General features: G+C 42.4%; 5 protein-coding genes across 8 annotated transcripts; 4 read left to right on the top strand and 1 right to left on the bottom strand.

Annotated features, from left to right (window-relative positions):
* The first annotated feature begins 9,623 nt into the window (after positions 1-9,623).
* On the top strand, positions 9,624-10,549 carry LOC114881144. The gene is made up of 3 exons (XM_029197820.2): positions 9,624-9,859; positions 9,957-10,086; positions 10,160-10,549. Exons 1-3 carry the CDS (start codon positions 9,709-9,711, stop codon positions 10,464-10,466), a joined length of 588 nt encoding a protein of 195 aa, XP_029053653.1. The 5' UTR covers positions 9,624-9,708; the 3' UTR covers positions 10,467-10,549.
* A 145-nt stretch (positions 10,550-10,694) lies between these two features.
* Positions 10,695-12,223, top strand: LOC114881143 (zinc finger HIT domain-containing protein 2). Its single transcript, XM_029197819.1, has 5 exons — positions 10,695-10,786; positions 10,872-11,166; positions 11,247-11,507; positions 11,583-11,786; positions 11,857-12,223. Exons 1-5 carry the CDS (start codon positions 10,737-10,739, stop codon positions 12,178-12,180), a joined length of 1,134 nt encoding a protein of 377 aa, XP_029053652.1. The 5' UTR covers positions 10,695-10,736; the 3' UTR covers positions 12,181-12,223.
* A 2,680-nt stretch (positions 12,224-14,903) lies between these two features.
* Positions 14,904-24,689, top strand: LOC114881146 (phosphatidylinositol 4-kinase alpha). Of its 3 annotated transcripts, none has more exons than XM_029197821.2 (23): positions 14,904-15,112; positions 15,872-16,265; positions 16,336-16,850; positions 16,926-17,241; positions 17,378-17,440; positions 17,835-18,059; positions 18,132-18,318; positions 18,424-18,634; positions 18,733-18,981; positions 19,061-19,413; positions 19,482-19,914; positions 19,976-20,083; positions 20,154-20,360; positions 20,433-20,709; positions 20,960-21,452; positions 21,523-21,658; positions 21,742-22,074; positions 22,142-22,429; positions 22,502-22,729; positions 22,819-23,165; positions 23,228-23,504; positions 23,586-23,992; positions 24,108-24,689. In XM_029197821.2, the coding sequence occupies exons 1-23, from the start codon at positions 15,023-15,025 to the stop codon at positions 24,331-24,333; spliced, it is 6,363 nt and encodes a 2,120-aa protein (XP_029053654.2). In that variant the 5' UTR covers positions 14,904-15,022; the 3' UTR covers positions 24,334-24,689. The 3 variants fall into 3 exon arrangements, with proteins under 3 accessions (XP_029053654.2, XP_029053655.2, XP_029053656.2); XM_029197822.2 differs by having other exon boundaries at positions 14,905-15,112; positions 19,494-19,914; XM_029197823.2 differs by lacking the exon at positions 17,378-17,440 and having other exon boundaries at positions 14,905-15,112; positions 19,494-19,914.
* LOC114881148 (NADH dehydrogenase [ubiquinone] 1 alpha subcomplex subunit 7-like) lies at positions 24,682-25,728 on the bottom strand. The gene is made up of 3 exons (XM_029197827.2): positions 25,450-25,728; positions 24,945-25,123; positions 24,682-24,869 (listed from the first exon to the last, which is right to left on the bottom strand). The coding sequence occupies exons 1-3, from the start codon at positions 25,516-25,518 to the stop codon at positions 24,806-24,808; spliced, it is 312 nt and encodes a 103-aa protein (XP_029053660.1). The 5' UTR covers positions 25,519-25,728; the 3' UTR covers positions 24,682-24,805.
* Positions 25,729-25,942: 214 nt separating this feature from the next.
* On the top strand, positions 25,943-27,457 carry LOC114881147 (superoxide dismutase [Cu-Zn]). 2 transcript variants are annotated; one of them, XM_029197826.2, is made up of 5 exons: positions 25,943-26,027; positions 26,123-26,258; positions 26,345-26,441; positions 26,893-27,080; positions 27,169-27,457. In XM_029197826.2, the coding sequence occupies exons 2-5, from the start codon at positions 26,196-26,198 to the stop codon at positions 27,277-27,279; spliced, it is 459 nt and encodes a 152-aa protein (XP_029053659.1). In that variant the 5' UTR covers positions 25,943-26,027; positions 26,123-26,195; the 3' UTR covers positions 27,280-27,457. The 2 variants fall into 2 exon arrangements, with proteins under 2 accessions (XP_029053659.1, XP_029053657.1); XM_029197824.2 differs by lacking the exon at positions 25,943-26,027 and having other exon boundaries at positions 26,034-26,258.
* Positions 27,458-60,948: the final 33,491 nt, after the last annotated feature.

Here is a 60,948-nt window from a genome sequence, read left to right as displayed (position 1 = left end):
CCGTACATTATACAATCCGCTAACACGGCTCATCTCCACTGTCGCTCTCGTCATTTAAACCTTCATTCGTATCGGTATTGCCTGACCACTCGCCTTTCCATAATCTCAGACGGTCCTTGGGCACCGTTTGCGGTCTTCCGGTTTTTCCAATTATCTCGTATCGATCATTAGTTAAAATTTTAGATACTACAAATGGCCCTACATACTTAAGTTTCAGTTTCGCACGCCTTATATCAGCTGGTTTTACAAAAACCGTATCACCCTCTTTATAAACTACGTTTACTCTGCGCTTTTTATCAAATCTACTATTCTGTTTTTGAGCATTTTCGGTCAACCTTTCTGATGCTAATTCTCTATCTTTAATAACGTCAATTGGATCATTCGTATCCGGCAATTCAGTTTCGGCAAGATCGGCGGTGGCCGTGCTTCGCTCCGCGCCAAACAATAAACGATACGAAGAAAACCCTGTTGTTTTCTGAACGGTTGTATTCAAAGAAAGCATTAATTTAGCTAATTTATTCGGCCATTCTGAAATTTTATTTATTTCCGCGGTAAGCAAGTTTATTACCGTCGAAACATACCGTTCGGCCTGCCCGTTAGCACGAGGTGCTCCTGTAGCAATAAAATGCAAGTCAATTCCATGTTTCTTAATAAATTGAACCAACGGTTTGAATGTAAAGTTAGTTGCTCGATCCATTACAACGACTCTAGGCGTACCAAATAATGTTAAGCGTTCTTTAAATACTTGTAGCATTTCCGGACCGGATAATGATTGTAATGGAACGAGTTGCACATATTTTGTAAAAGCATCTACGATGACTAGAATATGCTGGTATCCATCTTTCGACCGTTCATCTTAGGACCGTTCGTCCTACACAATCACAGTGTATCGTATAAAAGGGTATTGCTTTTTAGTTAATTGAATGCAACAGTCCTTGTTTCGGACCTGTGTGCCGTTTCGATACGATACAAGTAATACAGTGTTCAATGTACTTATTTACAAACTTGCGCATCTTTGGAAACCAATATTTCTGCATTATACAATCGTATGTTTTTTCAGGACCTACATGACAATTTTCGTCATGGTATAAACGCAATAAACCAATCCTACTGCCTTTTGGAACAAAACTACGATATACTGTTCGCCCGGATTCTCTTTGTATTTTCCTACACAAAATACCTTGTCGAACTTCGAAATCGCTACTCACAGTATCGTTCGTTTCTATACGTTCTATAATAGATTTCGTTTCCCCATCTTTTCGCTGAGCAACTTCTAACCATGAGCCTTCACAAATAGTGTTAACACGGTAGTCTTTAGGCGGATTTCGGCTTAAATAGTCCACATGTTCTACATATTTCCCTTTACGGTATTCTATTTCAAAATTATAATCTTGCAAAAAGATCCACCATCTTGCAACACGCGGTAACAGATCCTTTTTTGTACTCGTAGCTTTTATTACAATCCGTTATGATTTTGAATTTAATGCCCAACAAATATACGCGGAAGTGCCTCAGCACGTTTACAATTGCAAGCGTCTCCAACTCATAGGTGTGATAACGAGACTCCTCCGGTGTTGTGCGTCGGCTAAAATATGCTACTACCCTTGAATCACCGTTTACCTTCTGAAAAAGTATGGCCCCATAACCGATTGCACTTGCATCCGTATGCAATTCCGTTTCTCTTTCGGGGTTAAAGATTACGAGCAGAGGGTTCGAACTTAATTTCTCGAGAATGTAACACCGTGCCTTCTCTTGTTCTTCACCCCAATGCCATTGTTCGTTTTTCTTTGTCAGTTTAGTAATACATGCTGTTCGTACAGCGAATTCAGGAACAAACTTTCGGAAGTAGCTAGCTAAACCCATAAATTGCCTAACTTGTTTTATGTTGCATGGTACGGGCGACTCTAACAAAGCTCGGACTTTGTCTCTCCCTGGCCTAATACCCTCGGCAGAGACTTCCCTACCCAGATATTCAATCGTCTTTTGGAAAAATTTACATTTCTCGATGTTTATAGAGAACCCCGCGGTATCAAGTGCTTGCAATACTGTTTCTAAATGTTTTAATCCTTCCTCTATTGTTCGCGACGAAATAAGAACGTCGTCAATGTACACTAAAACTATCTTATTTCGTAAAGTTCCTAAAGCTGTGTTTATGGCTCTCTGAAAGACGGCGGGTGCGTTGGCCAGCCCAAATGGCATTCGTAAAAATTCGTAGTGACCATCCGGAGTCACAAAGACCGTCTTTTCTATGGAATCCTCGGCAATAGAAATCTGGTAAAAGCCAGATGTCATATCTAATATCGTGTAATATTCTCCCCGGCCCAAACTGTCAAGCTGGTCTTCTATCAAAGGTAATGGATACCGATCCTTGACGGTAATTCTATTAAGGACACGGAAATCGACACACATGCGATCTTTACCATTCTTTTTCTTCACAAGGATTATAGGGCTTGCAAACGGCGAAGCACTTTCGCGTATTATATTATTCGCTAATAAATCGTCAATTATCTCTCGTACCTTTTCGCGCTCAGCAATAGACAAACGGTAAGAGTGGTAATTAATTACCTTGTCTTCCTTGAGTTTGATTTTTAATTCGCCTGTACTCACGCATCGTACTTTATTCCCTGACGTAATCATATGGTTGTATCGGTCTAGCAGCTTTTCCACTTCTCCGCGTACCCCATCGTCGCCGACATCATAGGTGAAGCACTGCGGTGTTGAGTCTTCTTGAATTCCTTGCGGGACCAGCGAACACCGTTATAATTTCGTCACCCCTTCGGAATTTGTTAAAATTTGGATGCCCTGCGTCACAATGTTTTTCCCAATTATGACATCATAGGTCATAGTGTCTTCAGAAACCACGAGGAGATCGAGTTCAGCGGTCACTTCTTCGGTCTGGATCACAGTGGTTGTTTGGCCAACGGTGATCACAGCGGAACCGCGTAACCCTCTTACGATCGTTATGTAGGGGTCAATCTTACAATGAGCGCGTTTAGCTACCTGTTCTTTGATAAGCGAACAGATTGCGCCATTATCTACGAGACAACTTCGTACGACCATATCTTGTAAGATGATAGGAGTCAATTGGTGATCTAATGTAAAGCAGGCGTTGGCTTCAAGTTCGCCGTGACGGCTGTTTGTCTTTTTGGCACTCTTGTCCTCACGAGGCGTTCTCCGCTTCAACCAACATTCAGATTCTTCATGCCCTCTCTTAGAACAAAAAGTGCATGTAGGTATATTAGACCTTTTAACGGGGTCCTTTGGCAAGCTCTCTGTTTTCCGTTTCCTCGGGCAGTCGTGCTGTAAGTGTCCTGTCTCATTGCACTGATAACAACGTCTTCGCGGGATTTGATCACGACGCCTATACATTGCACCTTTACTGTCACTGTTCTTTTCCTTTCGCGGCACTTTTACAAAATTTGATATGCCACTGAGCAAATCCGCGGTTGTCGTATAGCGTGCATTCATGAGCGATTGGCGCACACTAGGGTCAGTCACGTGGCCTATCACAAGACTAATCAACTCGTGCGGTTTAAAAGAAATTTGCGTTTGTCCATAGTATTTTAGCTTATTTCGAACGTACTCAGAGTATGAAATTGCGGAATCGCTATTGTAATTCACAGCACGTGATAGTCTTTCGCACAATCGGTCCTCCGACACAAACACTAAACATAAATCCTCGCGGAACGTTGTCCACGTTCTCGGATTTCCTTCCCATCCCTTATACCACTTTTTGACAGCACCATGCAACGCATGGGTGGTCAAACTTAGTCTTTGCGAAACAGGAAGTTTATCAGTGATTTTTTCAACGATGTCACACCATTGGTTCGCGTCTTCACTAAGATCGGTACCACTGAAGTCTGGTATAGCATCCGCGGTTGCTTTATTACTCGTCGCGGACATGACAGTCGGTACCGCACCGGTCGCGACCGTTTCCATGAAAGGGCGGAAAAGTTCGTCAAAGGACGGCGAAGCAGATGTGCTCGGTTCACTCGCCATTGTCAACGTGAGTTTAGTAAAACTGAACGAATCCCACTTCTGATGTTAGATATAATTTCACGAGGTGTGTTCGATCGCGGTTCTGGGATAAGTGCCATGCCGACTCTCATGGTCCTCTTACCAGAAGATGCAAGATCTTCCCCACTCCGTGGCCAGATCCTTCTAGAACACCCTTATCTTTTTACACGTGCCATGCAGCACCATGACTTCGGGTCATCGGCCACACGCGCGTTCCTTCGAGGATCGGCGATAAAACTCTATCGCCGTTCCATAAACAAAACATCCGCGACTCTTAGAATTCGTCGCACCTCAAGTATCAACTACCGCCGGCCTAAGTCCGATGACAGACGTATGGCTCGGGGTATCGATAGCCTAAAGAATCCTGAGAAATCCTTGGAAAGCAGGTCAAAGCCCCAAATGCAATGACCCTGCCACGTGTCAACCCTTGCACACGTGCTGACGCTAACAGGTCCAATGAAATCCAGATCAGGACCCGACAGATTGTAGAAAGAACGTTCGATGTTTGGAAGCGCCGTTTTCCATGTCTGTCAAGGGGTCTAACAACGAAGTTATTATGTTCCACAACAACGGTAGTTGCATGTGCTGTGTTGCATAATTTAGCCCTAATTTTCAATGACATTCTTGTAGAAGAAGATGAAATTGAAAACCAAAATGAAGTCGGAGAAGAATTATTAGGAAACGTGGAAAATGTTAAAGGTATTGATGGATCTGCTACACGTGAAGCACTCATTGTCCGTATGTTTCATTGAGTAATTGTGTCAAACAAAATGTAATAAGGGGTTTTTTATGCCACAAGGCTTTTTCTCCTTATTTTATCTACCGAGCCAATAAATAATCATCAACAGTTCAAATTGGTTTAATTTATTTATTAAAATACCCTCATCCTCAGTCATATCACAAGCTATACCTTGAACCACGGGATTTCTCCATGTTAGAGATTTCGACGATACATTTTGAATCGGTACGGAGATGGGATATGGAAAAATAAAGCAGTAATTTTTTATTATAAATTCTTTTTTTATTCATTTCATAATAATAAAACATAAATAGTAATAATGATGATGATGATAAACTTAAAAAGATGTGGTGCAACATGAAATCTGCTCAACGATGCGCGATTATGAAAAAAAGACAATCTCGATTGGCAACAGGAGGAGGTCCTGGATGATGATAATAATAATAAAATAAATCAAGAAATAGCAGAAATCGTGCCAACGTTGATGAAAAATGCGCCGACTGTTTTGTCATCTAATTTCGCAAAGGAAGATTTGGCGAACAAACGTGATGCCATATTCCATGACGAATACATCTTCGACGATGTGATTGAAGTGGATGATAACAATCATTATAGTATAAACACCACTGAGGTAGCTAATTATATTGCAACCGCAATTAATGATGAGGGCCATGAGGAAGGTCATCATGCCATTAATAATGATTTCCCAGAATGCCAAAAGGATGAAATTGATGAAATCGTGGATCGCAGCGAGGACGACCAATCATTCCTGCCGCTCCAAAGATGGATTATGATGAAAGGAGGCTGAAATTGGAACGTATTAGAAAATTAGAAAATTTTATATGAATAAATTATTAAAAAGATAATTTTTCATATCTACAAAATATTTTTTATTATTCATGAACATTGTTCTTAATGTTTATTACCTTCCAGTTGTTTTAATTCTAATTCCGCTTTCTCTGCTGCTGCGGTTGCAGCGCGGATTTCTAACGCATATTTTGCTTTTAGAAATTCTGTTTCTAATTTGTTTTTAAATTCTTCGTGCCGTAGTTTTAAATCAGCTAATTCTTCCTCATTTTTCATGGTTCTTTTGATGCGTTCTAATTTCAATCTCTTCTCATCGTAATCCATCTTTGGAGGGGCGGAAATGGCTGTCTTGTGTACGCTGCAGCGTACTATCCACGATTTCATCAATTTCATCATTTCTCAATTGTAGGGAACGATTAACAATATCACAATGATCTTCTTCATGACCATCATCATTAATTTCGGTTTTAATATAACTAACTTCCTCAGTGGTATGTAATCATACTTTTTGCCTCTTTTTAGAGGTATCTGTGTATCGATGTTTTTGAGAACCTTCGATACGCAGAAACTTTTGACAATTAATTCTCAAGGAGTGAGTTTGAGTTTGGGAAATTATCAAAGGCGGAAAATGGGACGTTAGCAAGAAAATTAGACGTATTTAGAAAATGAAAATATGACACAATTTATTCTGTTGATGAGAACAGAAATTAGAACCAGGATGATTCCTGGCTTGTGTCGCCGGAAGAAAGGGATCTTCACCAATTTGGCCGACGAGTGCCGTGTCCTGTTCGGCAGTAGTCTTCTTCGACACCTGTTGTGGTCCATAACGACTTTTAAGCCCATCTTCTCCCCCTTACTGCCATCTCTTAATCCACCGACGCACAGTTGTGGAGCTACACCCCACCCTCTCAGGTATTTGCTGAGTAGTCCACCCCGTGTCCGAGTATAAGGTTGCTATTCTTATGCGTTGTGTATACGAAATTCTTTCACCCATATTCGACAGGTCGACTGATTGATTAATGTAGCTTCTGTTTTCGGGGATGGAAGGGGGGGGGGGATTAGAGAGAACGGTTCTTCCCAAGAAACAGAGAATTCTCGCGAGCCAATGGCACGCGCGCATTGTCTGCGTTTTACTGTTTTTATGCGACGTAGTTATGCATTTATTGGTCGTCGAAAGAGTGACACGTGCAAGCACGAAGCATCTCGAACGATTTTGCTTCCGTTATCATGTTTTGTTTGTTCGACACTGTTCTACTAGGTTCTAGTCCAGGCCTGGCCAACACGCGGCCCGCCACGTTAAATTGTGCGGCCCGCTGGGCGATTTTACATTTCTATTGAAATTTTTGTTTCTCATTGTATGTATACAAAAAATATTAAATAAATGAAAATTTTCATGTGTCACTGTTATAATGCGCAAGTACGACTACGAACTCCAGTTCTATATTTGATATACACGAACGTCAAATATTACTGAAAGAATCTGTTTCATTAGGCAACCATCGATAACGTTCATCTGTCATTTGAATGCAGTTATGAACGAATGAATTCTTTTGTCTCCGTGAACAGCGAATTAGGAGTTCTCGGAACCAACAGTTCGTTATTCTTTGCTGCGCAAACACCAAAAAACCACTACGCACACGCTCGGTTCCGTTTTATTACATTTTTTAAAAGCATGTTTACCTAAAGTACGGCCCACTGTAACGTTATGCACCATCAAAGTGGCCCGTGAAACCATTTGAGTTGGCCAGGCCTGTTCTAATCGTTCCATTGAATATTAATTGTGTTTTGGAAGTTATTAATATTTTACAGCAGGCCTGTCCAAGTAGGGGAATCCACTCCTGAAACACATGTTTTTTTTCCCTTTCCACCGCTGCTCCTTCAAGCAAGGTGGGACGGTTCCGACTACCATCTCTCCGAGGAGACAGTACCGCCGTTAGGAAATATGCTTGGGGCGCTTAGCGTTAAAAATATGACTCACGGTGCTGTGCTAGGGTTGTTTTGATTTTATTTTTTCCTTATAAGCGTCCCAAGCATATTTCCTAACGGCGGTACTGTCTCCTCGGAGAGATGGTAGTCGGAACCGTTCCACCTTGCTTGAAGGAGCAGCGGTGGAAAGGGAAAAAAAACATGTGTTTCAGGAGTGGATTCCCCTACTTGGACAGGCCTGTTTTACAGTATACAGGGAGTCATGTAACGTATTTTCACCCTCCTAGATGGTGGTAGGGGGGGTGATTCTGAACAACTTTTTCCTTTGCGAAAAAGTGGTTTGAAGCTTCCTTTTTGAATTATTAAGCAAAAACACTGACCAATCCGAGCGCATATAACGCGCGGGCTCAGGGACAGCAGCGTCGGCTACGAAGCGGGGCTTGACGTAGGTCACGAACGAACGGCTCAGCACCCCGTTAGTATAGCACCATAAAAAAATTGAACTAGTTAAACATTTTTTGTTGTTGTTCAAAATGAATACGGAATCTTGTTCCGCTACAAGTGGCCCAAAAACTGACGCAAACGTCCACCCGGAGCCATCTGTCGCCGAGCCCGAAGGCCTCAGCCCACCAGTCACCGCAGGATGTCCGTCAGCCCCATCGACCCCTATCACCGGTATATCGAAGATCGATAATCGATCCATCCCGTGCCAGAAGAGGCCCCCCCTTCCTAGTCCCACCCCCTCCCCAAAAATATCCCGCCAATTAGCCTCAGGCACCTTAGAGAGCGTTACAGAGATTTTTAGTAGAGAGTGATAGAGTGAGATTAAGAAAGCGAGTTGATTGTAGAGAATGTGGGTGGCGAATAAGGCGTTTTGGTGAGCCCTTCATATTATCAAAATTTGTATTGTGAGTTTTGGCAACGACCCCCTTCTCGTTTCTACCCCGTTCTATTGTTGTTAATCTACGCGTAACGTATTGAACCCCGTGAGGACCCATCCCAACCCTGCAACCTCCCTTCCCCCACTATTCCTCCTCGCGTACTCCCCCACGAAGCTGTACGGACGCAAGTGCCCGAATCCCCTTTATTGTGAACTCCCAATACCCCTTTCCCTTTTTCGGATTTTGATCGCCACGATAAGTGGCTGACGCCCAATGACAAATTTGTATCGCGTAAAGCCCCTCCCTAGTATAGAGTGAACCCCCGAAAGGGTCACAACATACACTTCATGCAAGAAGTATTATTATGTATACTTAGTGTATTAATACCATGTTAATGGTTTTATGCATATATTGTATATGTAAACTGAATACTTACAATTTTCTTCTTTTTCTTCTTTTCATTTGCATCCAGGTGTCTTATTGCTCTATTTTAATAGAGGTAGCCTCTGACACTGCAATAAATATTTTCATTAACAATTATTTACATATGCTATAAAAAGTATACATAAAAGTTATTACCAAGTAAGTTCAGTGTTGGAACTGCTGATGTTGTTAATCTTTTCCTCATGAAGTATTTTTCTTTAAAGTAGCTACTACAGATCACCCGGAATTTCAGTTTTCAGGTGGAAGCATTGACTTTGGGTTGTCACATACTTCCACCCACTGTGCCATCCTCTTCTTATCCTTTCTCTCTTAGGGGAAGGAGAACATCCTGCTCTTTTCGTTAATACGCCCTCTGATGATGCATATTTTCTTCCTCTTTCTTTAAAGATACATTTTAATAATTAAAATTAAATATATTACTAAAATAGCAATGTAAACAGTTATGTTTTCAGTAACAACCTCCTGTTGCTGCATCTCATCAGCAGACGTTATTGAAAAACCTAGAAAAACTTTAAAAAATATCTTTTTCAATAATAATAATAGCAATAGTAATAATAATAGTAATAATTATAATAATGGAATTCACGAACCTGGAAATTCAGTCACCTACGCTGCCACCATGTGCAACCATGTGCGCCATATTTCTTTTGTCTCTTTAAATTTTGAAACAATTGAAAAACGCGGCGACAAATTTCGCGGGAACATGACGTCACGATATCTTTAGTTGTGTGTTAAAATCAGTGATACAAGCTATGCATGTAGAAAAGCGACATCAGCGCTGCCTGGAAGTCCGGGGGTCAGTTAAAATTTGCATCAAGAGTGGAGCTTGGAGCAGCTTGGAGGGCCTGCGGACACTATGATGCATTCTGTACATACAGTATCAAATTATTTAAAATGACTGTGAAAAAAAACAGGAATGATTTTAGTAGTTCTGAAGATGAAGAATTACAAAATGCATTAAAAGAAGCGACAGATCATAAATTGTTTGAAAATACTAGTCTTTGCAAAAAGAAGTCTGAAACTTTTAAAAACACTTATGAGCAAAGTAAGTGTCATAACCTTACTTTTACTTGCTGTATGTATTAGCTTTTTACTCTTTATTATATAATTTAATTAATATCTTTTATTCATAAATAAAATAGAACAAAGTAAAAATCCTGCTAAAAGCCTAAGAAAAAATGTGGAGGAGAAACAGAATGAATTTTCAAATTTTGGTGTGACTCCAACATTTCAAAATTATGTTGCAAAGAAACTGAATGAAATACTACAGAAGTACATTATTTTCAATAATATTGCGTTTATATTGAATACTCATAATATGTATAATAACAATCTCTTTTTTTAGCTCTGTTGATGACAACAACAAAGTTGAAGATGATGTTATAAATGAGAAAGGAAATGATTTGGGTATTAAATTGCTTAATTCCTCCATTACATATATAGTAACTGAAAAAGAAGTTGAAAAATCTCAGAAAAGGAAAATCGAAACCACCATAGATGATGAAGAAAATTATATAAAATGCAAAGAGGTTGCTGTAGATCCTGAATGGATATTATCAAAAGTAGAAACTAAAGCTTGGACAAATAAACGAAAAGAACCTGAATTCCAATATAAGAGACTGAAGAGTGGTATTTTAGTGGAAAAATCTTAGTTCTAGATTAGCTTTTGCATTTATTCATTTCAAACCTACTTGTAAAGCATAAAAATAAATGATTTTGTATATAAGACCCGAAATTTTAAAGTATAATATGTTTCTTCTATATATGAATTTATAATCAGATTGAAAATTATTGTATATCGTACTCTTACGAAGAATACGACGTAAAAAACGTACTCTGTGTTTGAAATCTGTTATACTGATACATAAATAAATATTCATGGTTTTTACGTTTAAAATTTTAAATACATTTATAGCAGAATAATGAACAATCCAGGAACAAGTGCAACGAATCCAGATAACATTTGTAAATTGTACGTTTTATGATCCTAACCTCAAAATTTGTGTTAATAAACAGTATACAATTAAATATCAAATAGTATTTTACTCTGATTTTAGGTGTAACACTCGTCCTCGTTTATATACTTGTCCAAGATGTGAAATAGGATATTGTAGTACTGATTGTTATAAATCAGAACCTCATTTAGAATGTTCAGAGAGTTTTTATAAACAGTGTATACAAGAAGAATTAAAATCTCAAGAAAATGATCCAGAAAGTAGAAAGAAAATGCTTGAAATTCTTAAAAGGGTACACGAGCAGGATTTAAGAAACACTAATTTCTTAGCAAGTGATGAAGAAGAAGAAGGAGAAGGAGAAGAGCTAAATGAACAACTGGATTCAGATGATGAAGACGTAGAAAAAAAACTATATTTATGCTAATCAAATATTTCTTTCTTAAATTCTGTTTAATACATTCTATTGGTTGTTTCCAGGTACCAGATTTAGGAAAAAGACTACATGAAGTAAATTTGGATAATGCGGATGAAGTATGGTCTGCATTAACTGACGCTGAGAGACAAGAATTTGAAGCTTTAGTAAAAAATGGTGAAATCGAGAAATTATTACCTCAGTGGATTCCATGGTGGACATACCATGTTAAAAGGAAACTTGTTCAAGATATAGATCAGCAAGATGATGAACAAACAAAGCAATGTCCTTCCATAGTAGATGTTCCAATATTTAATGAATTACAGGTAATATACAAAATGAGTTTTTCAAATAGAATAATTTCATCATAAATAATGGAAATAATGTTTCATCTATTGTAGAAAGCTTCTTCAAAAATTAATTATAACATAATGAACGTAATATATGCATATGCATACATAGCAAATTATTATAATGGGGATTATTTAAGTTGTCCAATAGAAGCTACAATTGTCTTTCTTGACCTTTGTAATAACATAAAACTGAATACAGTTTATGAAACAGCAGAATCAGCAATAGCTTCTATTGTTCACAATATCATCAGTGTAAGTAATCTGGTGGTTAAAATTTTCGATATGTATTGATTAAAGATTAAAAACGTTATTATTGTTTTAGTGTGATTGGTTACCACATGATGAACAAACTTTATCGGCCGTTCAAAAAGCTGGGAATTTAATAATGCAAGGACCAGATCAGAAAAACAAATATCTCTATATTGCTGTTGCCCTTTCTGAGTTATACAGATTATTTACAGCAACTAAAGAATCAATATCCAAACATACAAATAAAAATGAGAACAAAGAATTTTCAATAAAATTTGCGCAAAGATATAATATAAATAATGTAAATTTGTCAAAGAAAGTTTTGCTTTTATACTGTAAAAAATTAGAATACTACTTATCATGGACTAAAAGTTGCCATGTAAAGATGTGCACATGAATAGTTTATAGTTGAAATAAATATAAATTTTGATAAATAAAAATTCTATGTCGAAAATTCATTGAAAATTATAAAAAGACCGGTCAAGTGTTAAAAACGAATTTTTGATTTCGTTGATTTAAATGATTTACAGTTCTCTTCAATACCAAACGGCGCGGTTAAACTTTACTTTAGGGGACAGTAAATTTTATTGGGTACGGATTCCATCACTAGCTGTATTTAAATTACTCATAAAATTGATACAATAGAAGTAATAAGCAAATGTATGGGCTGTACTCTCTCTCTCTAAGATAAATATAAACTTAACTAACTCGGATAATATCAAATTTACGGTTTGACTAAACGACTAAACCCACTAAAATGGTCGGTACCTGCTACCTGCAGCTGTCAACACCGTTCATTGGGCAAGAAGCCAATATGGCGTCGCAGTAACGTAGCAAATGCACTAAAAGTATCAAACTTTACACGCTCATAAGTTTTAAATCGCTGTTTTTTGACAGTTAAAACCTGCATTTTTGGATTCTACGCATCGAAAACTATTAGACTGAGGAGAAAAAAGTGGATAATTTTGTGTCTGCTAAAGTAAAGTTCAGCCAACGGGGTTATTATACAAAAAAAGCGCTACCAATTTGAACTTCGACTTCGAGAAATCGATATCTCAAATAAAGAGAGGAGATCCGATTTACAGGAAGCATGTGTTGCGTGTCCGTTCGCGGTATATAGGGATTTTCGGGGATTTAGGCGCAGGTAAGGTGATTCGTGGAGCGCGGAGGCGCTCCGCTCGCAAGGCGCTAAAATAAAACAAATAAACTATCTTTCACAGTTGAATACGATTTTAATTCCCAGAATTTAATCAAACTGTTTCAAAATATGCGTGTTGATTTGCAGCGTGAGAACAACTTTGCTAAATGAGCGACAAAATTATTCTGAATGTTCTACGCTTGGCGGAGGAGATCTTCGCGCGTCGTCAGTCGATTCCCCTTCCTTGATAGATCCTGGATCCTCCCTCAGGATCATCCCTCGTCCAATGGTGGAGGAGTCCACTCCGTCCTGCGTAGGCCCCTTCTCCTGGCCATGGTCTACCCTCAGGCGCGTGGAAGTGGAGGCGCTCCGCCAAGACGCTAGAACGTTGCAGCGCACATGTGCTACGAGAAAGCGTGGGACCCAGAGAAAATAGGAAACGACAAGACCTTGTACTTACTTGCCAAAGGCAACTCTTGAGGAAATTTACGACCCTTTTAAGCCGGGTATCCACCAGTATCAAACGCCCGTATCGTATCACCGTTCCGAACCCTTTTGAATAGGCAGACGTTGCCTCGTTGCATGCCACGGCGTGCTACGGCTCGGACAATAGTTCTTCGTGTCTTGAAATAAACTCCTATAGGCGAAAAGTTTCGATTTGCTGCATGCTGTTTCTTTAGTGTAATTATCCAAACCATATCGTGTTTGGTATCATTTTAATCAGAAAAACGTCACAAATATCTTGGTAACAGTTTTTTAAGAAAAAAATGAAAAATAACAAAGTTCAGTCGTTGCATTAGTATTATCTCACTGATGTATCCAATTCCAAATCATATTATCTCGTGCCTCAAGTGTCATGTTTCCACTTGACATAGCATTTCGGGCCTTCGCTTGGGTATGTTGTTTTTACGTTTCAAGTGGTTTCCGAACCAATCCTTTGAACGACAAGAAACCGACAATTTTCGGATCGGCCCGTTCCTTCGCCTCCGTATCACAGACCAATAGAACTTTCGATACTCGGCAACGGGAAAATCTCTGAAAAATTAACATTGTCCTTTTTCAATAATCACACAGGTGATTATTAACATTGCTCTTTTATGTACAGCGTAGCACCGAAGATAATTGATCTGTTTAAATATATTTAGACGATAAAATTTGTCTAAATTAAATTAGATTAAATTCATAAATAATTTCATCGCTTTTGAAATGAATCCAATAATACCGCAAGATTTTAAATAAATTGAAACCCAAGTGATGGCACGAAACGCTATGTCAAGTGCCAACGCATGAACCTTTCCTTCGATGCAACAGCAAAGAATCGACAAATTTTTCGGATGGATCCGTTGCCTCCGTTCCTTTGGAACGCCACGCAGCAAAACGAAACTCCTCGCCTGTAGTGGCCCAGTCCTATTGCCTAACCGTTTATATCAAGAAACGAAGAAATGTTGTCCGCGCCGCAGCATACCGTTGCATGCAATGAGGCAACGTCTGCCTATTCAAAAGGGTTCGGAACGGTGATACGATACGGGCGTTTGATACTGGTGGATACCCGGCTTTAGAGTGCATGAAAAGACAGGATATCGAAAAGACTTCGTTACTTTTAAGGACCGTTCGTGACTTGGTCGAAAACAACGAATTGGCTATGGTCTATCATAAATTAGTCTTTTAGGTATTTTAGAAGTGAAACTATTCCATTCTCTGGATTTCCGGCCTTCTCTCAGCTCGATCACCCACATCGAGGGGTTTACAATTTAAGCTTTGTATATTTACATAAATGTACGCGTAGATGGTGTTTAAATTTCTCTCTTGATTTATAACCATCGATACAAAAGGTCCTCGATTGACACTCGAGACATATCGATACTACAGACTATCGATAAATATTCCTATGGCAGTATCGCCATACCACTCTAAACATATTCACGTGATACGTTTCACGTTACACATGCATACACTGAGTTCTATCGAAGTTGTCGCACTAACACATTCACGCCGCGTCGGTGAGCCGATAGGCGAAGTGCCGCAACGCGGCGTAAATGTGTTAGTGAATGTGTAGCCAACGTGAGCCAACGTTAGTGGCCAGCAGTGGCCAGTGGACAAAATGGTGGCAGACGAGAGGTTGTTTTTCTCGAAAGCCGTCCAACATTTAGCTAGATGTCTGGCGGCAATCAAACCTACCCCATGGGAAAAGGTACGTCGACGTTTACTAACTTAAAGCAGACTGATTACTAATTGTATATTAATAGAATATTTTTATCACATTTACACGTTGCTCAACGTTTGACATTTGCTTAATCAGGATTAGGTTAATCTTAAGGACGTATCAGCTGATCCTGATATGTCATCTTATGATATAATTCGAAGGACAGTTTACTGGTTCACTTATACACTAATAAGACGTTTCCAATTAATAATTAATGTCACTACATTTGTAAATAAATGCATTTTGACACATGTCTTATACATAACTCTCTGTTTATGGAACTGTTTTTGAAATTCATAGAACGTTTATATTTCTGTACATGAATAAATTGTCCGGTAAATCTTCTTCCTATGTTTATTAATTTATAGTATTTGATTTTAATTTCAAACCCAATGTAAATGTGATATACATATATGCATGCAAATTGGGAAAAATGATTTTTCTAATTAATTGACTAACATAGCAATTTATTTTTAATTTTAATAATATATTATTTTGTATTATTGTTTTTATGTATATTTAATTTAAATAAAGTAACAATTTTTGTTACAAAATACATTATGTGAATGTTTAATATACCTTTTTAATATGATATAAATATATCTACAAAAATATTATTAAATTAAACATAATAGTTAAATAGTTAGAGACTTCTTTTAAACTTCTGTTATTATTATTGTTGTATAATTATTGAGAACAACATAATCTTGTTTTAATAAATATTAAATATGATTTTGATTAATGTAGGTGATGCAACTATTCAAGTTATGCCCACAAGAATCTGCTCAAGGTATATATCGGCTGGATCAAAGAGGTCAAGATGCAACCATTGCACTGGGAATATATTTTTTGGAATCTGGTTTACAACATCGAGATCGGATATTGCCTTATCTTCTGCGCTTACTGCGTGGCCTTCCAAAAGCTGTTTGGCTGGACGAGGTCAAATGTTCACCCAGTGAGCGTATCCCTGTTGCTGAACGGTTTAGCTTTTGCTTGAACACTTTGCTTAGTGATGTTGCAGCCAGATGTGAGGCTGTGCGCGAAGAAATCATTTCTACTCAAGTAGAAATATTGGCAGTGTTAACAAATCTTATAAGGGGATACAAAGATCAGAATGGGAGTAGAGGAATGCAAGCAAAATGTAAGTACTTTGTCTTATTATTCCTTTATTTGATTCCATACAATATTAATTTTGTTTTTACTTCTTTCAGTGTCATTATGCAAATGTATAGTTCCAGTTTTAATCGGTCTAGCTCGATCAATGGGTCGTTTTGCCTCTACAGACCCACCTCTTCTTTGTCGTATTTTTCCAAAACCAACGCCACCTCTAACAATACCAAACACAGAAACACGTGCAACGTCAGATAAGAAACAATATAGTTTTTCAAACTTTCGTCCAATTATTCCACGCTCTTTAAGTGGCAATTTAAATCCTCATCCAAATATCGATAACGCACCGAGCCTATTAATCGGAGATCACGATAACCCCTGTGACAAACGACCATCGTTAAATTCATACACATCGGTACCTTACGATCCAGTCACATATTTTTTTAGTAGATACGGATCAAGTTTTAATCAGTTCCCTCAAATGAGGTGCAACGAAAGTCCTGAAAGGAGAGCTGGGATGCATTTCAGTGTAGTTCATTTGCAAAGTGTACTGGCTTTAGCAAAGAAATTACTTACTAAAGAGATTTTAATGTTTCTTGATGAAGAAGCTCAACAAGTCAGTTTCACTATTATATGATAAGATCTTAATATTCTGTTACTATATTTATCTAATTATTTACAATCTTTTTAGGTTTATAACTCTGGACAGGTGCAGATATTTCCTTATAGAACATTTAACGAGACAATGAATTTAGTAATGGTTGCCCTTTTAAGAGAATTGTTGCAAAATCAACGGGATTTGCCAGCTCCTTTCACAAAGGATGTGCAAGAATTTGTAAAGGGCCTCTTTTTATCCGGCCAGACGGAATTACAATCGCGTCAACATGACGCGAGCGAGCGCGAAGACATGGATACTAATTTTCGAACTGTAAATAGATTTAAAGTAAATGTTATGGCTAATTCTGCTTGCGTTGATCTCCTTGTTTGGGCGATTGGCGATGAAACCGGTAAGCAAAATTAAAATTGTCGAACAACGCCTATATACATTTTCGAAAAGCAAAAGAATATATTAGAATAGGAAAATGATAAATTAAATGAAAATCTATATTGGTAGGATTATCTATCGTTGCGTTATTTTTACAGTGAGAAACCAGTATGATATATCTGCGCTATTTGCAGATATCAGTTCCATGCTGATTGGCGATGGTATTCGAATTTAGCTAATATTGCATTTCGATTGATTATCCTATATCTATGATAACTTTCAATAGTTTTAACTAACGAATACGCCTTATGACCTAACAGTGAGTTAACGCGGATCTCCCGTTAACCTTGTTGGTCTAATATTATTCCACTAAACGTATAATCTTTGTACCTTGTTCTAACTGTTTGCAAGAAGAAAAAAAAAAGAACAATCAATGAGTTTTTACTTATGTAGGCAAAATCATTTTCACAACGTTTCGAAGTATAACATTAATTTTCATACGAATTTCTTCACTACCTGGCAGGATTTTTTAGAATTAACAAGAGTTTCTCAACCCATCTATGATTATTAAATTACATTTGTGGACAATGTTTATGTAATTGAAATTTCTTGCAGGTGCTGATAGTTTATGCAGTCGTTTAGTTGAAAAGATTAACTCTAATCATGGACCAAAACTGGTGCTGGCGCATATGCCTTTGCTAATGGTTTGCCTTGAAGGATTAGGAAAACTAGCACAGAAGTTTCCCAACATAGCAAGTACTTCTATATATTATCTCAGAGATTTCCTTGTTGTACCATCACCTATACTTCTTAAATTACACCGTCAACGAACTGATAAAGGTAATATAAAATGATTAGTTAATGTGAGATCTTGCATCACATGTAATTAATGAAATAAATTTGTTTTTATAGGAAAAGATCTGCATGATCCAAAACAAACTACGTCATCGATACACACAGCCTTTGAAAAATTACGAGATGCAGCTATTGGAAATCTTTGCATTGCTTTAGAAGCAGCCCATTCTGTTAACCCTGATTGTGTGCCGGCACTGGTCGCCAGTGTCTCGAATAGATTATTTGCTGCTGATATATGCGACGGGTATTGTCACAAATATTCATAATTTATACCAGTCTTAATCAGTTTCTTTAATTTTATATCTTAGCTTTTATATCATGGCTGAATTATTTGTTTCAATAATTTTAGTGAATCTGATGACAGATCAAATAGCGAATTAATTTCAAAAAACATAGTAATCATGTTGGGACACGTTGCCGTTGCATTGAAAGACACCCCAAAGACTATGCGCACAATATTTCCATTTTTTCAGCAATTATTTTGCCGTACCCCGAGCGATCTTGATTTTCTAATCGTCGATCAGTTAGGATGCATGATCATTGCAAAATGCGAGTCAAAGGTTGAGTTTAAAATTAATTAGCAATTACTGAATCAATTGCGAAGATTTTCGCATGTTGTATAAAAGAACAGGGTTTTGAAATTATTGAAATTTTTCAGATTTACGAAGGCATCATGCAGATGTTCTCTATGTCTTTGGGTTCGAGTACTGCAACATATGCGTCGAACGATGATCGTAAACAATACTGTCACGTAGCTAAAGCAGTCACGAACGCTCTTGCTAACATAGCTGCAAATTTACAGGGTGAAACAGAATTAAACGATTTACTGCTTCACTTGCTCGAACTTTTTGTTCAACTTGGATTAGAGGGTAAACGTGCCAGCGATAAAGCAAATGTCACGGTTACGGTAATCAAAATGAACAATTTCAATAATAATTATGTAAAATCTTATAGAACTTGATTTAAATTGATTCATTGTATTTTAGAAGGCGGCAACCAGTGCAGGAAATTTGGGTGTACTCATTCCTGTAATCGCTATATTAGTAAGACGACTTCCACCGATCAGGCATCCACAGAAGAGACTTTTGAAGCTTTTCAAAGACTTTTGGCTTTATTGTGTCGTGATGGGTTTTGCTGGAGATCAAGCATCCAGATTATGGCCTGCAGAATGGTACGAAGGCGTTAAAGAAATCGCTGTTAAATCACCGTATCTGATATCTCAAACCAGTGCACGACTCGAGATGAGAGAATTGCAATACACTTCAGCCGTGCGCAACGACAGTGTTTCTTTAAACGAATTACAGGAATTAAGAAGTCAAGTGTTAAAGTTGAATACTCGGTAAATACCACTGTTGCCTTTACTTTTTTATTTTATAAATTCCCATTAAAGAACAATAGTCGATGTAGTTTTTTTGATAGGACCAACGACATATCGCAGTACGTGACAAAATTACAATTTGCCCAATGCACCTATTTGTTATCAGTGTATTGGTTAGAGACATTAAGAGTGGCAAATAGTCCTGAGCCAAGTTTGCAACCGATAATGGAATATTTATGCGATACCGATTTGCAAAAGGAAAAGAGCGGAATGTGGCAATGCATATGCTGTGTCGCTGATTCCGTGTTTGTAAAATTCAAAGATGTAATGCAGCGCAAGCCGAAAGATGAGAGACGCGAGAAGGAACTTGAAAATCATGCGCAATTTCTTCTGGTGCATTTCAATCATGTACATAAGCAGATTAGACGAATAGCAGATAAATACCTTAGCGCGTTGGTAGATGCCTTTCCACATCTTTTGTGGAATTGCAAAGTACTTTGGAGTATGTTGGACATATTACAGGTACGAATTTTATTTATCCTACCTGTATACATCAATGTATTTCATGAAACAATTTTTATAGATTTTATCATTCTCCTTACAAATTGATCCAAACGAGGAAACACCAATTCTGCGAATACCTGGGACATTATACAGTATTGAACTTATGGACACACTTGAGGCACGAGAGGTATAATCACTTGTAACTTAAAAAGAAAGTGTAAGTCCTTCAGAAATTAAAATTCAATTTTGTAATACAGATCATAGTTAAAGATTTCACAGCAAGATGTAAAGGCATAGTACAGGAAGCTATGAAGTGGGCACCCCAAGCCACCAGATCACATTTACAAGAATATGTAAATCAGATTCTCTCTTCTGGATTAAAGTATCATTCTGGTTTATGTTTGTCTACAGACTCTGTGCTTGAATTTGTGGATCTAGCTGTTCCCACCTCAGTTATACCTAATGTAACATGATTTCTTCTAATATGTAACTCTTAAAGTGTCTTAATTATTAACGTAATGAAATATTTATTTTAGACTAATTCATTAGACAAACGACCACGTGGTCCAAAAGGAGTCAGCTCGTGGCTACTATCGATGATGTCGACACGAGCACGATACGCTGGTGAAATAGCAGGAATGTTGTCACTAGCGCAAACTGAATCTTCCACTTCTGAAATATCTTTTGAAGAAAGTAGAAACAAAGTTGTTGATCTATTAATCGATGCTGTATGGATGGCTTGTCGTTCCCGAAACGACGTTGCTCATCGTAGTGCTCTTTGGCGTGCTACTGCATTGTTAATCTCTATGCCTGGTAATTAATAATCATATGCACCGTTCACTAGCCAAATCGATTAACTTCAAAAAATCAAAATGTAAAGAAATTGATAAAATATAAAAAATTAAACATCAATTGAGTGCTATGGTACTAAAATTTTAACAGATTCAAAAAATAGGGTTAATCACTTTGACCTGCGAATGATTCATTTTATCTTGCAGATTATATTGTATGTATACTCTTCATTTTTTTTCTAATTTATATGATTTATAATTCGTGTTTTTAGGAATCCACAGGCGTTTGCTTCACACAGTGGCTTCCTCACAAATTGAATTATTTACCCCAGCAGCTATGACCACGACAGTTGAATGTTGGCAATGGATACTCACTGTACGGCCAGATCTCAAGCTACGTTTCTTGCAGGAAATGCTTGTTGCATGGCAGTATACCGTTGACAAGAGAATGGGTCTGTTTGCTCCAGACGAAGAGGAAGTTAGTCCATTGGCTGTATACGAGGGCTGTAAGCTTGGTCCAAATCCTCCACAAGTAAAACCTCATGATATCTGGGTTACTTTTATCGTGGAATTAATTGAAACTGCTAAATATTGTTGCCAAGAAACAGTCGACATGATTGTCACCCTGCTGCATCGATCGCTACCCATGACTGTCGGTGCTTCTCGTGAAGAGCCAGGAATGAGTCGTCACGTTGCTGCAGTTGGTGTACGATTTAAATTGCTCTCTTGCGGGCTACTTCTTCTTCAAGGGGATATCTTACCAAGGTTTCGTATAGGATGAAACACTCACTATATCTTAATGAATAAAGGGATAGGCAATGAATTTGATTTTCAGGACATTGAGCAAAAATGTGCTACGAGAACGCGTGTATTGCAATTGTTTGGATTATTTCTGTAGAGATCGTCAAGTACCGACGCAAGAACTTGAACAATTACGCGAGGATTTAGTTACGCTTATACGTTTCTGGCAGGTGAATATAATAAACACAATGAAGGATACTTTTTAATCGAATACTTTTCCTTGGCATCTTATAGTTTCTCCTTTGTATCATAGGTTATGCATAGCGATAAAAAATATTTAGTGATGACTGGTAACGAAAGTGAATTTGAAATGCCAACTCCTCAGTCCTGCCCGACTGGTGGTTTTGGACCTAGCGAAACGATTGGTTCCTTAAGTACAGCCTTAAACGCAACAAATAGTGAATATTCCAAAACAGCCTCAAATGTATGGATTAATACAGTCCCAATGTCGACCAGTAGTAATACATTGGGTAAACGTAGTAATCGTAGTAAACGAGTTATGAATGCCAATGTATTTGTAAAAGATTACATAAAGAAAAGAAATTTAATTCTTGAACTGTTGGCGGTTGAAATAGAAATGTTATTGGTACGTTCAATTCCTATGTTTGATATTTTTACTGTAAAATTTCTTGTTAATTATGATTCAATTGCAGGTATGGAGGAATCCTAGTGGAAGACAGGAGCTTGCACTTGCAGGTGAATCGAGTATAGCAGAATGGCGTGCTAAAGGTATGAATGATCGGTGGCGTGAATATACACGTCTCGCGTGGGAGATTAGTCCTGTTTTTGCTGTATTTTTACCAGTACGATTAAAAAACTCTGATATAATTATCAAAGAAGTATGTGGACTCGTTCGCAGTAAACCTGTACCGGTTATGCATATTCCTGAAGCTTTACAATACCTTGTTACAACAGAAACATTACTTAATGACGTACCTGAAGTAAGATACGTTTTAATATTAACAGTTTTGTACAATTAAAAGATCCTAATTTATTAATTCAATGTATTTCAGTTGGTATATATGCTTACATGGGAGAGAGTATCACCTATTCAAGCATTGGCTTATTTCTCTCGTCAGTTTCCTCATCATCCAATTTCTGCTCAGTACGCAGTAGAGGTGCTAAGTAGTTATCCAGCAGATGCCGTGCTATTCTATATACCACAACTTGTACAAGCTGTACGTCACGATACCATGGGTTATGTGATAGAATTTATAAAAAAAATTGCTAAACGTTCCCAAGTAAGTACTAAAAATAGTATTTTGTAAATGCTACTCTATTAGTTAGTATCTTGTGATAAAATATGATTGTTATTATTTATTTTATACAGGTAGTGGCACATCAGTTAATTTGGAATATGCATACAAATATGTACATGGATGAAGATAAACAAATAAAAGATCTTGTTCTGTATGATGTATTGGACTCGTTAGTGAAAAGTATTTTAGGATCATTATCTGGTCCAGCGAAGCAATTCTATGAAAGGGAATTCGAATTTTTTGAAAAGATTACAAATATTTCTGGTTATATAAGGCAATTTCCTAAAGGTCCTGAACGTAAAGCAGCTTGCTTGAAAGCTTTATCTCAAATCAAAGTACAACCTGGTTGCTATTTACCATCTAATCCTGAAGCTATGGTTGTTGATATTGATTATAATAGTGGAACTCCTATGCAAAGGTATTATTTATTTATTATACGTTTTGATATCTTGATACTTAATACATAATTATCATTTACAGTGCCGCGAAAGCTCCATTTTTGGCGCGTTTCAAAGTACAAAAATATGGAATTAATGAATTAGAAAATATTGCATTAGCGGTGTCGGCTAATGGAAAAGTTGATATTAAAAGGGAACCAGATAAAGAAACGTGGCAGGCTGCTATTTTTAAAGTTGGTGACGATGTTAGACAAGATATGTTGGCGCTACAAGTAATCAGTATTTTCAAGAATATATTTGAAAAAGCTGGCTTAAACTTATTTTTGTTCCCCTATAGAGTAGTAGCTACAGCACCGGGGGTAAATAATTTTAATTTTGAAAAAAAGTTTAGTATACAATTTTCTATGAACTGAATTTTAAACTATGAACCATTATTTCAGTGTGGTGTTATAGAATGCGTACCAAACGCAACATCGCGTGATCAACTTGGTCGAACCACTGATATTGATATGCACCAGTATTTCATAACACGTTACGGAGATGAAACAACAAAGGAATTTCAGAACGTACGCCGAAATTTCGTGAAATCCATGGCTGCTTACAGTGTGATCACGTATCTTTTACAAATAAAAGATCGTCATAATGGTAACATTATGTTGGATACCGAAGGTCACATTATACATATCGATTTTGGATTCATGTTTGAAAGTTCGCCAGGAGGTAATTTAGGTTTTGAACCAGATATTAAGCTGACTGATGAGATGGTGCTCGTTATGGGCGGTAAAATGGAGGCTGCACCTTTCCGTTGGTTCATGGAACTATGTGTACAGGCTTTCCTTGCAGTAAGGTAAATAATATATCATAATAGAATTTTGGAGATCTTCTATTAACTAATTTATATATTTCTCTTATATTAATATTCTATTCAGAAGTTTTAATCAAATTATAATGCTGTTTTATAGACCCTACCAAGAGGCAATTATTTCTCTGGTTTCTCTTATGCTTGATACCGGATTGCCTTGTTTCCGTGGACAAACAATAAAGCTTCTACGCGGTAGATTCGTGCCGACAGCTACCGATCGTGAAGCAGCGGCCTATATGCTCAATGTAATACGTAACAGCTACCTCAATTTCCGTACGAAAACTTATGACATGATACAGTATTATCAAAATCAAATTCCTTATTAAATTAATGTTTCCAACTAATTTCTGATTATAATTGTTAGTTCATAACAGAGAAATTCATTATTTCTGCAAAGATTGTTAAATAAGTACATAAATACATTGTGTACCATATTGTTAGATACAGCAGTGTAAAATCTGCCATCTGTACAAATTCCTCAGTGTCAATGTTATCCTTAGATTTACATAAATTTTATGAAAGCATTATGCTTTGTATGTACGTAATGATATTGTATTATAAATTAAAAAATTGTTCTGTATATCTGCTATCAAGCAGAAAACATGTATATGAAGAACATTCCTCTGTTTATTATGTATGTACTGTTATCGGTTAAACATTAAATGGAAAAGTAATTAAATAACCTTCGCTTTATTAATTTACATATATCTTAAAAACATTATTATTCACACAATTCTTATCTATCTTATGATATTTATTATGTACTACAGTCAAAGTTCACAATAATCTTATCACATTTTATTTATCAGGTATATAAATTTTACCTGGTGTACAGTGTTTAATTTCAGTAGAAACATCTTTCCTGAAATAAATATAACAAGTATTACATATTAGATTATAATAGTAATAGATTACACAGAATATCAAATATAATTACCCTGCTCCTATTTGTTTACGTGCAAGCACTTCTATAGGTGGTTGAACAAGACGTCTAGCATCACGTGTGAAATAATACACCTTTGAAGTTTTATGGTATGGCCCTCCAGGTATATTTGGAGGTGGTTGAGTACGTGCAGCAAGACAATCCGCAAATCTTAGTGCTTCTATAATACGTCTCTATAATATGCATTTTTTCTCAGATAATATGTGTTATTCTATTCCTTTATTCATGTTTATATTTTCGTATATATATATACACTTTATTCTATTATAGTTTTGTATAAAACTTAAAATAACAATATTCAACACTTAGGTAATCAATAACACAGTAGCTTTCGTACACTACTCAACATACAGAATCGTAACTTCATTTAAACGAACATTGCTAATGGCACGTATAATAAACGTTTTGAATACAATTTTTTCAGAAAACAAAAAATTATGTAATTTCTAAAAAATAAGTAATATGAAATGGTTAAGTAAATTGTTGAAATATTACTTACACCTCGTAATATGTTTCGAAATGCTGCTAACAGTGGAGTTACCGAACGATGCTCTATTTTCCCTGGCATTTTTAATATTTGATTATAAATAAAACACCCCCGGTGTAAATCACAATATAACCAAATTTCTCTACTAAACTTGAATACTGTTACTGTTAGTTGTCATCTTACACTCGAATTTTCGATATATGTACATTGAAGATTATCGATAGAACGAATCGGATATTTTTTCAAAGTTATAATTTTTATTTTAATTAAAATTAAATATACTATATTGTAACATTATTTGCTGAATTTTTATATTATAAGTCTATTAAAAATCATTTATAAAATAATGATATTAATGCTTCCTAAAATGATGTTACTATGTAAGTTTGTCAAAAAGTACCAAACATTTAATAAAAAGTAAAATAGTAATAACATGTGAAGCATGGGAATTAAATTAAAAAGTTATTTATATACATATAATGTTCTTTTTATTTTCATAAAATCTTAGATGAGGTTGCCATTCATCGTTTATGATCTTCAATGCCCATTCAATGCAATTTTTTGTGATACGCCATTATTTCATTTGAACGGTAAGGTCATCATTTTATCGGTTGAAGTACCAGAGGTACAATACGTCAGCTTATTTGCGTTCGTGATTCAGCAAAACGATAATTACAAGTTGCAGGTTAGCGGTAGTTGTTGCTGTGGAGCTGTACTTTAGTAGCGACTGTCGTTTCGACTATACGAAGTTTTCGAAAATGGTTAAAGCCGTGTGCGTTCTTCAAGGAGATGCCAAAGGCACTCTGTACTTCGAACAACCGGTAACCGACTTTTACCATAATTGTTTTCGTGTAATATTCTATAATACTATTTCATTAATATTATTTGTAATTTAATTATTAAATAGGACAATAGCCCTGCTGTGAAGGTCACGGGTCAGGTATGCGGTTTGAAGCAAGGATTGCATGGTTTTCATATTCACGAATTTGGCGATAACACTAATGGTATGTATGATATTTCTAGAGTATATTATTCTAAGTAATTTTCTATTAAACTTCTTTAAATAGTTCACAAATACAATTTACATTTCAAAAGTCTTAGGTGGATACATTGATGATATTTAATAAAGGTGATATTTAATCATATTTAAAAATAAATTTTAGAGGTCAATTAGTAAATATGTAAATATTTTTGTTCATTGAGAAGACAAAATGTATTACATTCTTAATAATAGCCAATAAATGTTTACAATTTTTCTTATGTCATTTAAATAAGAAGAAACTTCATATAACATTAATATTTGACTTTTAATACCTGTGTTTTATCAAAGGTTGACCTGTGTGTCAACTCCAATCGTATTGTATTGATAAACCTTAGTTTGATTTTTTCAGTGCAAATAATTCTTATCTGTATATTTGACTGAATATTTGATACAATATATGTTAAATTTGATAGGATGTACAAGTGCTGGTCCACACTTCAATCCGTTAGGAAAAGATCACGGTGGTCCTGATTCAGATGTACGTCATGTTGGAGATTTAGGAAACATTGAAGTAGGTGCAGATGGAGTTGCTAGTGTTAATATAACTGATAAAATTATTCAGCTTCAAGGACCAAACAACATAATTGGCAGAACTCTTGTGGTAAACTATACAACTAATAAATTTGATGTTACATGTATATATATACATGTATATAAACATAACTTGTTTTTATTTTATGTAATAACAGGTTCATGCTGATCCAGATGATCTTGGTAAAGGTGGACATGAATTATCAAAAACCACAGGAAATGCTGGAGCTCGTCTTGCCTGTGGAGTTGTTGGCATTGCAAAACTCTAAATGTATATATTCTAAATGTATATTCTAATACTACATAAAGAATAATACATGTTATTACTATTAATATAATGTTAGAATATGAGTTTAAATATCATTCCTAATTTCTTATAGCGCGGATATTTTACCTATGTAATCTATGGTACAATATTGAATTTTCAATAAACTGAGTACTATAATATGTCCATAAATTAATTACAGAAAGTAACCCAGTACCTATTAACATGTAAGGAGAATAAATATTTGAACGGACTAGGAAAATGACGGTTAATGAGGCATGGTTAGAAATATATATACATACATTAATGCTCGGTTGAATTTCACGAAATTTTCTGCTGGGTTGAATTTTCACAACCCAGCCACACTCTTCCACTACCACTCAGCGCAACCTACTAGAAGTTAGCCCCCCACTTATAAAATTCATAAAATTTGGCAATTGTGCTGACTTGTGCTAGATTTGTGCTACATTGTGCTCGAATATTAAAATCGCAATATGAAAAATATGATGAAGAAAGAAAAAAAACGATTTTTAGGCCAGCCCCCCATTTTCCATGTATTGCAATTTTTCCAATTCTGAGTTGTGCTAACATTGTGCTAAAACATCTCTCTCAAAAAATAACTAAAAAAAATCTTACGATAAAAAAGACATTTCTAGTATAATAATATGGAATATATTTAATATTATTATCTAAATATTATTATAAATAATAATTTATTATTATTTAATAATATTAAATATGTTCCATATTACTAGAAATGTCTTTTTTATTGTAAGATTTTTTGGTAATTATTGAGATTAGGTTACACCTCACCGATTTTGATGAAATTGAAATATGTTGTAAAACTCAACATTTTGAACAACTTTTTCCTATACATATAACCGCCGCTCGGCCTTAGTTTTCGAGATATTTTCGAAAAACTGCTGCTACTACTACAATGAATTCTACGTATACCTATGCGTGTAATGTTATCGCATAATGTTATCGCGGGAATATGGTTAAAGTAGTATGGCGACAATGTCGTGGGAATATTTGCAGTGTGGCGAACCTCGCTTGTATGTGTAACGTGTAATGTTATCGCGTGAATATGGTTAAAGTAGTATGGCGACAATGCCGTGGGAATATTTATCGATGGTCTGTTGTATCGATATGTACTGAATATTTATCGGGGACTTTTGTATCGGTGGCCGTAAATTAGGAGCAAGATTCAAACCATCTGTGCGTGCGTTCATGCAGAATAGACAAAGCCTGTATTGTTAAACCTCTCGACGTGGATGATCGGGCTGGGAGAAAGTTGGAAATCCAGAGAACGAAATAGTTTCATTTCAAAACTTCTTGAAAGACTAATTTATTATAGACCGTATCAAATTCGTTGTTTTTGACTAATTGTAAGTCACGTACGGTCCTTGAAAGTTACGAATTCTTTTCCGATATCCTATCTTTTCATGCAACCTAAGAGAGTCGTAAATTTCCTCGAGGGTTGTCTATTGCCAGTACAAGGTCTTAAGCCCCTTCTGGGCTGTGATCTCTTCTTGGGTTGCCCGCCCTTTAGGGTTGGATTGCCAGGTTGCCCCTTCTGGGTTGCCTCTTTGGGTTTGCCCTCACCTCACGGGTGCCAGGCTGCCCCTACAAGGCGGATATGAGTCCCACACTGCCCGGGCCCCCTCTAGCCAAATAGACGACAAGGGGATCATTCCGTGCGTGCGCAAACGCATTTCCTCTTCCAACAGAAACAAAAAAAAAAAAAAGTTTTCTCTGGGTCCCACGCTTTCTCTTAGCACATATGCGCTGTAACGTTCTAGCGTCTTGGCGGAGCACCTCCACCTACAGGCGTCAGTGGGTGGACCACAGCCAGGAGAAGGGGCCTACACTGTACGGGGTGGACTCCTCCACCCCCATAAAAAGGGTGGCGGCAAAGGCATCCCGGGTCTAGTTGAAGTCTAGAATCAGTTCGATACACGTCAGTACGTTTCTCTTACGGATAATCTCTGCAACGAGGAAACTCTGCGAAATCGGGTATTCAAGCCCCTTTCAAGCACTCAGTAACTATACAGTACGTTGTCTGTTGTTAAGCATTATTCTGATCGTTGTGGTCCGCCCCCGTTTGCTCGCATTCGTGAAAACCGAGAATCACTAGATTCTTGCTCCGCGGAATCGAAACTAAACTTTTATTATTCAACTCATTTAAACTTATAACTTAGGGTTCAATTCATTGAACACCGCGACAATTACACATAACAATTGTAAGGTCCCGGCATAGAGAATAAACTCATATTATTTTAACTTATCACCATTGTCCAATTATATTGACTAGTCCAGAAACACACTAAGGTGTACCTTTACCGCTCGAGGTACATCAATCAAGTTACGAGATCTAATACTAACATTTCCTGTGGCTCCCTACGTTAGCCATACGTAGGTTCGTCCTCACGGCTTCACCTTTCCTGTAGCTCCCTACGTTAGGATTATCTCGCGACGCCACCGGTCCAGGGCATCCTGTCGGGCCTGGCACCTCCATTCGCGTGCGACCGTCTGCTCTGGCGGGTCTTCTCCAGCATGGCGGAGGCCGCGCAAGCGCCAGAAAATCGTGGCGCAGGCCTCCGCCTCGTACTTGAAAGCTACGAGACCCGTCAGAGTCATCGCCGCCGCGTGGGAGACCGTGCGGTATCCCCTCACGACCCTGATGGTCATCCTTCTCTCCACTCGCCGCAGCACAGCTCGGCTGCGGCGAGACGCCATCAGGGCCTCGGCCCACATGGGCGCCCCATAGAGGGCCACGCTCCGCGCGATCCCCGTATAAAGGCGGCGAACCTTCTCGATCGACCCCCCGATATTCGGCAGCACCCGCCCAAGGGCGTTTGCTACCCCGTCTAATCGGGGGGCAAGACGGTCGAAATGCCTTTCGAATTGCCAGTGGCTGTCTAGGTGGAGGCCAAGATACTTGAACCCTTCACTCACCTGGACCCTGGTGTCACCTACCCGGATCCAAGACTGGGGCGGTGGTGCAACCCCACGCCCAGGCGAGTAAAACCACATCGCCTCGGTCTTGTGGGGCACTATCTACAGCCCCAGTCTCCGAACCGCTGCTGCGACGGCAGCCAGACCAATCTCCGCAAGACGACTGGTCCTGCTCCAGTCTCGGTCGGTGGCAAACACGTACGTATCGTCTGCAAAACACGTGATGCTGACACCGTCCGGGACCATGACCCGCAAAACTTGGTTGTACCCCACGTTCCACAATGGGGGCCCCAAACGGGACCCCTGGGATACACCCTCATCGACGTCCCTCCGATAGATTCGTCAGTCCCGGCCCACATACATAATGGACCTATTCCGTAGGTAAGCTCCGATCATCCGTCTCAGTAATGGGGGCACTTCGTGATCTTCCAGTGCCCCCAGTATCGTCCCGTGGGGCAGGGTGTTAAAGGCGTTCACTATGTCAAGCGAAACGCCGATCGCCACCCCGCCCCGGGACGTGGCCGAGTCGCATTGGGAGTGCAGCGAGTCGATCGCATCAATGGTGCTGCGCCCCCGTCTAAAGCCGTACTGCGACTCGGCCAGATCAGGGCCTACCCGGAGGGCCTCCACCACCCTCCAACTCCGCACCATGTGTGCTGCCGAGGGAGTAGCGAACGATAGATCAACTCTCGACTCCCCCCGAACGCGGACGCAGGTGCTGACCGTGCCCCGGTTTAACAGCCGGAGCGCGAATTCCGCCGCCCACTCGAGTACCGACTCACGCCTCGCGTCAGTCCTCAGGGACCCCCACGATTGGGCATGGGAGTTGAAATCTCCGAGGACGAGTGCCGGCCGGGGGTAGCAAAGGGAGACCACGTCTCCTACCCGGCTTAAACACTCTAAGCACGAACGCCAACTGGGCGGGCAATAGACGCCCACCACCGCGATCTCGTTCCACAGCACCGCCACAAACCCTCGCCCCCATTCTATTAGTGCAGGGGGCTCTGTACGGCTCCGCGGCCACCGCCAGCCCAATGCTCCACTCGGCCAGGTGATGCAGAAGAAGATCTTGCCCTGGCCGAGTGGTTCAGGTTGCCCTGAATTATGGGCCCATTGGGCCCCATTACTCTTTAGAGGGGGCCGCCTCCGCGGCCTTACCTCCCTTTGGGGTGGCAGACCTGCCACCCCTCTTCTTCTTTGGCGCAGCAGCAGCCAGCCAAGGCTGCTGCGCCTGTTTGGGGGCTGCTACAACCCCCTGAACGGCGCCCTTCTTGCTATTGGGCCTCCGGGACTTGGGTGCGCACGATTTCGCCCCCAACCGGTGCCCCGCGGTTCGCCCCAAGTCGGTGCACAAGGAGCACTGCGGGGAGGCGCTGCATGTGGCGGCCTTATGGACCGACTCGCCGCAAACATAGCAGCGGTCGGACCGATCCACCACGCATGTGCACCGCTGCCTCACATGTGTTACGTCCCACCTTACGGGTGGTTCTTACTCTGTTATTCTGATCTTTGGGTTCTGCCGATTTAAACGCTAAAGCGTACCTTGACCTTCCTTGCGAGTAATAGAGGATGCAGGATAGGGCGTTTAGTAATTGTTGATACGTGTATGGGTTTTCAATAATATATATATTCTCGTTTGTCGTTACATACCCTTCGCTGACTTCAGGTGTTGTACGTCACTCGTTCGTTCTTGTATTCACTCACAGTTCGTTCACTCGAGAGGTCTCGTTTTACGCTATGTTCGCGGTTCGGACGTTACACTAGACTCGCGGCGCGTGGCTACGACTCGACCTTGGAGATACAAGCGGTTGGTGGTGGTCCTGCACAGCACACGGGTGCACTCCTGGACTTGGTCCAATTATGAATCTGCTATCTCAGATTGCGGCGATACACTCGTGTTGAACCGTCGGCCGAGCAGGTCCTGCAAGCAAAGGGTTTTCGCCATCGCATTCCGCAAGTTCCCTGATTTCGTATTGCGGTCGTCGCTAAGCGAGAAAACGCTGATGGTTTGCAGATTCCAGAGCAAGACCTCTTTGGAATGGCGAAAGACGAAAATGGGTTATAACTAGGGACGTAACACATGGTCCTTTTCGAGGCAGCGGAAACACTGCAGTGGCCGCGCCGGCAGCGCCTCGATCTTGGCTGACGACCAGCCAACCAGGATCCTCCCGGAGGCGGCTATTTTACTAAGCGCCGTCAGGGGGCATTTTGCCCAGACAGTGCCCAGCCGGGCCGGGGAGATTCTGATCTCCCCGACCTTAACGTCGGCTGGGGCACAACCGCCCACAGCGGCGAAAGCTGCTGCAACTTCCACTGGGGACACCGAGTCGTCCAGTCCAGTGAGTCTCATCTCGCCCATTTTCATGGGACGAGACACCCGGACCTCGCGCCCCCGAAGACCTCTTGAAGGCGGCCGGCTAGGGCAGCCGCCCTCTCCGTGCGATCCTCGGCTGGGATCTTCAACACCAAGCCGCCAGTGACCGCCCGCCGGGATCGAATCTCCGTTATTCCAATGGTGCGTAGGTCAACCCTTTCCCGGGCGGTGGCCATCACCTCAGTGTACGTGGCTTTCGTCTCTGGGGCCAAAGTCAAGGTGACGGCCGCCGTCTTTGGCGGTCTGGCTACTCTCTTCTTTGTCGGGGCAGGGGCAGGGGCAGCTGCCTTCTTATTGGGCGTCTTTGCTCGCTGCTGCAGTACCGCTGGGCTGCCGGAAGCCCCCTCCTTCTTGCGGACCCTCTTGGCCTTACGACCCACAGCAGTGGCCCAAGTTTCCCCCTGGGCGGCGAGACGGGTCTCCTCTTGGATACCTCGCATCCTCGTCTCCAGGTGGGACTTCCCCTTCTTCCGCTCCTCCGGAAGGGGCGTGGCCTATCGCACCGGCTGACCTCTGCCGGCGGGCTTCGGCTTGGAAGCGGTCTTGGCCCCCCCCAGCAGTCTCTCCCTGCTTTTTGGGAGGCGGAACCACCCCGCCCCCTATAGAAGCAACGAACTCTGCCCTGAGGGAGGAGATCTGCTACATTTGGGCAGCAAGACACACCCTGATATCCCCCCCTCAGGGTCGATCGCTTCCACTCTCCGAACCTTGGGCGTCCCCTTGCTCGGGATGGGAGCGGGCGGCTCCATCTCCATCCAGGAGGGGCCTGCCACTGGCTCAGACAGGACCATCTCCTGGCCAGGCTTGCTCCTCTTCTTGGCCTCTCCTGATCAACCAGTGGTGAGGCCGGCCTAGGTGGCTTTTCAGTGCGGGCGGGGGCGGCAAAGATGAGGGCCTCGACAGCCCCTAAACGGGCTCGCACCTCCGACAGCTCCTTGCCGAGGGTGAGCAGCTGCTCACCCTGTTTGGCGAGCTTCTCGTCCCGCTGGCGGAGCTGACGCCTCAACTCCGCTACCTCCTCCGCTTCGCTGCCCGGCGTCATTCTCTTGGCCATCTCCATGTTGATGGCCCTTATGCGCTGGGCATCCAGCCGGAGGGACCTCTGGAAGGTCCCTTTGAGACCCTTGGACACGGAGGCAACCCTCTCCATGTCCGCGGTCAGCTCCAGTGTTCGCGCTGCCAGTGCCATCGTTGGCACGTAGCGGAGCTCCAGCTCAAGCAGCTCCTGCTCCGGGAGGGGAATGCTGCCCTTGCTTGGGGCGGGTGGAGGAAAAGAGCGGTCAAGGACGCGCTCCTCGTTACTGACCCACACCTCATCCCTCGTTACCACGAGGAGCTTTTCCTTGGCCTTCCGCCTCCCCCCCCCCTCCTTGACAGGCGGTCCAGTGAGGCAGCGGATACAAAGGACTCATCCGAGTCCTCTCCACTGTCAACCCCCCCACTTTCCCCTCCTTTGAATTCCTCCCTTGCAATGCCCCTCTTCTAGCCCTCTGGGGGCGGGGGGCAGCGAATAAGTGCGTACTCCCCTTGGTATTGGCAAGCACCGCCAGCCCCTGATTCTTGTTCCCGCTCATGGCCTGTACAGAAGCCATAGTCGTCGTTGTTAAGTTCCGTCCAGTGTTTGTAATCTGGGTATATTCTTCCATATTATTCCCACGAGTGGGTCGATCCGTGGGTCAACCCGGGCAGAGCCGCCTTGCCCGGGTAAGGCTAGCACACCCGGGGGTCGCCAGGTACCCCGGGGTTGGCCGCTAGTGACTGATGCACCCATCAGCCATGCTCGGCGCTTACACCGGGCACGCCCTCTTCACCGCGCACCGCAGCTTGAGGCTAGGAATTTTTTATAGAGATCATCATCCTCGCGGGCCGGCCAATGAAGGCAAGCCCCCCGTTCCAGCGAGACGTGACCACTGAGTTACGGTATAATTGCTAGGGCACTCCGGGTTCGCTACCCGCACCAGACAGCTACGCAGTCTGGCCCCTGGAGAACTCAACGACGCCACAGCCACCTTTTCGCATCTCCGACCCAGGCCTTACCGGCAAGGGAGGCCCTGCCAGGATCCATAGATCCCACCGCCCCGAGACATCTGCGAGGCTACTTCGACAGCAGCGAGCGACCCCCTTTTAGTCGCCTTGTACGACAGGCAGGGGTTAGTGTGTCTGTATTCTGTCCCCCAGTCAGAGGGGAGGTTTTGATGGGTTTTCCTTCCCTTGGTGTTTGGTCCGCGGGAGCTATTTTATTTTACTCCTACCCTTCATGCACCATGCTCCAGGCCTTTAATAGCCACCTCCCAGGATTGCTGCCACTTTTGTAAGGTAAGAGTGCGCTCTTTTTCTTTGATTTCAACTATTTTTTTAACTCCCTCGCACCCTATGCGGTGGATCTCTTCTCTTTCTTTGATTTTAAGGTTCCAAGGGATTTGTCTCGCTAGGACACATAGCGCATCGGTGGAGACTGTCCGGTAAGCCCGTGCTACCTGTAACAAAGCTGTACGTTGGGTGCTACGATACCGTCGGGTCGCTTACGATCGAATATGGATACCGTCGTATCCCTTCTTTGCTTCATGATGCACGTTGCATTTCTTGCTCGTCACCACCCTGCCTGAGACACACTTCGTGTCCGTCCGGTTCAGTGTAGAGTCTCGCTTCACGATGGTTGTTGCATCCTTTGCTCGCCACCAACCTACCTGAGACACGCCTTGTGTCTGTCTGGTTTGGTGTCGAGTCTTACCGTTGTAGCCCTGAATGATTCCCGTTTGCCTATGATACCGTTGTATCTATCCTTGGCGCTTGTGACACGCTTTGTGCCGGGACGCCGTTGCATCCTTCTTTCCCTTGTGTAGTTCCCCACGGACCCGTGGTGGACGACACCCCTTCGGTCGTCCCCCTTCGACCAGGTGTTTAGACCATCGCCCTCACTCCCTGGATCTTGCCTGCTCGTCGGGCAAAGGTCCCTCCTCTCCTTCTCTCTCTTTACCGTTTGTGTGCTGCTCACACCTTTGGCCTGTCTTTTCCTTTCTGTGAACATAGTCAAAATGTGAGATAACGTTCAACTTACTTGGCAACTACCTTTAGTCCCTATATACATTCCTAATAAAAAAGATATAAAAATCGCTTTTATTCAGCTTCGTGGTCATCCCCTTGGATCGTAATCCACGGCTTCATCTTATCGGCTGCAACGACTGTTCGTAATCGTTTCACCCCTTCTCGTAGATCTTCTACGTCATAGCGGTCGTTCGGTAACACCGCTCGAACCTTGAATGGTCCTTTGTATTTAGGCAACAGCTTTCGGCTGCTCCCTGTTGCAGGTTCACTGGTTATTCGTACCAATACCAGTTCGTCCACGGTATACCTGCGTACTTTCTTTCGCGTACGGTCATACCGCTCTTTCTGCTTGCATTGATCTTCAGAAATGTGCTCGTTAATACTTTCTCGTAATGCGGCGAAATTCAAACGATCCATTTCTTCTTGTATGACACTCAGTAGCGGTCCTTCGCTACTGTACTCGTATTGCATCCGATCAATGCTTTTATCGGCGTCGTATTAATGCTTTTATTATGCGTGGTGTTTATTGCACTCTGCACCCTTTTTACCTGGACGTTCCAGTCTCGTGAATCTTGACCCACTGAACTGGTCGCTAGGGCGTCAACGATAGTTTTATTATATCGTTCACATTGCCCATTCGCTCTTGGTGTGGCTACCGCATTAAGTACGTGTTTAATGCCGTATGTCTCACACAATGTAGCGAACCTTTGTGACGAGAAACTCGTTCTGTGGTCACTTATTATCCTCGTCGGTACACCGAATAAGTACATCAAATTTAATAATACCTTCTCAGTGTGACGAGTCTTCTGACTTTTCACTGGTTCTGCAATCATGAATTTCGTGAACGCATCCACTATCATGAGTAAATATTTGTTTCTTTTTTTACTCGTCTCGAATGGTCCTACATGACCTATGTGCAACGTGTGAAACGGTATCGGTATCTTTTCGATCATATTCAGTTTGCACTGCTTCTTTCCTGAAGTATGCTTATAGTACGCGCAACTCAAATACGCCTTCACATACTTATCAACAAATCGTCGCATACCAGCAAACCAATAGTTCCGTTGAATGCGCTCCAATGTTTTTTCCACGCTTAGATGTTCGGCATCGTCGTGGCATAATCGGCATATTTGCAGCCTAGCGTTTCTTGGAACTACCCAAGCCGTTTTATTACCTGCTAACCGCCGGTATAGCTTGTCCTTCTTTAACACGTGTAACGGGGTAACTGGGTGTGCTCGGGTGGGTAACGCCGAGCGTTGCAGTACCGCGTTCGGGTCTCGTCCCGAGACAGTGGCTGCGTAAGGAGTAGGATCGGTCTGCAAATAATCAGAGGCGTGCAGGTAAAAGTATCGTTTATTCCGTCGTTGTCGTCCTTGCCGGTGACGGTCTGTTCGTTGGTACAAGTCGATCTAGAATGGTAATGGCAACCGAACGTGTTAGTATACTCTAGTCTGTCTTACGTACTATTCGGGAGGATTTTATAATACAGGGTCTTATAGTTACGAAGGCGCGCGCGGGCCCTAAGCGATTCGATTCGGTGACGCGACGCGGCGCGGTCTCGATGGGACATGCGGTCTCGGTTAGATTCGATTTAACGCGGTTGATTGTCCGGTACGATCGTGGGTCTCGTCCCAGTCGATCGCGAATGCTCTTTTGCCGCTTGGCTATTCAGCGTTAGCTTCCAGAGAACTCTGCCTCTATCGCCGCTGGCTGCCCTTTATATCTCCGCTCGCGGCTTGTTGGCTTGCGCGAGCGGCTCGGGGTCCGGCGCCGCGTGACGTAGGTGACTTTCGTCACACACGTATTCCTGGAAATAGTGCTTCGTTTCGGGTGACTTTTCGTTGTTGGCGAGAATTGTTCGGACCCGTGACAATTGCTCGTCCTGCATTTGTGCCGACGTTATCCATTCAGCCTCCGTAATGTCCACGTAGGCGACCTCGAGAGCGACCGGCTGAGGATTTCGGCTAAGTGCATCCACATGTGCCATCTTCGTCCCCGGTCGATAGATGATTTCGAAAGTATATTCCTGCGTTTCTAACCACCATCCTCCTACGCGTGGCAATAAATCCTTCTTCGAGAAGGTCGTCCTCAATGTGTTGCAATCTGTTACAACTTTAAATTCTATTCCCAGCAAATATACTCGGAAATATCGTAGGGCAAACACAACTGCCATTATTTCTAATTCATAGGAATGGTAGCATCGCTGGTCTGCTGTTGTTTGCTTACTGAAATGAGCAACCGTTGCCATTTTCCCATCTCCTTGTTGTTGCAACGATATTGCTCCAACACCTAAAGAACTCGCATCCGTATGAAGTTCGGTAGGTCGAACTAGATCAAAGATACATAACACCGGTCGTGATGTTAACTTATCTTGTACCTGTCGGAAAGCATTTTCTTGAGGTTCCTCCCATTGCCATGGTACACTCTTGCATGTGAGATGCGTTAAAGGTTCTACAAGCGTCGCAAAGTTTTTGACAAATTTCCGGAAATAGCTGGCTAATCCCAGGAATTAGCGTACCTGCTTTACCGTTTCAGGTGGTGGCATGTCTCTTACAGTGTCTATTTTCCGTTGGCCTGGCCTCACCCCTTGTTCACTTATTTCACGACCCAGGTATTAGATCGTTTCTTTAAAGAAGGAACACTTTTCCAACTTAAAGGTCAGACCATGTGTTCGAAAGGCCTCTAAAACCTCCCGTAGCTTTTCGATGCCCTCTTCTATCGTTTTCGATGGTATTATGACATCGTCTATATAAGGAAATGCCGCTGTATCTTTCAACTTCCCCAGAACCTTATTCATCAGCCTTTGAAAAACGGCTGGCGCATTCGTTAGACCAAAAGGCATTCGTAAAAACTCATAGTGTCCTTCTGGTGTGACAAACGCTGTCTTCGCAATGGAATTTTCGGCGACTGGTACCTGGTAATACCCTGATGCTAAATCAAGTCCCGTAAAGTACCGATTGCATCCCAGCTTGTTAATCTGGTCGTCGATGAGGGGTAAAGGATATTTGTCCTTTATAGTTATCGCATTCAATTTGCGATAATCCACGCACATCCTAGTATCCCCTGTCTTTTTCTTTACCAGCGTAATCGGGCTTGCATACGGCGAATCAGATTCTCTGATGATTCCGTTGTTCAACAGATCCGCGATTATTTCACGAACGATCTTCTATTCCGGTTCAGCAAGACGATAAGGGTGATATACTACCGCTTCATCCGTAAGGCATTTAATTTCCATTGCGGCCGTATTCGTTTTTCCTAAATCTCGCATCGACGACGATATGCAATCACGGAATTCCTCGATTAAGGTGACGCATAATTTTCGTTCTTTCATCCCAATATTTCCCAAATTTAGTTTCGGGTCTACTTCGACAACGTAGATATCCATCGCAGAAATTATTTGCGGTTCTCTTGAATTCCTTATGTCGTTGAAAGTGAGCTGGTTACCCCGTTTTAACATTACAATGTGCTCTTGTTGTAAGAAATCCCTTCCAAGAATTACGTTGTGCGCCGTGTATTCATCCGGAATAATAAAAGAATCTACGTCCGCCGTTACATTCTGAATCTTCACCGTAATTGGCACGACTTGATTGATTACTACTGAACGATTAGCGAATCTTCTAAATATTGTATCTCCTATAATCTTCGTATTAATACAAAATTTCTTCGCTATCGACGAATGAATAATAGTACATGCACTTCCGGTATCTACTAAGCTTTCTACCTTATGACCGTTAACGCGAATATATATTGGTAAATGTTAATACTAGGTTTAATAGTTTGTACCATATTTACCTCCTTTTGCGGACAATCCTCTCGCTTATGTCCTAGCTTCTTACCAAGGCTGCATTCTACTTTCGGTTTTCTGCAGTCCTTCGCCATGTGACCCACCTTGCCGCAATTAAGGGGGGAGGGTCAAGTAAATAGGCGTTTTTTCTCGAATTTATTGTGAAGAGGGTATACGGTTTTTTAATTAACGGTCAACGACATGTTATTATACAGGGTGTCCCGTAACGTATTTTCACCCTCTGAGGTGGTGGTAGGTGGGGTGATTCTAAACAACTTTTTCCTTTGCGAAAAATTTTGAAGCTTCCTTTTTGAATTATTAAGCAAAAACACTGACCAATCCGAGCGCGTATAGCGCGCGGACTCAGGGACGGCAGCGTCGGATACGAAAGCGGGGCTTGGCGTACGTCGCGAACGACCGGCTCAGCACCCCGTTGGCATAGCACAATAAAAAAATTGAATTGGTTGTTTAAAATCAATACGGAATTTAATCTCTTGTCGCCTGTCATAATGTAAAAAAGGAAATTCTAAACATTCTAAACAACAAATAAAAATGTTTGAAATGGAATAATTAATAAAAATTTAAAAACAATTTAAATGAAACTTACCCATTCGTTCCTAAATTAACCTGCTATGCTGAAAACAGATAATTCCCACTGGGTCACTGTGTCGATCTTGAACATTCGAGGAGGGAGCAAATTATGAAGAACAGCTGATCTCCAGACGAGGTCATTGAACCCACTCAACCACGTGGTCACTATCACCTTTCACAGAATTTTCTTTCAGGTAAATAAACATTTTTATTTACTGTCACGTTACTATTGCACTGGACACAAATGAAAAATATGTAATATTCCGCACTACTTCGTAACGTTTTCACGACGATATTGGTCTTCCTTTCCAAGTTCAAATGGAACTGCCAGCTTGAATGTTGTGAGGTCTGTTGCATTAATTTTCTAAGCAAAAAAGAAAAAGGTGAAATATTTTCATTTTACTTGACCCTCCCCCCTTAAAGCAAGTGATCGGTCGTGCTTCCGCTGGCCTTTATCACTGCTGGACGTACTGCTCCCTGGCGTTCCTGCTTCGGCTTTTTTTCTTCTTTCTCAGGCATATTCCCCATCGCACACATGGACGCATACAGATTGTCGGGGTCTGTATGTTTCGGTGATGTCAGCGTCCTAGCGGTAGTTTCATCCGGCACCCCGAAAATCACCATATCGACGATTTTGTTGTCGGATAGATTAATATCCATCCGCCCGATGAAATTCAGCTTTTGAAAGCAATAGTCTCCAAGAGACTGTCCTGGTTTTGCCTCGTACAGATCCGCCTCCTGTAGTAACTTAGAAAACGGCATCGTCCGCCGAAACTGCGCGACGAGAAACACTTTAGTTTCTGCCCATGTTGTCGCGACTCGTATGCGTGTATCATACCACTAACCAGCGTGTCCGCGTAATCTTGTCGCGATCATCCGCATCACGCTGAGTTCATCCCAGCCGTAACGCGACGCCAACTCGTCCACATGGCGCATCCAATTTGCAATCGAAATATCTTCTTTAGACGGATCGTATACTGGAATTAGTTGTTCGTCTCCGGGACGTGCGTATGTCGGCGATTTCGCGACGCGGAGCTACGCGTGTTCAAGCTCCTCTGCTCCTCGCGATCCCGACGAACGATCCGCGACTCCGAACATTGTCTTCGCGGGCTGCGTGCACGTACACGCGGAGTACGTACTTCCGGGCTGCGCGAACGCGAGCTTGAATCCCGCCGTCGGGACACACGTGATCGCGTACGCGAGCGAGATCGTTTTAAAAACTCCATCATTGTTTCTAAGCGTCCTAAGCGCGATTCCATGGAGTCGTCTCTTCTCTCACTAACACACTCGTGATCACGACTAGTTGATGCACGAGCCATTATACTGGACTTAATACCATCTTAATCGGAAGTATACTAATCACTAATTCTTATTTAATAACACACACTAATTGCACAGTTTATAGTTCGGAACACTTAAACAGTTCGTACACAAAATGCACGTAAGTGTATTCCCAAAATGTGCACTTCACACACGATAATCCCACTTCTGATATGTAAGATCAGATTAAGCGGAGCGGATTATGAATTGGTGTGGAGAAATAAATCAAATAAAACACTGTAATGTAAATATAGAACGCGAAATAGCGGGCCCCTGCAGACCGCCAGTTCGCGGATTGATAACGCCACCGCCAGATGGCGACCGCGAGAACCGTGGAACTCGTGAGGCAAACGGCCTCGCGAGCGATATATACCGCGCCGCGAGCCAGGAACAGGCAGTTCTGTACTCGGAAGCGAATCTCCGGATGAGCGAGAAAGAGACACGATCAGCTACATTCAGTGATGCCAGAACCGTGGGACGTGGGACAAATTTTTACCCTCTCCACGACGTCCCACGACGTCCCACGACGTCCCACGACGTCCCACGACGTCCCACGACGTCCCACGACGTCCCAATGACTCCCCTACCGCCGCTGTTTCATCTAACACAAGCGCGTTGTCCCACGTGTCCGTGTGAGCTCTGCGGGTTTGGCAGAGTTCGGCTGCTCTCGTCATTTCTACGTTATCGGCTCGATGCTGAAACCGCTAAAGCACGTGGCAGCAGCATCGACGAATCGACAAAATAATATAATTTCGTCCATGGCAATATGGCTGAATTAAGAAACCAGGAGAATCAGTTCGAATCCCGATTTTACGGTTTCAGTTCTGATTCTTAATGTATTAACGTTTTTTTAATACATTAATACTATGAAATACATTAACTTGGAAAGCAGTTAAAAAAAGGAATTGAACTGCATCTTTCTTTGATATTTTTTTTATTAATATTTAAGTAATTTCTTCAATTAGATATTACTGTTATTCTAACTATTACAATACGTAAATCCGAAGACATACGAGGAAAATTGGTTAGGTTAAATTGTAAGGATATAAAGAAATTTCAATCTTTAACGGTTTGTTAGTTTTATTTCTTATTCCTTACAACTATTATAATTTTATTCTCTGAATGGTCATTACAATGAAAGATGGATTAGATACAATTTGAATCCTCATTTAATTTGTTATACACATATCAGGTTTCTTGCAACTATTGCACCTGGTCCACGCTTATACGATATTGCATATTTTACTTACCTATAATACAACAAATAATATAGTGATTACCATAATACAATAGAAAATGTTAAGCTTGCTATAAACCTTATATTTTTTTTGTGTACTTATGCTGCACTTTCGCTTCGTTGTTTTATAATGACTGATTTTTCTTTTGAATCAAACTTCCACTAGCGTATTGATGAAATTTTTCAATTAAAACAAGATCAAACACGACATAATTTGAATTATAGTTACTTTATACTTTAAGTAAATATAATGCAAATTGTGTCGTGTTTGGTCTTATTTTAATCAGAAGAACCTTACAATTACATTGGTAAAAGTTTCATTTAGCAAAAATGAAAAATAAAAAAGTTATGGTTGAATCAATATTGTCTCACTCAAATGTTTTTTTTCGGGCTCTTTAATTCTCGGACCTCTTTCTCTTTCGCTATTTGTCCTTTTCTACGTTCGCCAGCATTCAAGAACTCGCTCGAGCTGTGTCGTTCTGCCAGCGTCAGACACTTTCAGGAGAATCGGGAAAATCCAGCAATATAACACATTCTATACTGAAAGAATATACTAACTTATCCGTCTAAAAACATGTTAATAAATCTGGCAACAGATTTATTTTCGGACTGCTTTTCTGAAGTAAACAGAATTTTACCATTCTCCTGTACGGATCGTGTGTAGTAGTTTGTAGCAAACTCAACATATTTTCGATATTATGTAGAATACACAACCGATCGAAAAATATTAAAAATCCAGGATATTTTGTGTCGTTTTTTATACGCTAAAGGCGATTGAAATGAAATAAATGACTAACAGTGAATAGTGTAATAAAGGTGATCGCTGTTCATCTATTTCCTTTCTACGATGTATTTCTTCCACAAGAGACGGTTTCCTAACAATTTACAGTACAGTAAAACTTGAGTACAGTAAAACTTGGATATATGCAACAAACATTGGGACCCAGGCGTTGCATATATCCAGTCGAGGTGTCGAATATCGGGTTACACGCGACGAGCAGCCAAGCGTGAACGTAGAAAAGGACAGACAGTGGTGGAAAGAGAGAGGTCCGATGATCAACGGAAAGAGCTGAAACGTATCGGTGTGACTAATACTAATTCAATTATAAAACTTTTTTATTTTTGACTTTTTTTTACTGAAACTTTTACTAACGCATTGGTGAAATTTTTCTGATTAAAATGATACCAAACACGATATAGTTTGAATTATAATTACTTGCTAAAATTGATGTTAAAAGTTGGCGAAAAGCAAAGGAGGATTGGAAATAAAAACCGGTTGCGGCGTCGGCTCGGGTTTCAAACGTTGCATATATCCAAGCGAGGTGTCGATTCTGGGCATTTAAACGTTGCATATATCCAAGCGAGGTGTCGATTCTGGGCATTTAAACGTTGCATATATCCAGTCTTGGTGTCGATTCTGGGCATTTAATGTTGCATATATCCAGTCTTGGTGTCGATTCTGCGTCCGTACAAATCGTTTGTACCGTGCCGCGTTACCTATTCTACGTTCGTACACAACATGCGACGTGTTGCATGTTGCATGTTGCGTGTTTGATGTATCTTTGGTGTACGGCCTGCCGTATGCATATGTAGCCAAATCATATCGTGTTTGGTACCATTTTAATCAGAAAAATCTCACAAATGCGTTAGTAAAAGTTTCATTAAGAAAAAGTTAAAAATAAAAAAGTTTTATCGTTCAATTAGTATCAGTCACACCGATATTACGGTCGGATCATATTACACGGTTTCCTCGCCGAGCGGCTCGGTTCGGCTTAGGGGGATCCCCCCAAGTGGAGGGGATAGCGATGTTGCATATATCCAGACAAACTTTTGTTGCATATATCCAGGTTTTACTGTATATGCAAGACAACCTCGCTTGGATATAGGCAATGTTTTGATTCGATCTCTCTGGCTTTTCATCTACTTTTAACATCAATTTTAGCAAGTAATTACAATTCAAACTATATCGTGTTTGGTATCATTTTAATCAGAATAATCTGGCCAATGCGCTAGTAAAAATTTCATTTAAGAAAAGTCAAAAATAAAAATGTTTTATAACTGAATTAGTATTAGTCACACCGATATATTTTGGCTCTTTCCTTTGTTCATTGGACCTCTCTCTCTCTCCTCCACTGCCTGTCCCTTTCTACGTTCACGCTTGGCTGGCGTCGCGTGTAACCCGAGATTAGACACCTCGCTTGGATCCCAATCTCTCTTGCATATGAATATCCAGATTTTACTGTACTGTAAATTGTTAGGAAACCGTCACTTGTGGAAGAAATACAGGATTGCCTTGAAATAAGCAAGTGGTCTCTGCTTCGAAATAAGCAACTGTTCGGTCCCGAGCCACTTGCTTATTTCAAGGCAATCCTGTACATCGTAGAAAGGAAATAGATGAACAGCGATCACCTTTATTATACTATTCATTGTTGGTCATTTATTTCATTTCAATCGCCTTTAACATATAAAAAACGGCACAAAATATCCTGGATTTTTAATATTTTTCGATCGGTTGTGTATTCTACATAATATCGAAAATATGTTGAATTTACTACAAACTGCTACACACGATCTGTACAGAAGAATAGTGAAATTCTGATTACTTAGGAAAAGCAGTCCAAAACTAAATCTGTTGCCAGATTTATTAACATTTGATTAGACAGATAAGTTAGTATATTCTTTCAGTATAGAATGTGTTATTCTGCTGGATTTTCCCGATTCTCCTGAAAGTATCTGACGCTGGCTCGAGCGAGTTCTTGAATGCAGGCGAACGTAGAAAAAGACAAATAGCGAAAGAGAAAGAGGTCCGAGAATTAAAGGGCCCGAGAAAAAACATTTGAGTGAGACAATATTAATTCAACAATAACTTTTTTATTTTGCATTTTTGCTAAATGAAACTTTTACCAATGTAATTGAAAGGATCTTCTGATTAAAATAAGACCAAACACCATGTAATTTGCATTATTTTTACTTATTTAGATATAAATAAGTAAATAAAAATTATAATTCAAATTATACCATGTTTGATCTTGTTTTAATCGAAAAATCTCACAAATGTACTAGTAAAAGTTTCATTGAAAAAAAATCTGTCATTCGTCATTACAAAACAAGGAAGCGAAAATGCAGAATAATTACGCAAAATGAGATAAGTTTTTAATAAGGTTAACAGTTGATACTGTATTATAACAATTACTAAACTATACTTTTATTTGTTTCCTAAATATATTACAGAAAGGTAAAATATTCAGCATCGTATAAGCGTGGACCAGCTGCAACAGTTGCCGGAAACCTGATGAAATATGTAGTACAAATTAACTAAAAAATTAAACTGTACTTTTCTGTCTTCCATTTTAATGACTATTCACAGAATAAAATGATAATAGTTGTAATGAATAAAAAATAAAACTAACCAACCGTAAAAGATTGAAATTTCTTTATATCCTTACAATTTAACCTAACCAATTTTCCTCGTATTTATTCGCATTTACGTATTGTAATAGTTAGAATAACGGTAATATCTACATGATTGTAGAAATAACTTCTATATCACGTTCTTTTATTATATGTACGCACATACATATGTGTATATATAACACTGAAATATTTAAAAAAATATGAAAGAAACATGCAGTTCAACTCCTTTTCTTAACTGCTTCCCAAGTTAATGTATTAAAAATGTATGTTTATGTATTAAAAAAACGTTAATGCATTAAGAATCAGAACTGAAACCGTAAAATCGGGATTCGAACTGATTCTCCTGGTTTCTTAATTCAGCCATATTGCCATGGACGAAATTATATTATTTTGTCGATTCGTCAATGCTGCTGCCACGTGCTTTAGCGGCTTGAGCATCGAGCCGATAACGTAGAAATGACGAGAGCAGCCGAACTCTGCTAAACCCGCAGAGCTCACACGGACACGTGGGACAACGCGCTTGTGTTAAATGAAACAACGGCGGTAGGGGAGTCACTGGGACGTCGTGGGACGTCGTGGAGAGGGTAAAAATTTGTCCCACGTCCCACGGTTCTGGCATCACTGGCTACATTTTTGGATTCCTACGACTTTTCTCCGACAGTGTTCGACGGACGAGACGCGCACCGCGGTCGTCCGCCGATAGCTCCACTGTATCCGCTAGCCACTGCCGGGACTCTCCCGTGCGGCTTCCCGACCGCCGGACCGGGCGTACACGTCATCCGAACGTCCACCGGAGCCACGGTCTCCCGATTGTCGGGGTGGGACCAGACGCGCACTGCGGTCGTGCTCCCCAGAGACATCTCAACCCGTCTCCCGAACGTCTTCCTACTATCTCCGCCGTGTCCCGCCGGGTCACGACCGCGCCGCGACTGTATCGCGACCGTACCGCGACCGTACCGCGACCGTACCGCGAATATACCGCCGCCGCACAGTGGGACAAAACGGCTTTCGGCGATCAAAATTCTGTAACTTCGGTTTTATTGGAAATATTTTAATGAAATTTTGGGAAGTTATTGCCTATATTATGGTACTTAAGTTGTACCAATATAAATCATATTGAACTACAGGGTGCCAAAATATTCACATATAAATTGTAACGCGTTCAATATTCTTCACTTGTTAGACATATTTTATGTCATTTAACAAAAATTTCACTCAAAATTGTTAATAACTATAAGAAAAACGAATTTAATAATTAAAAAATGACAAGACATGTGTTATTATAATATATTTATTTATATTTATTATGATCGATACCAAATCATTCGTGAAAACAGTTTCGACAATTATGAAAATTTATTATGGCATATTGCAAGCACGAAATAAAGTTTTGGATGACGAATATACACGCGGAATGCAGTTAACTGGTTAATAATCGTATCTGGTACTGTTTTTATATCATCGTGCGCAGCGGCCAAGATGGGTGGAATTTCATTCAATCGCCATTTTCTTGAAAAAGTACCAAAAAGTGCAACCGATTTTTAAAGATTCTAATAGAGGAAGGTTCACTCTTTCATGTAGTAATAATTAAACATGTGGCAAGTTGTGGCATTTTTTTAAAATCAAACTCAAAGTTGAGATGTTAGTTAAATGTACTTCGTTTCAATCAGATCCTATTATTTAAAAAGTTGTTAACATTTTAACTTACTTTATGCACTGAATAGAATCTATACTATCCTAGTAAACTTTATCATTCATTTGAATTGTATCTTTCCCAGTAAAATTCATTAGAATCGTACATTGAAGTTACGGGTAATATTATCAGCGTTTCGTCTTGACGAATTTCTACTGACTTTGAGTGCGAACCACGGCAAAACGGAAGCAAATATGAAAAAACGGATTACACTACGTTAAACTATAGTTTATTCTCTATCGATGTATATAATTAGTTTTTCAATTTTCGAATTCACGAAAATCGAATTTTGATCGCCGAAAGCCGTTTTGTCCCACTGTGCGACGTGACAACTCATCCGCGTTAGAATTGACTCTACCTGGTTTGTATTTAATTGTATATTCGTAGTAGTTTCAACGCAACCGCCAAGTAACAAGTCTAGAAGATGGATTTTTGCAATTCATTAACCATTGAAAAGATCTGTGATTAGTGTATATTGTGAAATTTTGTCCATATATGTAGGTATGGTCGAAAGTGACCAATGGTGTCGACAATAGCAAGTAACCAGTGGTCGAGTAGTTTTGTTCGGCGTTGTTTAGCATTCTCGAGTAATACGCTACTTGTAAATGTTTCCCGTCTGTAATTTGCGATAATATACCACCGATTCCTACATTTGATACGTCACAAGTAACTATAAAGGGTTGAGAAAAATTAAGATACTGTAACAGTGGTTCTTGCATTAAAGTAGACTTGAGTTCCTGAAATGCGTTTTCTTGTAATTCAGACCAAGCGTAAGCGCAACCGACCTCATGTGATTGCGATCCGTTTTAAATCCGGTACTACTTTCGCGGAGGTTCTAAAGAGAGTCAAAAAAGAAATGGGTCTATCACCGGAGGGTATAAAGGGGGTGAGGTAGACCAGAGCAGGAAATCTGCTCTTGGAATTCTCCCCCTCGGCTGAAGCGGGCTAGGAAAGCTATAGACGGCAAACTAGGAACTGTGGTGAAAGTGACTAAACTACAAGAAAGATTAGCTATTGAGATCAGGGGTATTGACCCTGATGCAGAAAGTGAAGACGTAGTTACAGCTGTACAGAGTGTGACCGGCTGTCCTTTCAACGAAATCCGGCTTAAGGTGTTTCGGACTGACCCTAGATGCAACAAGGTGGCCCTCCTTGAAGGTCCGGCTGCAGGACTGCGAGTCCTAGATGAAAAAGATAAAATTAAGATCGGATGGACAATTTCATCAGTTAAAAGAGTACCGAGAATTACCTGCTGCTTCAGGTGCCATGCTCTGGGCCATGTCACGGCCGGGTGCAAGAGAGTGCCTACGGGTGAAGACACCCTATGTAGAAAATGTAGCCTGTCAGGTCATGATATGAGGACATGCGAAAGGACACCACGTTGCAGGTTTTCTATTGAAACAGGAGTCCCGGAAGGGGAGGCCGCACACGTAGCTGCCTCCACAAGATGTTTGGTGTATAAAGAAGCAGTTAAAACTTATAGGAGACTTATAGGAGCAGTATTTCATGAAATTACTGCAAATAAACCTAAATCACTGCAGAACTGTCCACGACGTATTACTGGCCACTGCGGCGGAAAAGGAGATTAATCTCATAGCCGTAGCGGAACCGTACATGATTTTAGATAATTAGTTCTCGGATTTGTCGGGTAGGGCTACTTTAGCGGTCACTACAAAGGGTGTCTCCAATGGATGCGACATCACGTTCATAGCTAAGGATGACGGCTTTGTGATAATTAAATATAACGCTAAAATCCAAGAGTTTGAAGCGTTCTTGCTGTCACTTACTATAGCATTAAAACCCTACAAAAACAAAGACGGTGGCATTATTCTAGTAGGAGATTTCAATGCAAAGGCACCTCTGTGGGGCTTCGATACATGGTGTAGTCGAGAAAGGTTCCTATTTCAGTTCTGTGTTACCGCCGACCTGACTCCTACGATCTCTAGAGGAGGTAACACCTGTGAGCGTGGGCGTGGCACCAAAATCAATATCCTTTTGTGCAGCAAACAGGTTGTCCCCCATATACTAGCCTCAGAGGTTCTGGAGAAGTACTCAGCCTCCGACCATAAATATATTCTGCATACTATAGGAAAGGAAAAAACTGGGAATGCAGATTGCTCCCCTTTCGACATAGGTAAAGGGAAAAGAAATTTCTGGAGATGTTTCTTTCTAAATATGCGAATAAGCACTTTGACGACCTTACTCGAAGTAACAACTGATGTAGATGACTTTATCGATAATGTGGACAAGATGATTAAGAGAAGCACGAATTACAAGAAGAACACTTATGGAAACCAAGCATCCTCACATTGGTGGTCGCAAGAGATTGCGCTTAAAAGAAAGGCTGCGTTGAAAGCCAGGAGGCGTTTAATCAGAGATAAAGCCAGAGGCAACCAGGTGCGAGTTGAGGATCCTGAGTAGGTACTCTGAGTACCTACAAAAAATGCAAGATGGATTTAAATCTCGCCATAAGAAAGACGAAAAAAGAAAGCTGGACGGGGTTACTACAGGAAATTGATAAAAACCCTTGGGGCAGGCCCTATAAAACGGTCATGAAGACCTTCAAAAGCAAGGCGACGCCGCCAGAGGTTCTCTGCATTGAGCAGGTTGAAGAGATTGTTGGAGAACTGTTTATTATTAGACCAGACGCGACGGAGCCTTTCGAAGCAGGATACACTAACAGGGGAGATCCAGGAAATAACTTAAATAATAATAGTAACGTATCGGATGACCAACGGGTCACTGAAGCAGATGTCATCAAAGCAGCCACTAGGATAGCACTGAAGAAAGCCCCTGGCCCGAATGAGGTTACGTCGTGGGCGGCAAGAAAAATAGGAAACAGAGCTTCAAGATGGTTGGCACACATCTTTAACACTCAAGGCTTCTGGCCGAAGGCCTGGAAGACGGGCAGGCTGGTGCTGCTACCTAAAGGGAAATCGTCGAATAATACAGATAAAGCGTATAGACCACTGTCTATTATCTCCTGCATCGCCAAGATGTTGGAGCACATTACTAAGGAAAAGATACTTACAGTGTTGGAAAAGAGCGACCTTGCTCCAAACCAGTATTGTTTCTGGAAGGGACGCTCTACGCTGAACGCAATGAAAGCGATCATGTCTCTCTGTCAAAGTGCTAGAAGAGATGGCTGCCACTGCTTATTAATAATGCTCGATGTCAAAAATGCTTTTTATCCGACTTCGAAAAGGAGGAGGATACTCAATTCGATGTGTATTTTTTATTTTTTTTTTATTTTTTTTTTATGTATGTTCACCGATTACGCCGAGACGGATGGACCAATCGGAACGAAACCTCTTGCATCTGGTAGAGTATGCCTCCCGATTGGTCCCGTTATAAAAACATTTTACATTTTTTCACTCCGAACGCTTTTTATTGCAAAAAAACGTACTATTTCATGTACGCGCGGCGTACGGTCGCCGATTACTGCGAGACGGATAGACCAATCGGAACGAAACTTTTTGCGTCTTATAGAGTATAACTCCCCATTGGTCCAGTAAAAAAAATATTTTGCGTTTTTCATTCCTAATGATTTTTTCTTCTATATGTATGTTCGCCGATTACTCTGAGACGGATGGACCAATCGGAACGAAACCTTTTGCGTCTGGTAGAGTAAGTCTCCCGATTGGTCCCGTAAAAAAATATTTTGCATTTTTTCATTCCTAACGACATTTTTTTCTAAATGTATGTTCGCCGGTTATTCCGAAACGGATGAACTAATCGGAACGAATCCTTTTGGATCTTCTAAAGTATGTGTGCAGATTGGTCCCGTTAAAAATACATTTTATATTTTTTCATTCCGAACGCTTTTTATTCCAGAAAAGCGTACTATTTCATGTACGTGCGCCGTACGTTCGCCGATTACTCCGAGACGGATAGACCAATCGGAACGAAACTCCTTGCATCTTGTAAAGTATATCTCGCACTTGGTCCCGTCAGAAAGGCATTTTGCATTTTTTCATTGCTAACGATTTTTTGCAAGAACGTAATGCTTGATTTACATTTTTCACCGATTACCGCGAGACGGATGGACCAGTCGGATCGAAAATTTTGCATCTTGTAGAGTATATATTCTAATTGGTCCTGCAAAAAAAATGTTGTATTTTTTCATTCCTAACGACTTTTATCGCAAAATACGTAATACTTCATTTATATCTTCCGGCGTTTATGCTGCAGGGAATGTACCGATACCGATGGAACCTTTCACATTTAGTAGGAGGTTTATCCGCGATGATCTCACTTGCAAAAATTTACGAAATTTGTTGTTTATTAACAACTTAAATTCGGTCAATTTTTTTTTTCGGTTTATGGTTATTAGCTAAGCAACAGAAATCTAAAATCACGTTACACTATCCTACAAATACTACTGGTTCCACTAAAAAGTGTGAAATAAAATAATTTTTAACAAAAAAAACATCCGACTTCGAAATGCACTAAAAAGTATAAAATAATTTCTATTTCATTTATACCAATATTCCATAGCTATTAATAATATCTACTTAATCGTTAAATAGGATACCAATTACATTTCAAAGTTTTCGGAGGCGGCGCAAAATTAAAAATACCCGAACAAACGATGCTGCCAATAACGATTTGATTACGGTATGGCAAACTTGGTAATTAATAAGTCGTAAGAGAAAAATTATAGGTCCGGCTGAAAACATTTGTAATTGTAACGATTATATGAGAAATTGGCAGCAGTCCTGATGTACATGCACTATACTGCAGTTCACAAGAGATCATACTTAACTTGCGCCGCTCACTAGGTCTAGAGAGATATTTAATAACGTGTGTTATTCCCCTCTACAGCTTGCTTCTTATTATACTTTGCGAACATATAAATGGTGGGCAGAAATATATGACGTACGATAACTGATAACCGGTGATGATATTGTAAAGTATCACGATACAATGAAATTTCTATTATTTGTCGCAAAAAAAAATGATGTGAACGCATAGCAAGAAGCACGCTGTAAAGGGGAATCACACTCACTATTAAAAATCTCCCTAGACTTCAGTAGGCCACTAGCTGCGCGAGTTAAGTGCGGTCACTCGTGAACTGCAGTATAGTTAATTCGCAATGGGTTTGTTGATTCCCATTGAATATTGTTTACTTGAAACTATCAAATAGGTGATTTATCATAGGTTGCCGACGCCGGAGTTAGGATCTTCCTAGTAGAGGAAAAGTTTTTAATTTTGCGCCGCCTCCGAAAACTTTGAAATGTAATTGGTATCCTATTTAACGATTAAGTAGATATTATTAATAGCTATGGAATATTGGTATAAATGAAATAGAAATTATTTTATACTTTTTAGTGCATTTCGAAGTCGGATGTTTTTTTGTTAAAAATTATTTTATAACACCGTGAAGTGGAATAGCATCTGAAGTGAAATACATGAAGAGATGGAGGTTCCCTGATAAACTGGTGAATCTAATCAGCAAGAACCTTAGCTCATATTTTCAGGTCCATGGAGGGGTACCACAAGGTTCGGTGATAGGTCTCCTACTATGGAATATACATAGTTTATGATGACTTGCTGCTAATTGCCACTAGGAGGGACGTGCACCTTGTCGGATATCCCTACAATATTGGCATTGTGATTGTGGATCTTCATTCACATCTAGGTCTTCACCTAGAAAGGATGACCATGATAGCAGAACTTACAATTATGGAGATGACGACCTGGTATGAGGAAGAAGAACTCAGCTTAGCACACCATAAAACCGAAGTCATCCTGGTTACGGGTCGTAAGGTAGCAGGTAGCCTGAAAATTAAATGTGGTAACTTGCATATCACAACGGTGAGGAGCGCGAGGTATTTTGGTGTAATATTCGAAATGAATCGCACCTACAAAGTACACATTTCCATGGTGTGTAGTAAGGCTCTGAAATACGCCAATGCGTTGTCATCGCTGATGCTAAACACTAAAGGTGCAGGAAATTTAGCCAGGAAACTATACTATAAAATGATAGAATCCGTTATAATGTATTCTGCCCCCATTTGGGCGATAGGGCTGAAAAATAAGGGAAATTTACTTACCATCAGTAGCACCCAACGTACAGCTTTGTTACAGGTGGCACGGGCTTACCGGACAGTCTCCACCGATGCACTATGTGTCCTAGCGAGACAAATCCCTTGGAACCTTAAAATCAAAGAAAGAGAAGAGATCCACCGCATAGGGTGCGAGGCAGTTAAAAAAATAGTTGAAATCAAAGAAAAAGAGCGCACTCTTACCTTACAAAAGTGGCAGCAATCCTGGGAGGTGGCTATTAAAGGCCTGGAGCATGGTGCATGAAGGGTAGGAGTAAAATAAAATAGCTCCCGTGGACCAAACACCGAGGGAAGGAAAACCCATAAAAACCTCCCCTGTGACTGGGGATAGAATACAGACACGGTAACCACTGCCTGTCGTACAAGGCGACTAAAAGGGGGGCGCTCGCTGCTGTCGAAGTAGCCTCGCAGATGACCCGGGACGATACCGGTGGGATCTACGGATCCTGGCAGCGCCTCCCTTGCCGGCAAGGCCTGGGTCGGAGAGGCAAAAAGGTGGCTGCGGCGTCTTTAAGTTCTCCAGGGGCCAGGCTGCGCGACGGTCTGGTGCGGGTAGTGAACCCGGAGTACTCTAGCAATTATATCGTAATCCAGTGATCACGTCTCGCTGGACTGGGGGGCTTGCCTTCATTGGCCGGCCCACGGGGATGACAACCTCTATAAAAAATCCCTAGCCCCAAGCTGCGCTACGCGGTGAGGAAGGCGTGCCCGGAGTAAGCGCCGGGCATGGCTGATGGGTGCAACAGTCTCTAGCGGCCAACCCCGGGGTACCTGGCGACCCTCCGGGTGTACTAGCCTCACCCAGGTAAGGCGGCTCTGCCCGAGTGGACCCACGGACCGACCCGCTCGTGGGAACAACATGGAGGATTTTACATTGAACAAACAAACTGGACGGGTTACACCTATGACGACAACAGCGACGGACCGGGACATGGAACAGGATATGGCGGTGCAGCCCAGCACCGGGGGCGAGAATGCTGGGCATTCAAGAGGAGACCCCCCTCGTCGCCCAGGGGAAACTTGGGCCATAGTAGTCGGCCGCAAGCCCCAGCAGAAGAAGAAGGAGGGGCCACCACCGACACCCGGTGGCACAGCGGTGCGGGGGACGCAACAGGGGGCCATGGCCCGCCCCCAAGGAGCCGGCTGCCTCAGTTCCCACACCGAAAAGGAAGGTAACCAAGCTGCCTAAGACAGCGGCTGTCACCTTGCCCTTGGCCCCTGGGGCCAAGGCCACGTACGCCTAGGTGATGGCCACCGCCCGCGAAAAGCTCGATCTCAAGACAATCGGGATCACCGAGATTCGGCTCCGGCGGGCGGTCACTGGCGGCCTGGTGCTGGAGATACCGGGCGAGGAGCGCACGGAGAGGGTGGCTGCGCTAGCCGGCAGCCTTCAGGAGATGTTCGGGGGCACCAAGGTCCGGGTGTCTCGCCCCGTGAAAATAGGCGAGATGAGGCTTTCTGGAATGGACGACTCGGTGTCCTCAGTGGAGGTTGCGGCAGCTTTGGCCGCTGAGGGAGGTTGTGCCCCAGCCGACGTTAACGTCGAGGAGATCAGGATCTCCCCGGCTAGGCTGGGCACTGTCTGGGCTAAATGCCCCCTGACGGCGCTGAGTAAAATAGCAGGTCTGCCAACCCAAAAGGAGGAAAAGCCGCGGAGGCGGCTACCTACGCTAAGTAATAGGGCCCAATGGGCCCATAATTCAGGGCAACCTGAACCACTCGGCCAGGGCGCAAGATCTTCTTCTGCATCACCTGGCCAAGTGGAAGATTGGACTGGCAGTAGCCGCGGAGCCGTACACGGTCCCCGACAGACACGATTGGTTCGGGGACGATGACGGCTCCGTGGCAGTGATTGGCACCGCCTTTGCCCTGCCCCCTACGTTAATAGAACGGGGGCGGGGGTTTGTGGCGTTGCGGTGGAACGAGATCGCGGTGGTGGGCGTGTATTGCCCGCCCAGTTGGCCCCTCGCGTTGTCTCCCGTTGCTACCCCCGGTCGACACTCGTCCTCGGGGACTTCAACTTCCATGGCCAATCGTGGGGGTCCCTGAGGACTGACGCGAGGGACGGGGCGGTACTCGAGTGGGCGGCAGATTTCGAGCTCCGGGTGTTGAACCGGGGCTCGGTCAGCACCTGCGTGCGCGCTCGGGAGGAGTCGATAGTTGATCTATCGTTTGCAACTCCCTCGGCCGCACGCATGGTGCGGAGTTGGAGAGTAGTGGAGGAGGCGGAGACGCTAAGCGATCATCGCTACATCCGCCTCGGATTTTCCACCCTCGACCGTCGCCCGCCGAGCGGCCCACCGCCGCGGAGATGGACGCTGAGGAGGCTCGAGAGGGACGCGCTGATAGCTGCAGCCCTCGCTGTGACCTGGCCGGAGCAACCGGTCGGTCCGGTCGCGGATATAGGGGAGAAGGTGAAATGGTTCCGGGGCATGATGAAGGCGATCTGTGACGTCGTCATGCCCTGGGCCAAATGCCTCCCCAGACGGGCCGCCTACTGGTGATCGGGCGAAATTCGGCAGAATTGTAACGTCGCCCGACGCCAGTGGCAAAGGGCCCGTCGGAGAAGGACCCGCGACCCAGCGAGGGAGGAAGAGCTGTACGGGTGCTACAGAGTGTTAGCGGTAACCCTGCAGCTGGCCATCAGAGAGGCCAAATCCCAGGCGTGACAAGAGCTCCTCGGCTCTCTTGACGACGATCCGTGGGGGCGCCCTTATAAGTGGGCGATGGACAAGTTAAGGCCCTGGGCGCCCCCCGTGACGGAGATACTCGACCCCCAGTTCTTGGGTCAGGTGGTGGACACGTTGTTTCCTCGTGACGACGGTAGCCACCCTTGGCCGCTACCGGTCCAGGTCGAATAGACATGGGGGTCACGGAGGGGGACCTGGCCGAGCCTGAGTATTGGCTCAGGGCGCCCTTGGACCGCGTTGCATTGAGGCGCCTCTTCAGCGCCTGTCTTAAAGAGGGGGTATTTCCCTCTGAGTGGAAGATTAGACGACTGGTCCTGCTGAGAAAGGAAGAACGGCCCGCGGAGAGTGTCTCCGCTTACCGGCCTATAGTTTTGCTCGACGAGATCGGGAAGCTTTTAGAAAGTGTTATAGTTGACCGCCTCGCCGGGCACGTATCCCGGGTAGGCTCTGATCTGGCCGAGTCGCAGTACGGTTTTAGACGGGAGCGCAGTACTATCGATGCGATCGACTCGCTGCGCTCCCAATGCAACTCGGCCACGTCCCAGGGCGGGGTGGCGTTGGTCGTTTCACTGGATATTGTGAACTCCTTTAAGACCCTATGGGGCGATAATGGGGGCACTCGATGAACACTAAGTGCCCCCAGTACTGAGACGGATGATCGGGGCTTACCTACGGGATAGGTCTATCAGAGGGACGTCGATGAGGGTGTACCACAGGGGCCCCGTTTGGGGCCCCCATTGTGGAACGTGGGGTACAACCCAGTTTTGCGGGTCGTGGTCCTGGACGGTGTAAGCATCACGTGCTTCGCAGACGACACGTACGTGTTTGCCACCGACCGGGACTGGAGCAGGCCAGTCGTCTTGCAGGAATTGGTCGATGTGGTTTTACTCGCCTCGGCGTGGGGTTGCACCACTGCCCCAGTCTTGGATCCGGGTAGGTGACACCAGGGTCCAGGTGGGTGAAGGGTTCAAGTATCTTGGCCTCCACCTGGACAGCCACTGGCACTTTGAAAGGCATTTCGACCGTCTGGCCCCCCGATTAGACGGGGTAGCAAACGCCCTTGAGCGAGTACTGCCCAATATCGGGGGGCCGAGCGAGAAGTTTCGCCGCCTTTATACGGGGATCGTGCGGAGCGAGGCCCTATATGGGTCGCCCATATGGGCCGAGGCCCTGATGGCATCTCGCCGCAGCCAAGTTGTGCTGTGACGAGTGGAGAGGAGGATGGCCATTGGGGTCATAAGGAGTTACCGCACTGTCTCCCACGCGGCGGCGATGACCCTCGCGGGTCTCTTACCTTTTAAGTACGAGGCGGAGGCCTGCGCCACGAACTTCTGGCGCTTGCGCGGCCTCCGCCAGGCTGGAGGAGACCCGCCAGAGCAGACGGTCGAACGGGAATGAAGGTGCCAGGCCCGACAAGATGCCCTGGACCGGTGGCGTCACAAGATAATCGCGAGCAGCGCCGCTGGCCAGCGAGCGGGCGGGGCGGTCCTGCCCGTCATCAAAAAATGGCGGGACAGCGGCTTTGGTCGGGTCACCTACCGGACCACACAGGTGCTCACCGGGCATGGTTGCTTCGGTGACTTCCTGTGCCGGATTGGTCGCGAGGCGACGGCTATATGCCACCACTGCGGGGCGGGGCGGGACTCCGCGCAACACACACTGGAGCACTGTCCAGTGTTTGCGCGAGCCCGACACGCCCTGCAGTGTGAGTTGGGAGTGGGTCTCTCGTCGGCGAGTATTGTGAGAAACATGCTCGCCGGCGAGGATCAGTGGAGGGCGATGACCTTCTGTGAGGAGGTCAACGCCTTGAAGGAGGGGCCGGGGCTGTGGGCCTTGACAATTCTGCCCACCGCCCCCAACAGGATGCAGGGGGAGCTTCGGCTTCCCCCCTGCAAGGTAGATGTAGTGGGGGGAGCTTCAGGCTTGCCCCTCTCCCCCATCACAGATCGGCGGCTCCTTTGTGGAGTCGCTAGGCCGCAGGTGGCCGGGGCTCTACGAACCTACCTGGTTGTCCAGGTTAGGCGGGGAGGTGATACCCCGACGAGGCGCGTCCCCAGATGGCGGATAGGGGAATGCTCACCAAGTACTTTTCGGAGTACGTCGAGGGTAGGAGCGAAATAAAATAGCTACCGCCGACCAAACACCAGGGGTGTTTATCTTTTGTGTTTTTATTACCCCAATGTGTTTTGTTTAGTCCTTATTGTATATGTTATTTGTGACTATCATGTGTTATTTATTCATAATGATGAATAAATACTGGATGGATACTTTTACGACGACTAGGCAATGTTTCAAGGACTATTCTAATCAAAAACAATTATGGATAATACAAAGATGTTGCGCGCAGAGAATAAATTTCTTCTCTGGGCAAAATACCGGTAATTTACGTAAGGAAGGAAGGAGTTTAATAACGTTTAGACACTTTTAATGCACGTAATATAATTTAATAATCAAAGAAAAGCTAGTGTTTAATCACTTTACACTGAAGGGCCTTTAATTAGTAAAGGCAACTGCGTTTATATAATTGTACTTTCAATTGAAGTACGTTGGGTGAATTTGTCGCGTGTTCTGAATCTTTGTAATAACTTTTCTTTCGTTGGTGAATAGCGAACGAGTAGGACGATCGTCGCCGCGTCGCGGTTTTTATTGTCGTGAGCGCGATGACAACACCGAAATGTTTTCGGCGTTTGACATAACTTTGTCTAATTTAAATGAACGCGCGCTTAATCCCGAACAAACCGCCCGCATCGCGGTGTCGTGCGACCGCGACAGATGACGTCATTACAATGCCAGTGAATAGAACGTAGTAACGAGCACATTTCATTGATGCGTCGTACCTTGCTGCGTAGTTTCTATCCAGGTAAGTGTTTTATATACAATCTTACATTTACGATAATGAGAAATTAATACATATAATTAACGTAGAAAATAGAAAATAGAAAAATAATATATTATAAGTAAATTAATAAATCTTAATGGCTAATCGGTAACTTACATAACCTAGCGATCGGACGGACATATTGCGAATTTGCAGCCTTTACGGTGACTACACGAATGAAGCCGTCTTTACCAGGGTGACATTCGGTCACCCGACCTAGTTCCCATTTCGCCGAGGGAAGCGTCGAGCTCTTGAGTAGAACTAAGTCCCCGATTTTGAGGTTGGGGACGCGACTACACCACTTCGATCGCGCCTATAATGTGTGTAAGTACTCGTTTGCCCATGCTTTCCAGAACCTTTCCGTGAGCTGTTGAACGAGTTGCCATCTGGATAATCGATTCTCGTTAATTTCCAGTACAGATGGCACCGGAACAGATTTTAGTGCTGTGCCCACGAGAAAGTGACCTGGAGTGAGGGCCTCACATGACTCGAGGTCATCGTTTAAAGGAGCCAAAGGGCGTGAATTTAAACATGCCTCGATGCGGCAGCGGAGCGTAGTTAGTTCTTCGCAAGTAGGCGTACGATCACCGAGCATGCGTCGCAGATGAGTCTTAACGCTTTTGACCCCTGCCTCCCAAATTCCTCCAAAATGAGGAGCTGCCGGCGGAATAAAGTGCCACGTGATATAATCGGCTGCTAAACGCGAACGAAGGTGAGTGTCTGCCGTTACTTGTTTAAATGCGTTCATTAATTCTTTATTAGCGCCTTGGAAATTAGTCCCATTATCGCTATATAAATTCGTAGGCAATCCGCGGCGAGACGTGAAGCGTTCAAATGCTGCTAGAAACGCTGAAGTGGAGTAGTCGCGCACCAATTCGAGGTAGATAGCGCGAGTCGCCAAACAAACAAAAAGAGCGATGTAAACCTTTTGCGCCCTTTGCCCACGTCCACGATACGTGAGAGCAGAGAACGGTCCTGCGTAATCCAGGCCGCAATGGACAAACGCTCGAGATGGAGTGACTCTCACCGCAGGTAAGTCGCTCATTTGTTGACTTGCGGTGACCGCCCGCCAACGCACGCACGTGACGCATTTATGAATGTGGCCTTTAACTAGCCGTCGCGCGTTGACGATCCAAAACGTTTGCCGTAAAACGTTTAACATTAACTGCGTGCCCCCATGTAACGTGTTCTCGTGACAATCAGCGATGATGAGTTCGGTGATTCGATGCACCGGTAATATTATCGGAAAGCGTTGCGGAAGTTCTGAGTTGCGCAACCGCCCGCCAACACGGACAGTACCATCTTCGCCAAGAAACGGATTAAGCCGAAGTAACGGGCTAGCTTTTAACAGGGATTCGCCCTTAAGCATAGCCGCTATTTCCCGTCGATAATGCCGAGTCTGGACGTACGTGATCCAGAATTTACGCGCCGCTAGGATCTCAGCCGCGGTAATAACCGTGTCTGGATATCAATTCCCTTTATTTCGCGAGGTAAATCTGAAAACGTACGCTGTGATACGTAAAAGTTTTCGCCATGAAGATATGCGCATTGGCAGATCCCATTCCGTCTCCGATTGAACGTGCAACACGCTGATATTATTTTTAACTTCTGTTTCAGCTTC

Source organism: Osmia bicornis, chromosome 8 (assembly GCF_907164935.1).
Source record: "Osmia bicornis bicornis chromosome 8, iOsmBic2.1, whole genome shotgun sequence".
Classification (NCBI taxonomy): Eukaryota; Metazoa; Arthropoda; class Insecta; order Hymenoptera; family Megachilidae; genus Osmia; species Osmia bicornis.
Note: the sequence above shows the minus strand (reverse complement) of the source record. Positions and strands in the feature narration are given on the sequence as shown.

Excerpts from the sequence above, each read along its gene's own strand:
- LOC114881144 (XM_029197820.2), top strand. The coding sequence starts at position 9,709 with ATGACTGTGAAAAAAAACAGGAATGATTTTAGTAGTTCTGAAGATGAA. Across the intron at positions 9,860-9,956 it reads TAAAAACACTTATGAGCAAA|AACAAAGTAAAAATCCTGCT; the intron begins GTAAGTGTCATA and ends TAAATAAAATAG. Across the intron at positions 10,087-10,159 it reads CTGAATGAAATACTACAGAA|CTCTGTTGATGACAACAACA; the intron begins GTACATTATTTT and ends CTCTTTTTTTAG.
- LOC114881143 (XM_029197819.1), top strand. The coding sequence starts at position 10,737 with ATGAACAATCCAGGAACAAGTGCAACGAATCCAGATAACATTTGTAAA. Across the intron at positions 10,787-10,871 it reads CCAGATAACATTTGTAAATT|GTGTAACACTCGTCCTCGTT; the intron begins GTACGTTTTATG and ends CTCTGATTTTAG. Across the intron at positions 11,167-11,246 it reads TGGATTCAGATGATGAAGAC|GTACCAGATTTAGGAAAAAG; the intron begins GTAGAAAAAAAA and ends GGTTGTTTCCAG.
- LOC114881146 (XM_029197821.2), top strand. The coding sequence starts at position 15,023 with ATGGTGGCAGACGAGAGGTTGTTTTTCTCGAAAGCCGTCCAACATTTA. Across the intron at positions 21,659-21,741 it reads CGCTTATACGTTTCTGGCAG|GTTATGCATAGCGATAAAAA; the intron begins GTGAATATAATA and ends TTTGTATCATAG. Across the intron at positions 22,075-22,141 it reads TTGAAATAGAAATGTTATTG|GTATGGAGGAATCCTAGTGG; the intron begins GTACGTTCAATT and ends ATTCAATTGCAG.
- LOC114881148 (XM_029197827.2), bottom strand. The coding sequence starts at position 25,518 with ATGCCAGGGAAAATAGAGCATCGTTCGGTAACTCCACTGTTAGCAGCA. Across the intron at positions 25,124-25,449 it reads TTCGAAACATATTACGAGGT|AGACGTATTATAGAAGCACT; the intron begins GTAAGTAATATT and ends TGCATATTATAG. Across the intron at positions 24,870-24,944 it reads CGTAAACAAATAGGAGCAGG|GAAAGATGTTTCTACTGAAA; the intron begins GTAATTATATTT and ends TATTTATTTCAG.
- LOC114881147 (XM_029197826.2), top strand. The coding sequence starts at position 26,196 with ATGGTTAAAGCCGTGTGCGTTCTTCAAGGAGATGCCAAAGGCACTCTG. Across the intron at positions 26,259-26,344 it reads CTCTGTACTTCGAACAACCG|GACAATAGCCCTGCTGTGAA; the intron begins GTAACCGACTTT and ends ATTATTAAATAG. Across the intron at positions 27,081-27,168 it reads TAATTGGCAGAACTCTTGTG|GTTCATGCTGATCCAGATGA; the intron begins GTAAACTATACA and ends ATGTAATAACAG.